The following is a 72,089-nucleotide window of genomic DNA, read 5'->3' as shown; positions in this document are numbered from 1 at the left end:
GCAATCCACCCCACACCAATCAGTACAGGCTAATCCAATCCACCCCAATCCAACCCACATCACTCCAATCTACCCCCTCTACTCTACTCCCATTAAATCCACCACAGTCCACCCTCCAATCCAGCTCATGCCACTCCAGTCCAATCCACCTCACACAAATCCAGCCCACTCCAATCCAGTCCAACCCATTCCACCCACTCAAATGCATTCCACCCCACTCCAATATAATCCACTGCAAAACAATCTACCTTAATCCATCCCAGTCCAGTTCACCTTAATCCACCCCACTCCAATCCAATCCACTCCAATCCAATACACCACACTCCAAACCAATCCACTCACACCAACCCAATCCAATACACCTCACTCCATTCCATCCCACTCAAAAAATACCCCACTACAAAAAGTCTACTCCATTCCAATATAATCCACTCCACACCAATCCATTTCAACTCACTCCAGTCCAATCCTTCACAATTCACCCCACTCAAATCCAGTCCCCTCTACCCCAATCCACTCCACCCCACTCCAAAAATCCACGCCACTCCACCCCAGCCTAATCCAATCCACCCACTCAATCCAGTCCACTCCAATCCATCTGACCCCAATCCAATCTACCATACTCCATTCCAACCCACCCCATCTAATTTACCTCTCTCAATCTAATTCACCCCACTCAGTCCAATTCACCCTACTCAATCCAATTCACTCCACTCCAATCCAAAATATGCCACTCCAATCCACTCCACCCCAATCCATACCACTCCAATCCATCTCATCCAATCCACCCTTCAGTCCACCCCACCCCCAATCCAACCTCGCCCCATTTAAGTCCACCCCACTCCAGTCCAATCCACCCCACTTCAGTCTACCCCTTTCAACCCAACCCACTCCAAGCCATTCTACTTCAATACACCCAACTCTACCCCAATCCAATCCAATCCGTCCCACCCCAGTTCAGTACACCCCCACTCCAATCCAAGCCATCCAGCCCACTCCAATCCAATGCACTCTAATCTACTGTAGTCCAATCCACTCCGCTCTAGTCCAATCCACTCCACTCTAGTCCAATCCACTCCGCTCTAATCCAATCCACTCCGCTCTAATCCAATCCACCCCACTCCAGTCCAATCTAATTCAACCCACTCCAATCTAAACCATCCCATTCCAATTCAATCCACCACACATCTATTACTCCAATTCAATCCAGCCACCCCAATCCAATCCACCCACCCCAATCCAATCCACCCTACTCCATCCCGTCCCCTCCACTCTACCCCAATCCAATCTACAAGACTATCTCAATACACTCTATCTCATTCCACCATATTTCACCCACGCCACTATACTACACTGCACTCTACATTACTCTCTGCAACTGAACTCTATTCCCCTCTACTCAACTCTACAACAATCTATTCTCTGTACTTCACTCTACACCAACAAATCCACTCTGCAACACTACTAATCCACTCTATGACACTCCACACCACTCACACCACTAACTTTTAGCCATGCTGAACAGCAGGCACAATGGTGTACAACATGGCGAAACCACATTGCCAAGCCAATACCTATTGTATAGGCAAGACCTACTGGCTTTGCCAATGTTTGGATTTTTAACAGAATTCACAAGATCAATCCATCATGACACCCATTCATAAGGTATGTGTGTGGGTTGACTTTAGCTGTCTGCCATGTTGGCGTTTAAGGCCCTGTTTGACTCTGACGTAGACTTCCATTTCACAGTAGATTAGACATTGTTTTTTCCTCTGACTCAGATGTGGATTCCTACGGGTGATGGCGACCTCTATTGGAAGACACACAACATTCCATGCTGTCCTCGGCTTAAGTTTAGACTTCACAGGCAAACAGAGAGAAATCAGAATGGACGCTGTGGTATTCAGCATCTGGCTATAACACCACAGACTTGTATGAGCAACCAATGGAAGGTCTCCATAGACATGTGAATAGTCCTGTGTCCAGCCTGTATAGCTGCCAGTTTCCCTGCATTTAGTAATTGTGAAGGTCCTTTCAAGTTCCTAGCCTGCCTTTATTTGACCCCCTGCAGTTTCACATTCTGGATTGCACCAGGTTCTCCATTTGAAGGTCCAGGAAAACCAGCAGCATAAGTGTTAATAGGCATGGACCCAGTCACTTTTCGTGGGTTTCATTTGTCACCATGGTAGACTGAAGGTCGTTGGGAGAAACAATCTCTTCAGTCTCCATTTTAGATTGTACCGTTTTCTAAAGACATCTTGTGGAGTTTAAGAAAGTTGACCTGGGAATGCATTCTGCCCGTTGCTTGCCATTTGCTCTGTGGTTTGTAAATCAAGTTTTCTGGGTTTCTATTTCCTGGCTTTATTTGCTTCAGTCTCCCCAGTTCGTAGCTGCCCATGCTAAAGCCATGCTTACAGTATACTTCCATGAACTCCTTTTCAGTAATAGACAGGCCTGTAAATCTTATCTGATCACATTTGCTGGGCATTCAAACTGTGTCTTCCAGGGACCCTTATGTTTATTTTGATTTCTGCTGACTTCAGAGTGAGTGTCTGTAGGGAAAAGGAATGCAGTGTACCTTCTCCATGGAGCCTACTTGTACCTTTATTTAATTTAAATTTCAGATATAGCCATCTCAAAAGGTATCTCGTTCTTCAGCTGCACAAAACATTTGCCTTTTATTTGTGGGGCATGAAGTTCATTATTGGCATTTTCAGGGCAGATGGAAGCATGAATGTTTCTAAAATCATGTTTGAAAACTATTAGGCAATTTACGCTGTTTATGGATTATTCACTATCAAACACAGGATAAGATCTTTTCACAGGAAAGAGCCAGCCACATTGTAACACAATTTAACACTGCTTGTTTTTCACTGGGATGTGTAAAACATGCTTTACTTATGACATCTGTGGTAACTTGTTTTGGAGAGTTGGATAAGTTGAAAGGAAATTTTTATGAAAGCTTTTGGCCCATATTTATACTTTTGTCCTTCATTTGCATAATTTTTGTTACACAAATGTGGCACAAACTGAACTCCATATTTATATTTTGACATTAGACATGTCAAAATATATTTAATTTACTTGTAAGACCCTAGCAAAGTGCACTGCATGTGCCCAGGACCTTTACATTAAATGCTACTAGTGGGACTGCAGCACTGATTGTGCCACCCACCTAAGTAGCCCCTTAACCATGTCTCAGGCCTGCCTTTGCAAGGCCTGTGTGTGTGTGCAGTTTCACTGCCACTTTGACTTGGCACTTCCCTTTTTCTACATATAAGTCACCCCTAAGGTAGGTCCTAGGTAACCCGCAGGGTGCTGTGTAGGTAAAAGGCATGACATAAACATGTGTGTTTTAGATGTCCTGGTAGTGGAAAACTCTTAAATTAGTTTCCACTGCTGTAAGGCCTGCTCCTTTCATAAGCTAACATTAGGGCTACCCTCATATATTGTTTGAGTGGTAGATTCTGATCCTGAAGGGGTAGACAGGTCATATTTAGTATGGCCAGATTGGTAATACAAAAGACTGCTGACTGGTGAGGTTGGATCTTATATTACTATTGTAGAAATGCCACTTTTAGAAAGTAAGCATTTTTCTGCACTTAAAATCCTTCTGTGCCTTACAGCCTGTCTCCAATCCACGTCTGGGCTGGGCTGGTCGACAGCTCCCTTGTGCATTTCACCCAGAAAAACACAAACACAGGGTGCTCAGTCACACCTGCACACATTGGCATACTGAATAGGTCTTCCTGGGTTGGAATGGTGGAGGGCCCGATACTTACATTTCAAAGGACAGTGGCCTGCCCTCACACAATGGACTGCCAAACCCTCCTGGGACCCTGGCAGACAGGGTAGTACTGAAAGGGGACGTGGTGTACTTCAAAACCACTCTTTGAAGACTTCCCCCGCTTCAAAGGCACTTTGGGGTATATAAACTGGGTCCCTGACCCTACCAACTTAACCACTTCTCGAGACAGACACTCAGTACCAGAACCTGCAACCTACCAAGAGAAGCTGTCTGGCTGCCCAAAGGACTCACCTTGTCTGCTTTGCTGTAAAGGACTGCTGCCTTGCTGGCCTCTGGCTCTGCTGGGAAGTGCTCTTCAAGGGCTTGGATTGAGTTTGCCTTCTGTTTCCTGAAGTCTCAGGGCCAAAAAGGCTTCATCTCTGGAAAGAAACTCCTTGCACAGCGAAAATCAACACACAGTCTGCCTGAATCGACACACAGCCTGTCCAGCTGTGAGAAAATCACTGCATCGCTGAACTGGAACGACGAAGCCCGGCTTTCCTAGTGGGGATCGATGCAGCGCCAACGTTACGACTGGAACTTCGACGCACAGCCCGCCGGATTAACACATAGCTGAGCCAGCACGTTGCAGCCCGACTTCCTGCAAGAGGAATCGACGCAGTACCAACCGTGCGGCCGAACCTCCGCCACCTCACCCACCGGATCAATGCAACAGCTGTGACTTCGCATTGTCCCTGAGCGTCAAAAGACCCCGCATCACAAAGAAGATTCAGAATTCGGGTGCAAAGCCCTTGCTGCGTGGAAAAGAATCGACGCATAGTCTGTGTGCACCCGGAAATCTGACACACACCTACCTTTTTGCAAGTATCTCCTCCTCTGTGGTCTTCGTGCGTGTAATTTTGACTCAAACCAGGTACTTTGTGCTTGACGAGACAATTGTTGCTGTTAAGAACTAAAGACTCTTCTTATCATTACAAAAGTGATATTTCAATTTGTGATTATCAAATCGTGATCGTTTTGACCTTAATTTAACCCTGTGTGGTGTCTTTTTGAGGTGTTATCACTTTTGAAGTGTTATTGCATGATTTATTGCACAAATACTTTACACATTGCCTTCTAAGTTAAGCCTGACTGCTTAGTGCCAAGCTGCCAGAGGGTGGGCACAAGATAATTTGGATTGTGCGTGACTTACCCTGACTAAGATTGTGATCCCTATTTGGACAAAGGTGTATACCTCTGCCAACTAGATACTCCATTTCTATCAGTTAAGCTATACAATGTTTATGTATTCCGTACGCAACTGTGCCAATATTTTACTACTGAATAAGCAGTCACAAGTGCAGTTACCTTGCAGGCACTAGGCCATGCTTTGAAAGGTTCAGCAGGTGCAGTGGCACTGGGGCCAAAAGCTCTAGGGAACCAACTGAGCACCAATTATTGCTATATGTTACTACTGAGCATGCAGTTACCTGGTAGGCACTAGGGCCTTGACTTGAATTGTGCAGCAGGTGCAGTGGCACAGTGGGCAAAAGCTCTATGGAAACCTACTGAACACCAATTATAGCTACATTTTACTAGTAAACATGCAGTCACAAGCCCAGTTACATTGCAGGCACTAGGGCCATGATATGAATTAGTTTAGCAGGTGCAGTGGCACAGGGGATAAAAGCTCTAGGAAACCCACTGAACATGCAATTATTGCTATATTTCACTATCAAACAAGAAATCACAAGTGCAGTTACTTTGCAGGAATCAGGATCATGATTTGAATGATGCACAACTCAGAACTGGCTATAGCCAATATCTCCCTGCTCACTAGCGACGCCTGCCGTTTCATTACTCCCTGTGGCATAGTGTGAGAGCCACCTCCTCCAACGCTACGCTCCCTTGCCCATCCTCTCTTATCCACGCGCTTTCTCCCTCGCAGGGTTCCTCTTCTCCTCAACCAAGATACTGGTACACCTTAAAAGTGTACGGATCACCTTTTTTCACAGTAGGACCAACTTTTATCAAAATCACTTAAAAGTTCTATAAGATATTTCAGGGCTTTTTATAGAGCACCGGTTATATTGCACAAAGACACTTTTTTATGGCACTGGAGAGATTACATGATTACGTCAGGATCACAAGATGCTGAGCCGCCTCCAATTCTCAAACCCGATTCCTCAAGTCAGAAGCTCTTTCCGTTACTTCACAGCTTTATTACAGTCATCAGCAACATGTACAAAAAGCATTGACAAAGACAACAGATTTTGCACAGGCGTTTCCAATGCTTGTTCGTCAGCATTACATATAATACAATCTTGAAATACATACTTTCCAGGTCTGGGTGTGTGGAAGCATGAACGTTTCAAAATCATGTTTGAAAACTATTCCTTAAAAAAAATACTTGCACAGATTTACTGTGATAAAACAGTTCTTCATGTCAATAAAATGCTTTTTTAGAATTTTTTAAGAGACTTTTTCATGTTTCACAAGATTGTTGCAGAATGTCTAAAAATGAAGCTGGCCCAACTGTGCAGGACACCCTTGCTTTCTTTCACGTCAATTAACTTGTAAATAAATGCTCACTCGTTTTGAACAGGGGGGGCCACATGCAAAGTTCATGAGTTTACTTGCGGCCCCCAGATTAAAGATATCCAAAGATGTTATAGTATAGATTATACAGCAGTGCTGGCTTCAGTGCAGCATTGCTGCAAGTAGAAGAAAAAACGCTGTAACATAGCCAACGCTGGCTGTGCATAAAGCTTTTAATCTTTACTTTCAGCCATTTGCAACATGGCTAAAAAACACATTGGCAAAGCCAACAGGTCTTGCATACAGAAGATATATTGGATTTGACAATGCTTGTTTAGGAGGTGCAGGCTAATCGTAGGAGGTGTGCACACCAGTTCATTTCGGTTTGCTTCGATCATGAGGTGATAGTCACTAGGAGCGGTTTTTGAGTCATGTTGTCTTTTCAATCTAGTTGGCATGTTCTGAAAATCATTTTAAGCCTCCTTTTAATATCTGTGACCTTATTTTCAGTGTGTCTGTGGACAACTGACCTTTATATGCCCGAGGCCCTAAGACATAAGCTGAATGAGTTGATATTGTCAACATATTTTCAACCATACAAAAGACGAGTCTGGAGGATATTGTTTGACAATATTTGGGCTTTTATAATCCTTCTGGACTGGTTGCCATGCTACCTAAAGGCAGACCACATGAAAAAACGGGAAGTGGAAACCCTTCTTAGAGAACTATTGTGTGACAAAGAGAAAATGTGCTTGAACTGGTTTAATGGAACTTAGTCTAATAAATTTGCTATAATAAAATGCTGGAACATGCCTTATCGAGACATTCTGATGCACGGTGTAGGAAGTTGGCTCTGTATGTACTATTTCAAAGTAAGAAATAGCATGCACAGAGTCCAAGGGTTCCCCTTAGAGGTAAGATAGTGGCAAAAAGAGATAATTCTAATGCTCTATTTTGTGGTAGTGTGGTCGAGCAGTAGGCTTATCAGAGGGTAGTGTTAAGCATTTGTTGTACACACACAGGCAATAAATGAGGAACACACACTCAAAGACAATTCCAGGCCAATAGGTTTTTGTATAGAAAAAATATATTTTCTTTCTGACAACATGACCGCCCTCAAGAACGCTACCCGCGAACACCACCACCTGATCCGCGCTGCTAAAAGGAACTTTTTCACCGACAGACTGGACAAAAACAGCCACAACAGCAGAGAACTCTTCAGCATCGTCAAGGAGTTCTCCAACCCCAACGCCGTCACGCCCTCACAGGATTTGTGCGAATCCCTCGCCACCTTCTTCCACCGCAAGATCAGCGACCTCCACGACAGCTTCGGACACCAGACCCAACCAAACACCACCGAACCCGCACCCCCGACCATCACCCTCAACAACTGGACCCACATCAACACTGAAGAAACCAAATCCACCATGAACTCTATCCACTCCGGCGCCCCTTCGGACCCCTGCCCTCACTTCATCTTTAACAAAGCCGACGACATCATCGCCCGCACCTCCAGGCCGTCATCAACTCTCCTTTTTCTTCTGCTACCTTCCCCGAATGCTGGAAACACGCCGAAGTCAACGCCCTACTAAAGAAACCTACGGCTGACCCGAGCGACCTGAAAAACTTCCGCCCCATCTCTCTCCTGCCTTTCCCAGCCAAGGTAATAGAGAAGACCGTCAACAAACAGCTGAGCACCTTCCTGGAAAACAACGACCTGCTCGACCCTTCACAAACCGGATTCCAAACCAACCACAGCACGGAAACCGCCCTCATCTCAGTCACAGACGACATCAGAACCCTGATGGACAACGGTGAAACAGTCGCCCTCATTCTCCTCGACCTTTCGGCTGCCTTCGACACCGTCTGTCACCGCACCCTAATCACCCGCCTCCGCTCCACCGGGATCCAAGGCCAGGCCATGGACTGGATCGCCTCCTTCCTCTCAAACCGTTCCCAAAGAGTTTACCTCCCTCCGTTTCGCTCAGTACCCACCGAGATCATCTGCGGCGTACCCCAAGGCTCATCACTCAGCCCGACACTCTTCAATGTCTACATGAGCCCCCTCGGCAACATCGTACGCAAGCACGAAATCATCATCACCTCCTACGCCAACGACACCCAACTTATACTCTCCCTCACTAAGGACCCCGCCAGCGCCAAGACCAACCTACAAGAGGGTATGAAGGACGTCGCAGATTGGATGAGGCTCAGCCGCCTAAAGCTGAACTCTGAAAAAACGGAAGTCCTCATCCTCGGCAACACCCCGTCCGCCTGGGACGACTCCTGGTGGCCCACGGCCCTCGGCACCGCACCGGCCCCCGCAGACCACGCCCGCAACCTCGGCTTCATCTTGGACCCTCTTCTCACCATGACCAAGCAAGCCAACGCCGTGTCCTCCGCCTGCTTCCTCACCCTCCACATGCTCTGCAAGATCTTCCGCTGGATCCCCGCCGACACTAGAAAAACCGTGACCCACGCCCTCGTCACGAGCCGCCTGGACTACGGCAACACCCTCTATGCTGGAACCACAGCCGAACTCCAAAATCGCCTGCAACGCATTCAAAACGCCTCGGCCCGCCTCATCCTCGACGTACCCCGCAACAGCCACATCTCCGCACACCTGAGACACCTGCATTGGCTCCCAGTCAGCAAAAGGATCACCTTTCGACTTCTCACCCACGCACACAAAGCCCCCCACGACAAGGGACCGGAATACCTCAACCGACGCCTCAGCTTCTACGTCCCCACCCGCCTCTTCCGTTCCTCTGGCCTCGCACTCGCTTCCGTCCCTGGCATCCGCCGCTCCACGGCAGGTGGGAGATCTTTCTCCTTCCTGGCGGCCAGGACCTGGAACTCCCTCCCCACCAGCCTCAGGACCACCCAGGACCACTCCGCTTTCCGGAGACTCCTAAAGACCTGGCTTTTCGAGCAGCAGTAACCCCCTCTTTCCCCTAGCGCCTTGAGACCCACACGGGTGAGTAGCGCGCTTTATAAATGTTAATGATTTGATTTGATTTTAAGAAACACAGGTTCAAGATTTACAAACAATACTTTAAATGAAAGGTATTTCACTTAGGAACTTTGAATTAGCAAAATAGCATATACAATTTTCACACAAACGGCAAATAGCTATTTTAAAACTAGACAGTGCAATTTTCAACAGTTCCTGGGGGAGGTAAGTGTTTGTTAGTTTTGCAGGTAAGTAAACCACCTACGGGGTTCAAAGTTGGGTCCAAGGTAGCCCACCATTGGGGGTTACCACACCAGCAGCTCAGGGCCGGTCAGGTGCAGAGGTCAAAGTGGTGCCCAAAACACATAGGCTTCAATGGAGAAGGGGGTGCCCCGGTTCTAGTCTGCCAGCAGGTAAGTACCCGCATCTTCGGAGGGCAGACCAGGGGGGTTTTGTAGGGCACTGGGGGGGATACATGTCAGCACAAAAAGTACACCCTCAGCGGCACGGGGGCAGCCGGGTGCAGTGTGCAAACAGGCGTCGGGTTCGCAATAGAATTCAATGGGAGACCAAGGGGTCTCTTCAGCGATGCAGGCAGGCAAGGGGGGGGGGGGGCTCCTCGGGGTAGCCACCACCTGGGCGAGGGAGAGGGCCACCTGGGGGTCGCTCCTGCACTGGAGGTCGGATCCTTCAGGTCCTGCGGGTGCAGTGTCTTTACCAGGCGTCGGGTCTTTGAAGCAGGCAGTCGGGGTCAGGGGGAGCCTCGGGATTCCCTTTGCAGGCGTCACTGTGAGGGCTCAGGGGGGTCAACTCTGGCTACTCACGGTCTCGTAGTCGCCGGGGAGTCCTCCCTCCCTGTGGTGTTTGTTCTCCACAAGTCGAGCCGGGGGCGTCGGGTGCAGAGTGCAAAGTCTCACGCTTCCGGCGGGAAACGTGTGTTGTTTCAAAGTTGCTTCTTTGGGGAACAGAGCCGCTGTCCTCAGGAGTTCTTGGTCCTTCTAGATGCAGGGTAGTCCTCTGAGGCTTCAGAGGTCGCTGGACCCTGTGGAACGAGTCGCTGGAGCAGTTTCTTTAGAAGTGGGAAGACAGGCCGGTAGAGCTGGGGCCAAAACAGTTGGTGTCTGTCTTCTCTGCAGGCTTTTCATCTCAGCAGTCCTTCTTCGTCTTAGGTTGCAGGAATCTATCTTGATAGGTTCTGGGAGCCCCTAAATACTCAATTTAGGGGTGTGTTTAGGTCTGGGGGGTTAGTAGCCAATGGCTACTAGCCCTGAGGGTGGCTACACCCGCTTTGTGCCTCCTCCATGAGAGGAGGGGGCACATCCCTAATCCTATTGGGAGAATCCTCCATCTGCAAGATGGAGGATTTCTAAAAGTCAGAGTCACCTCAGGACACCTTAGGGGCTGTCCTGACTGGCCAGTGACTCCTCCTTGTTTTTCTCATTATCTCCTCCAGCCTTGCCCCCAAAAGTGGGGCCATGGCCGGAGGGGGCGGGCAACTCCACTAGCTGGAGTGCCATGGGGTGCTGTAACAAAGGGGGTGAGCCTTTGAGGCTCACCACCAGGTGTTACAGTTCCTGCAGGGGGAGGTGAGAAGCACCTCCACCCAGTACAGGCTTTGTTACTAGTCACAGAGTGACAAAGGAACTCTCCCCATGTGGCCAGTAACATGTCTGGTGTGTGGCAGGCTGCTAAAACTAGTCAGCCTACACTGGTAGTCGGTTAAGGTTTCAGGGGGCGCCTCTAAGGTGCCCTCTGGGGTGTATGTTACAATAAAATGCACACTGGCATCAGTGTGCATTTATTGTGCTGAGAAGTTTGATACCAAACTTCCCAGTTTTCAGTGTAGCCATTATGGTGCTGTGGAGTTCGTGCATGACAGACTCCCAGACCATATACTCTTATGGCTACCCTGCACTTACAATGTCCAAGGTTTTGCTTAGACACTGTAGGGGCATAGTGCTCATGCACTTATGCCCTCACCTATGGTATAGTGCACCCTGCCTTAGGGCTGTAAGGCCTGCTAGAAGGGTGGCTTACCTATGCCTATAGGCAGTGTGAGGTTGGCATGGCACTCTGAGGGGAGTGCCATGTCGACTTAGTCCTTTTATCCCCACCAGCACACACAAGCTGGCAAGCAGTGTGTCTGTGCTGAGTGAGGGGTCTCCAGGGTGGCATAAGACATGCTGTAGCCCTTAGAGACCTTCCCTGGCATCAGGGCCCTTGGTACCAGGGGTACCAGTTACAAGGGACTTACCTGGATGCCAGGGTGTTCCAATTGTGGAAACAAAGGTACAGGCTAGGGAAAGAACACTGGTGCTGGGGCCTGGTTAGCAGGCCTCAGCACACTTTCAAATCATAACTTGGCATCAGCAAAGGCAAAAAGTCAGGGGGTAACCATGGCAAGGAGGCATTTCCTTACACACGGGTAAGATAGTATGTGTGCAACAGATAGTGAAATAACCTTTTTGACAAAGTGATAAAATGATATTGTTGACAACGTAATGTCTGAATTTATCTTTGCAGCTAACTCTTTTTTTAATACCGAGGTAGACACGGTTGTAATCCTGTATGTAATGGGAAACAGTGAAGTCTAGTTTAAAGTGGTCACCAATGTAACACTAACAGTTTGTTAGTACTGCAGGATGATTTTCATTGAATACAAACAGTTTTCATAATGAACAAGCATTGGCAAACCCAACAGATCTCACTTTCAGGACCTACTGGTTTTGCCAAGGGGTTTTAGCCATGCTGCACAGTATCAAAACTGTGGGCATGCATGCTTGCAAAATGATGCAGGCTTTTTAGGTCAAGCGTAAGTGTATGGTTGCTTGTATACTTTGAGTACACTTCTTCTGTGGGATTAAAGCCATTTCATTTGTTAGTTTTGGTGTCATTTAAAAATCCTTGCTTGCTAGTGGTCAGTCATTCCACCTTGTCCCCTCTTTTTTCTTTAGAAGAAGGGAGTAACTACTGTATAATTATGCTTTCTTGTGTTTATCTGTTCTTTAGGGGACTTATTTTTCCTTGGTTTCCTGCTCGTGTTCAGAAAAGCTTTTCTTTTCATTTGCAGGGCATTCTTGCTCTCAGCTAGCGTTCTCTATGAGTGTTTGCTTTTTCCAGAATGTTATTACTTATTCCTTTTTTCAGCCAGCATATTACTCGTTTTCCTTCTCTCATAACCTGAATGCACAGCGTACATTTTTCGCAAAACGGGCACCAGCACAGGACAATTGCATTCAGGCCCCACCTTGCCAGCACGCAAAACACCCATCCCCACCAAGTTCAGCCAATCAAAGTGGCCGCCCAAAAGCTACAACCTATTGGGTGCCAAGCTGGAAAAGCTCCTGGTCAGAGGGACACGTGGCGTGAGGAAGTGATGCATGGTGGGCTTCTGCTTGTGTTAGTGTCTGATACAGCCGCTAACACCCAAAATCAGGCAAAATACCATGCACCTTCATTGACTAAGAGTGTTCTCTATTGACCATGTGAGTAGAGGTTGCGTGTCAGACTAAAAGATTGAAAGGAGGGTGAGAGACTGTGCAGTACTAAACTGAATCAATATACGGGTACTCCACCATATTTTGAGCCTCCCAAGTCTGCAGCCTAGAAAAGGGCCTATCAGTGCAAGGGGATTCAGTGCACGCTGCTTATGACTGGTTTGGCATTAGGGTGTGCGCAGGAAAGGAGACTGACTGGTGGAGGTCTGTTCAAAGCAAACTTCTTGAAATGTGCTTCTCAGCCGGACTGGGCGTGGCGCCAAAAGCCTGCAAACAGTGTCCATCTCTGGAATCTGGTGCGAGGCTCAGTGCCTAACTCTTGAATAGCTCGGGGACTGGCTTGTGCTCGGAGGGCCTCCATCCTAATGGCAGTTTCTTAATAGTCATCATAACACATACAGAGTCAGGGAGACTTAAATCAAACAAACCTGAAGGAATCGACCCATACTATCTCCCTATGTATAGAACCAATAACACAAAAAGTATGGGGTTCACTTATAATGAGGAGCTGCACCCAGGGGAAATTTCCTGGTGCATGGGTGCTGTGAAGTGATGATGGGGGGGTGTTCCCTTTACGGACTAGGTGGTCTATCACACTATATAGTGTCATGCTTCATCATTTGACCACCTAGCCCCACCCAGGTAGGACAATGCCACCTGGGTGGACTCAACCTCACCGTTAAAAGAACGGGAGGGAGTGCATACATTTTTTACTTTCTGGAAATTATGGGATCCAGCTGAACTCGGGAAAATATAACAACACCTAGGCAGTTACCTGTGTGAAAAGTACACTTTTAATAATGGTGTCTGCTGGTGTGTTTAAAAACTGGGATGGGACACCTCTGTAAGTGTAAACACTCACTGGGTCACCTATCTAAAAATAAATGGCCAACATGTTTCTGCCCTATACAATGAGCCAAGGAAGGTCTAGGGGTATTCTTCAGGGCCTAGGATCCCTTAAAGTCATGCATTACATAGAAAAACGTCCTACACTCAGTAAGAGTGTGGGTAAAATATTGTGAGAATTGATGCGGCCTACCTGAAGCGAGGAACTACCTAGCGTAGGCCTAAGGGAAACAGAAACAAAATTAACGCTCCTCATTATAAGTGAACCCCATACTTTTTTGTGTTATTAGTTTAATAGTCCACATTTAATAGCCTAGTTTCATAAAACCAATTATGTGCTAACACAGTACTATAGTTCATGCATACCTGTAAAAATTTATTTAATAACAGGCATTTAACACAGTAAATTGCGGGCCAACAATAATGAAAATGTCACTTACCCAGTGTACATCTGTTCGTGGCATCAGTCGCAGTAGATTCGCATGTTCTGCAATAGCTCGCCATCTGGTGTTGGGCCGGAGTGTTACAAGTTGTTTTTCTTCGAAGAAGTCTTTCGAGTCACGGGACCGAGTGACTCCTCCTTTTGTCTCCATTGCGCATGGGCGTCGACTCCATCCTCGATTGTTTTTCCCCGCAGAGGGTGAGGTAGGAGTTGAATTGTAGTAATAGTGCCCATGCAATGGAGTGACTAAGTATGCACTTATTTAAGGTTGAGATGATACATATATAAATAATTGAAGGTAACTTCCAAACTGCTACAGGCTCCCGGGGAGGCGGGTGGGCACATGCGAATCTACTGCGACTGATGCCACGAACAGATGTACACTGGGTAAGTGACATTTTCAGTTCGATGGCATCTGTCGCTGTAGATACGCATGTTCTGCAATAGACTAGTAAGCAGTTATTTCCCCAAAAGCGGTGGATCAGCCTGTAGGAGTGGAAGTAGTCTGAAATAATGTCCTTAATACAGCTTGACCTACTGTGGCTTGTTGTGCGGATAACACGTCTACACAGTAGTGCTTGGTGAATGTGTGAGGCGTAGACCATGTGGCTGCCTTACATATTTCTTGCATTGGGATGTTTCCTAGAAAGGCCATGGTAGCACCTTTCTTTCTGGTTGAGTGTGCCCTTGGTGTAATGGGCAGCTGTCGTTTAGCTTTAAGGTAGCAGATTTGGATGCATTTAACTATCCATCTGGCTATACCTTGTTTTGAAATTGGGTTTCCTGCATGAGGTTTTTGAAATGCAATAAAGAGTTGTTTAGTCTTTCTGATGTTCTTTGTTCTGTCAATGTAATACATTAATGCTCTTTTGACATCTAATGTATGTAGTGCCCTTTCAGCTACGGTATCTGGCTGTGGAAAGAACACCGGAAGTTCCACTGTTTGATTTAGATGGAACGGTGAAATAACCTTTGGCAAAAATTTAGGATTGGTCCTTAGGACGACTTTATTTTTGTGTAGTTGTATAAAAGGTTCCTGTATAGTAAACGCCTGAATCTCGCTTACTCTTCTCAGGGAAGTAATGGCGATGAGAAATGCCACCTTCCAGGTTAGGAACTGTATGTCGCAGGAGTGCATGGGTTCAAAAGGTGGACCCATAAGTCTAGTTAGGACAACATTTAGGTTCCATGAAGGAACAGGTAGTGTTCTTGGTGGTATAATTCTCCTAAGGCCCTCCATGAATGCTTTAATGACTGGTATTTTATATAGGGAAGTTGAATAGGTAGTCTGCAGGTATGCAGATATTGCTGCAAGGTGAATCTTAATGGAAGAGAAAGCTAGGTTAGATTTTTGTAAGTGAAGCAAGTAACCCACTACATGTTCTGGAGTTGTGTGTAATGGTTGTATTTGATTAATATGGCAGTAGCAAACAAACCTCTTCCATTTACTTGCATAGCAGTGCCTGGTGGATGGCCTTCTTGCTTGTTTTATGACTTCCATACATTCTTGGGTAAGTTGTAAGTGCCCGAATTCTAGGATTTCAGGAGCCAGATTGCTAGATTCAGCGATGCTGGATCTGGGTGTCTGATCTTTTGGTTGTGCTGTGTCAACAGATCTGGCCTGTTGGGCAATTTGATGCAGGGTACCACTGATAGGTCTAGCAGCGTTGTGTACCAGGGTTGCCTTGCCCAAGTTGGTGCTATCAATATGAGTTTGAGTTTGCTTTGACTGAGTTTGTTTACCAGGTAGGGAAGGAGAGGGAGAGGAGGAAAAGCGTAAGCAAATATCCCTGACCAGTTCATCCATAGGGCATTGCCTTGGGATTGTTTGTGTGGGTATCTGGATGCGAAGTTTTGGCATTTTGCGTTCTCCCTTGTCGCAAACAAGTCTATCTGAGGTGTTCCCCAGAGTTTGAAATAAGTGTTCAGTATTTGGGGGTGAATTTCCCATTCGTGGACCTGTTGGTGATCTCGAGAGAGATTGTCTGCGAGTTGATTTTGTATCCCTGGTATAAACTGTGCAATTAGGCGAATTTGGTTGTGAATTGCCCAATGCCAAATTTTTTGTGCTAACATGCTTAACTGCGTGGAGTGCGTCCCTCCCTGCTTGTTTAGATAATACATTGTTGTCATGTTGTCTGTTTTGACGAGAATGTATTTGTGAACTATTATTGGTTGGAAAGCTTTTAGTGCTTGAAAAACTGCAAGAAGTTCTAGGTGATTGATATGCAGTTTTGTTTGATGTACGTTCCATTGTCCTTGTATGCTGTGTTGATCGAGGTGTGCTCCCCACCCTGTCATGGAAGCATCTGTTGTTATTACGTATTGTGGCACTGGGTCTTGAAAAGGCCGCCCCTTGTTTAAATTTATGTTGTTCCACCACAGAAGCGAGAGGTAAGTTTGGCGGTCTATTAACACCAGATCTAGAAGGTGACCCTGTGCTTGAGACCACTGTGATGCTAGGCATTGTTGTAAGGGCCTCATGTGCAGTCTTGCGTTTGGGACAATGGCTATGCATGATGACATCATGCCTAGGAGTTGTAATACCATCTTTGCTTGTATCTTTTGTGTTGGATACATGCGTTGTATGATGGTGTTGAAATTTTGAATTCTTTGTGGACTTGGAGTGGCTACTCCTTTTGATGTGTCTATTATGGCTCCCAGGTATTGTTGTACCTTGCGTGGCCGAATCTTGGATTTTGTGAAATTGACGGTGAACCCTAGTTTGAAGAGGGTTTGTATGATATGATTTGTGTGATTTGAGCACTCTATTAACGAATGGGCCTTGATTAGCCAGTCGTCTAGATATGGGAACACATGTATTTGCTGCCTTCTGATGTGTGCAGCGACTACCGCTAGACATTTGGTAAAGACTCTTGGTGCGGTTGTTAATCCGAAAGGCAGTACCTTGAATTGGTAATGTATTCCTTTGAATACAAACCTTAGGTATTTCCTGTGCGATGGGTGAATTGGTATATGGAAATAAGCATCCTTGAGGTCTAAAGTTGCCATGTAGTCGTGCAGCTTTAGCAATGGCAATACTTCTTGTAGTGTGACCATGTGGAAGTGGTCTGATTTGATGAAAGTGTTGACTACTCTGAGGTCTAGGATTGGTCTCAGTGTTTTGTCCTTCTTTGGTATCAGAAAGTACAGTGAGTAAACTCCTGTGTTTATTTGTGTGTTTGGCACTAATTCGATTGCATTCTTTTGCAATAGTGCCTGCACTTCTATCTCTAGGAGATTGGAATGGTGTGTTGTTAAATTTTGTGCTTTTGGTGGTATGTTTGGAGGGAACTGTAGAAATTCTATGCAGTAACCATGTTGGATAATTGCTAGAACCCAAGTGTCTGTAGTGATTTTCTCCCATGCTCTGTAATAATGACCTATTCGTCCCCCCACTGGTGTTGTGTGGAGGGGGTGAGTGACATGTGAGTCACTGTTTAGTAGTAGGGGTTTTGGGGCTTTGGAATCTTCCTCTATTTCTAGGGAATTGCCCTCCTCTATATTGTCCCCGAAAACCTCCTCTATACTGTCCTTGGTAACTGGACGGTGTGGCTTGTGAGGTGCTGGCTTGTGTGCTTTGACCCCGAAACCCCCCTCGAAAGGGCGTTTTACGGAATGAGCTGTAATTCCCTCTGCTCTGCGGGGAGTAGAGTGCGCCCATGGCTTTGGCAGTGTCCGTATCTTTTTTGAGTTTCTCAATCGCTGTGTCCACTTCTGGACCGAACAGTTCTTTTTCATTAAAAGGCATATTGAGAACTGCTTGTTGAATCTCTGGTTTAAATCCAGACGTTCGGAGCCATGCATGCCTTCTGATAGTTACAGATGTATTAATTGTCCGTGCAGCTGTATTTGCAGCGTCCATGGAGGAGCGGATCTGGTTGTTGGAGATGGCCTGTCCCTCCTCAACCACTTGTTTTGCCCTATTTTGGAAGTCTTTGGGCAGATGTTCAATGAGATGTTGCATCTCGTCCCAGTGGGCTCTGTCATAGCGCGCAAGTAGTGCCTGGGAGTTCGCGATGCGCCACTGGTTTGCAGCTTGTGCTGCGACTCTTTTACCAGCTGCATCAAACTTGCGGCTTTCTTTATCTGGGGGTGGTGCATCTCCAGATGTGTGAGAGTTGGCCCTTTTCCTAGCTGCTCCTACAACAACAGAGTCTGGTGGCAGCTGTGTTGTGATGAAAGCCGGGTCTGTAGGAGGCGGCTTATACTTTTTTTCCACCCTTGGTGTGATTGCCCTACTTTTGACCGGGTCCTTAAATATGTCTTTTGCGTGCCGGAGCATACCAGGGAGCATAGGCAGGCTTTGGTAGGAGCTGTGGGTGGAGGAGAGTGTGTTGAACAGGAAATCATCCTCGACCTGTTCTGAGTGGAGGCTTACGTTGTGAAATTGTGCTGCTCTAGCCACCACCTGAGAGTACGCGGTGCTGTCTTCTGGTGGAGATGGTTTTGTAGGGTATGCCTCTGGGCTGTTATCTGACACTGGGGCGTCGTATAGGTCCCATGCGTCCTGGTCTTGGTCACCCTGGCTCATGGTGGTGTGAGCTGGGGAGTGTGATGGCGTTTGTGCTGGTGAAACGTTAATCACGGGCGGAGGAGAGGGTGGTGGTGTAACTCTTTTCACCACTTTTGGTTGTGGTGCTTGTTCCGTCTGGAACTCCAACCTTTTCTTTCTCCTAATGGGGGGAAGGGTGCTTATTTTTCCTGTCCCCTGCTGAATGAAGATACGCTTTTGCGTATGGTCCGCATCAGTTGCTTGTAGCTCTTCCTCAAACCTATGCTTCTGCATTTGGGAGGTTAGCGAGTGCTCTTCTGTATAAGAGCCTGAAGCTGGGTCGCTTGCAGTTTGTTTCGGCGTCGAAACTGTGTCTGCGTGTTTTTTCGGCTCCGAGGTGACTTTTTTCCTTTTCGGGGCCGAAACCTCTCGGCGTCGATCTGTTTCGGTGCCGCTGTCTCGGCGTCGAGCCGTGTCCACACCGGCATCTCGGTGTCGAGGCTTGTCTCCAGCACTTTCTCGGTCCCGAGAAGGCTGCGTGCCGGTGTCTCGACCGGAGTCGGACGATCTCGGCACTGTTTGGGCCTTTTTCGGTGCCGACGGTCGGTCACCGATTTTATGGGTTGAGCCATGGCCTGGTGGCAGTGGCGTCCCCTGGGCCTTGTAAATGTTTCTTTGTGTGGTTTTCGACGTCTTACTCACGGTTTGTGTATCGTCGAATCCTTCGGAGTCTGAGTCTTGGATCGAGAAGGTACCTTCCTCTTCCTGTTCCTCGAACTCCCGTCGGGCTGTCGGTGCGGACGCCATTTGAAGTCTTCTGGCTCGACGGTCTCGGAGTGTTTTTCGGGACCGGAACGCACGACAGGCCTCGCAGGTGTCTTCGCTGTGCTCAGGTGACAGGCACAGGTTGCAGACCAAGTGTTGGTCTGTGTAGGGGTATTTATTGTGGCATTTGGGGCAGAAACGGAACGGGGTCCGTTCCATCGGCGTTCTTCAGCACGCGGTCGGGCCGACCAGGCCCCGACGGAGGATCGAAAAATTACCCCGAAGGGCACCGGAGCTCTTCGATCTTCGATGCGGTGTTGAATGTAAGTATGCCGATCCCGAACGCAACAATACCGACGAAAATCTTCCGAAATTAACTATTTTTTCTGTTCCGAAACTCGGAGCGACAGGAACACGTCCGAACCCGATGGCGGAAAAAAAACAATCGAGGATGGAGTCGACGCCCATGCGCAATGGAGACAAAAGGAGGAGTCACTCGGTCCCGTGACTCGAAAGACTTCTTCGAAGAAAAACAACTTGTAACACTCCGGCCCAACACCAGATGGCGAGCTATTGCAGAACATGCGTATCTACAGCGACAGATGCCATCGAACATAGTATTTCTGGTGCATGTGTGAAGGGTGATTAATCGATATTGCCAGGACACAAGGCACTAGGGAAAACAAGTGAAACATTTTGTTGCATGGATTTCATCAGGGTTTGCTACTTAACTAATCATTCAGTGGCAATGGGAGTGGCAGCGGTGTATATTTTAAGTAAATTAAGCCTTTTTGCGATGCTCTTCCATTGGCTGGAGGTACGGCTGCAATCACAACATATAGATTTGCCAAACTGAATATTACAGCAATCTCACGGAACTGCTTTAAACACATATGCAGACTAGTAAATGAATAGGGAGAACCGAATTAATGCAACAAGCATCATGCACATTTATGATAGTTATCTCAAATAATTGGGAGACAGAATAACCTACTTTAGTACTGATGTGACTAGTTTTTTTTTTACCGACTTTTGTACAGGCTCAACACCTCAGTCGGGACATCAGCAAAATAGAGTTAACATCTTCACCCTTCAATAGAAGTAAAGTGCAGAGCCGGCTGCAAAGAGCTAACACTGGTCTTTTTGCATTTTCTTATGTGAGCGCCAACGTGACAGTCATGCAGCACATGTGCTTGAAGAAGACATGCAGATAGCTTTCCCGCTCCCAGCACTTCCAAGGGATCTCCTCATCCACCCATCTCCGCCGCTTGCCACAGGGTCAGCACTTCTAAAGGGCAATGGGGAGGTTGCAGCCTCAGATATGAGTGTGGTCTGCAGGCAGAAGCCATGTGATGGCCCAGCTCGAGTTGTATTAAAGTGTCCCGGGGGAACCTGAAGCTGAGCCAGGGATCTGTTTCGAGCCTTTATTTGCTTACGGCGGCTAGCCTACCCCCTACCCCTAAAATGCAAGGCAGCAGTGAAGAACACATATTAAGTGGTAATGTATGTTGCCAAATGTTAGCACGTACAATGCTGTTGCTCTGATATCCACACAAGTGTTGCTCAGATCTGGATCTTTTCATGTCTGATGCCCCCTCAATGACGTATAAGATGGCTGGCCATCATTTTGTTTACAAGTTGAGCTCCACTACACAAATACACTCCGTACCACACATTTCCACACAGCACAATTCCACAAGTAACAATGGAAATATAAACAACAAATTTCCACTCCATACCATATATATATCCCCTACACTCCAAACCATAAAAAAGACTGTTATTTACAAACCCAATAGCTCCAACTCTTGCAAATGCGAGACCTATTACATTGCAAATGCTTGTTTTTTTTAGTTACCTCTCAAAGATGGATCAGTAGCTACAAAGGAAAAAAGTTCAAGAGGGGTGCAGAAGCAAAGAAGGGGCATGTGGGGCACAAAATCAACACAGGGTACAGAAACAACATGGACGGGGCAGAGAAGCAAGACAGAGCAACATGTAGACTGAGTGAGCACAGCAGGCATATGACAAGACAAGGCACCACTGTGATGGCCGGGAAGCAACATGGGGAACAGATAATACAGGAGGGCCAGAGAAAGGGGAAAGACACAGCAATAAAGAGACCATGGGGTGGCGGGGCAGAGAACGACTCAGCAAGACAGACCAACACAGACTCTGAGAAGTGCATTTTTATCTACAGGTATCACAGGTCAAATTGGAGAAAACCTAATAAACAGTGGAGGTAGGTGACATTAGGGAACAAAATAATGTTAGTCATCCATTAATTTAATGTAATGCCGAGGCGGAATACAGCAGGTAAGTGCTTCTCCCTAATCAGTGGTGGGGGGAGAAAGAGAGTTGGTGATGCCTCCCCAGATATCAGGAAGGCATTGTTGCAAAGGGGAAAGTATCCTCTTACCAACAATGCCTTCCTTGCACCGTTTCCTCACCGTGGATCGCGGCACAGCCCAGGAAACAGCACTGGGGAATCTCATGCAAACTGCCTGCCCCCTCACCCTGATGGCACATAGTTAAAAAAAAAAAAAAAAGTGCAATCAACAATCCCCCTCCAGGGTGAAATGTAAAAAAAAAAACCCTGAAGAAATTGACTGTGGGCCTTTTTATGAGTGTGTGGATTCCCTGAAACCATTATATATATATATATATATATATATATACACACACATACATACACACACACACACACATACACACATATATACACACACATATACACTATCCTGAGATAAGTAAGACAGGCACTCCCAGAGAGAGTGAGATTATACCATTTATTTAATCCTCAACAGTCCACCGTTGGATGTTTGGAAGGCCCACATCTGTGTCATTTGGAGAGGAAGTGTGAATGCAATGAAGTTTGTGGATTGTATTAATGAGAACGACTTGAATTTAAAATTTTCCAGTAACATCAATAAATATGAAATGTAATTGTTGGATGTCAAGGTTACAATTGAGAAAGGCAGGTTGGAGACAACAGTACATAGAAATCCCACTGCAGGAAATAGTATTGTACATGCGGACAGTTTTCACCCCAAATCATTAAATGAAAGTATCTCTTATGGAGAACTACTAAGAGCAAAGACAATTTGCAGTACAGAGTGGTTTTGCAGCAGTTAAAAAAGATATAAGATTGAGAGCGAGAGACTATACTGAAATAACATTGGCTAATGCAAGTAGAAAGGTAGACAGTCACTCAAGACAAAGTATACTTTTTAAGACAACAGAAAAAATCATGGGGCAGCAACAACAGAGATTTATAACCACATGCAATAAGGCACATTTACAGATAAGAACAATATTAAAGAAACATTGGCATTTGTTAAAAAGTGATCCCTATATAGGGGGAAGAAATAAGAAAACATCAGCAGATTACGTACCATACAGGTAAATCTATGTGGGACGTATTAGTGAAAAGTAACATTAGACAGAGAGAAAACAGTAGAATCTGGCTCAACCCAAGGAACCTTTTTCCCCCAAATGCATGAGATGTAAGGCATGCAGAAATGTCAAAAACATTAGGACTGTGATGGTGGGCGGTAGAATGGTTCACAGAATTAAAGGGCACTGATTGTAAAAGTGAATATGTTGTATAAATTTTGAGATGTAGTTGTCTCAAAATGTATGTAGGGAGTACAAAGCTACAAGTTCACAAACTTATTCTACAACATCTCTGAGAAGTTCAAAACGAAGATGATACCTATCCAGTAGCATGTCACATTCACGAGGTACATGCTGGGAAACCAGATGATTTCAAATATAGCGTGATTGATGGGATACCGAAAGGCATTAGGGGAGGTGACAAAGGCAAGTATATATCTAGACTCCAGAATCCTTCATTTCTTTTCTCTAATACTAAAGAACCGAAAGGGTTGAACAGCAGTGAGGAATTATATATCCATTTGAGATGATGTGATTATTATTCTATGGCTTAAATTTTATAATGTTTGGAAAAAATGGATATTGATGTACGTTTTTAATTCTTTTTTATTACAGAGCTGGCGTGTGAAAGGAAAGGAGTTATATATTTGTACACCGGGTGAGAGGTGGGATTTTATATAATCCCCACTTGGGAAGTTGGTTTGGAGCCATATGTATTTAGAATGTGTGGTTTGTAAAATTGTCCTAGCCGAAATGGGAGGAGTCCCTCGATCTTGTGACTCGAAAAGACTTCTTCGAAGAAAAACAACTTGTAACACTCCGAGCCCAACACTAGATGGCGGGATATGCACAGCATGTGTATCTGCAGCTACACATGCCATCGAACAAATTAATATAATGCGGAAAGCCAATCAATGCAGGCACATTGCATGTATTCCATCGTTGTGATATGTTGAGTTTTCACATTTGCAACAAGTTAATTGTATATCTATCCACCTCGTTTTTTAATAGTTAGGAAGATTTACACAAGTACAATTAAACATACCAGTGTAACGCGGAAAGTTTGTCAAGGAAGGTTTAGATATAATGTGTGTCAACTTTGTAACAATACATTCGAAATTTTAAAAATTATTCATTGTTGAAAATGTTGTGTGGCAATGTGATCATGTGACTATATAAATGGCAAGCAAACATGGTGGAGAACAGGTTGACAAAGGAAGTAGCATGCCAAAACACATTTGTTTTCCAGTACTGGATTAAATAAATGGTATAATCTCACTCGCTCTTGTAGTGCCTGTCTCCCTTACAGCAGGATAGTGTTTATTCACAGACGCGGTGGCGCAAGTCATCGTACAGGCACCACTGGCAGTCAGGTGCAGCGAGGCAATGCCGACCAAGTGACATAAATATATATATATATATTAGTGATACCTCTCCATATATATATATATTTAAATATATACACAGAGAGATAATATAGAGATCTAAAATATAGATATTAAAAAAAACACTTTGAAATTCACTGAAAAAAAAAAAGGTTAAGAGAAGTTATATTTAGCTTCTGAGCTTACACACACAAAACCAATTCAACTGGTTATCAAGTAACTATAATTCATGCCCCAAGGTGAGTAAATCGTGCCCCCAGGACCTGGCCCACCAGGAGGAACTAAACAGTAAACAAGTCAAGGAGACCGTGCCTTTTTAAATAAAAATAAAAACAATCACTGAGATTTGTGGAGCCTCAGTGAATTTCATAGCAAAAATGTATATAAAAAAATATATTAATGATTTTGTCCCTGCGAGGTACGCCAGCACCAGGCCTCCGGGTCAGGGTATTTCTATACTGATCTCTTTCCTTTTTCACAATTTTTTTGTGGGGGGAACTCGGCTGAGTCTGAACCCCAAAATGGCTGCCAACACTTCCTGGTTGGAGTGCTGGCCGCCAATCCAATATCAGCACAGGGACTGTAGGATCCGTAAAGAACTCACGTCCCTAGATATACAAATTTATTTTTCCAAAACTACTGATCGGATTCATACCAAATCACAAAAAGGGCTCTTCCCGGACTAAGAGATACCTTTCTGCCAAATTTGGTGTAATTCCGCCCAGTGGCTCGGGCTGTAGTCTTTATCGAAGTCCCTATGGGAAATAGTATGGGGGAAAACACGTGTTGGGACCTCCCTCTTTGTCGCAGATCACCCCAAAACTTTAAACACAGAAGTTTAACTGACTGTTGTACTAATTTTGAAAAAAGTGTGAAGATTTGTCAAACAGAATCAATGTAATTGGCAAAACAGAGATGAGGGCAACTTTTGCTGGGTGGAAGTGAAGGAATCAAAGAAGGTGGTCATGCAGGGGCCCAAAAATTATGGTCACAGTGGTAGCCACCAGCACTAAAGGCTGTGATGACATATGAAGCAAGATGAAGTAAGTCTTTTTAGTCTTTGGAGAACCTGGATTTTTAGGTAAAGAGACTGTTGTTATTTACTGTTACACACACACCAACATTTAGATCACCAACTCTGCCTTCTAGGTTGGACACTGTTTTAGGACTGTTCTATGCAGTATCAGAGATGGAGTCTCTTGGTTGACTGCAGCTCAATCCGTAACTCAGGTTATGAAGGACAAATTTGAGGCAGCGACTGAGACAGCATATCTTTTTGGATGTTGACCTCGATGAGAAAATTGTGCAGCAAACAAGGTTGTGTGTTGAAAAATTTCTGAGGCAGCATGATTTAGGGCCTTGATCGAGAGCACACCAGCAGACTTCCACTTTGCTCGAGAATATTAAGAGATTTTTGGGTCTTACTCTCAAAATGGGGTTTGTGCAGAAACTAACCTTGCAGGCCTACTGGTCTACTCTCTCAGTTCAGCTAATCCTCCCCCCCTCCCCATACAGGAGCAAAGATAGTCTTTTGCTATTGCAGCGCATACTGCATTTCATTGATAATTCTGCTTAGTTGCCCTAAGAGCATCCAGACCGACCAACAGGTTGTTAAAAATTCAGCCGGTCATGGAACATTTGTCAGCCAGGTTTCCAGAGATTTATACTCCTGGAAAGAATAGTCATCGATAAGTCCTTCATTCTGTACAAAGGGCAGCTGCTGTTGAGGCAGTACACTTTGAGCAAAAAAAATTGCTATGTCTTCGTGCTGTGATAGCTCTACTGGCTAGGAATACAGCTGGAGTGTATACAGGGAAGGACTACTAAATCCTGTAGGTTCCCCTCCCACTCTAGGAGTCACAAGAAAGATTGGATGGGTCTTCTCATGCCACTCTTTCACAAAGGTTATAAACCTTTATATGGACAGTTTGTATACAGGAATAGAGCTGTACAAAGCTGGCACTGTGGTCTGAAGCAGTTTGTTGTGGTCACAAAGAATTCCCACAGGAGCCTGTTTGTAATAAGCTCCAGAAAATCCAAAGCACTTTGTTGCATTCTGTCTGCTTTATGTTGTATCATACAAAAGGTAACTACTGGAAAATGTACGGCGTTTCAGTAGACTTTAGGTAAACCTTTCAAATGCAGTGCATGGATACCTACCATCCATCAGCCACTACTTTGCTAGGAAAGCAGCTGCAGAAGTTTAATTCCCTTAATCAATTAAATCATGGACTTTATGGCCTGCTCAACACCTTTATCCGCCGTCAGAACATGGTTTGTTCTGTTCACCAATTGACACGTCCATTATAGTCCCAACACTGCACATACTGGTGGACAGAACTCATGTTCACTACACAAGAACAACCCTAATTGCCCACAAGAACCTGAGTAAGTGTAATAGGTCAAACAAATGTCCCATGGGACTTAATCACCGATAAATCTACTGGCTTTGAAAGTGGGCAAACTCAATTAGTAACTTATACCATAACCAATGTTATTGAAAAGGGGCACAGGACAATATCTTGTGCAATGGTTATTTTTACATCTTTTGTAAAAAAAATATGAAAATCTAACATCAGATATGATACAAGTTAGCAACTGAGTTTTCACACATTTAAAGCAAAAGGGGAAGTGTCTGGGAATGAGTGCCACCGGACATATGTTTGGCTTATTACTTTTGAAAACGTGGGCAGTATTTGCCAGTATGTTTTCCTTAGTTTCAACAGTAGATTATGTTCACTCAGTTCAAGGAATGAGGCCTCAGAAGGCAAACTCCAACACCCTCTACTTGCATCCACTAACTGAAAGGAGTTAGATTTAGCACAGTAAGCACACTGATGGTGCACAAAAACATGTTTTGTTTTTTTAACACTTCAAGTAGTTAAGAGACAGAAGGTATTACTGTAGGTTCCCGTAATTATACAGGATTAGTCAGGACTGCGATGAGGACAGAGACACGAACAGGTAAGATAAGCTTACAGTAGGTGTGTTTTCACATGGAAACTGCATAGGTAAAAGCCAGATAGTACAAATACACACGCATTGACTTGATCTTCCCAGATGGATTCAAACCCATTGGCACTTCACTCACAGATATTGAATTATTAAGGCACATACAGGCAAATTCTTAACCTGCTTCCCATGTTCATCCTGCGTCAGAAATTAAATGCGCAGTCTGGTAAGTGCATTATAGTCATAGCACTGCACATAACCGTGGATGGGACATATGCTAAGTTCTCAGACTACCATGCATGTCAAAATGCAGTTCTACATAGTTTATGAAATTCTCTTCAGGAAACTTTAGCAGTACTTCCCAGCATATTTGCCTTAGTTTCAAAGGTAGAGATGTCCGCTCAGTTTAAGGAATGTGGGCCTTGGAAAGCAGTTTGATGGTCCCCCAACTTGCATCCACAAACTGGATGGAGCTGGATTTAGCACAGTGCACTAAACGTGCATGAAAAAAAAATGTCTTCCTGAGGGGAACAGCCTAAACTACAAGGGCTCATCCATGCGTGCCCTTTGTCCGCAAGCTAACACTTGCCTGAACCAAGCCTATGTCTAAATCACACATTGTATCGTTCAGGCAACAGTCTAGCTGTGCAGATGGGCAGGCAATAAAGGCTCAGGAGAGGTAAGTGGGGCTGGGGGTGTTTTTAGAGGTGGGGTCATTTTTTGATTTAGGGAGAGGGGTAGTTTGAGGTTGTTTTAGGGGTGGGTGGTTTCTGGGCTAAGGACAGGGGGTCAGGGTACTGTTTGCAATTTAGGGCTTGGAGAGGTGAGGGAGATCAAGAGTAGATTTAGGCCTCAGTCGCAGGGTGGCTGTTAAGAGCAGGGGCAGAATGCATGAGCATGGGTGGTGATTCAGCAATCAGGGTAGTAGGGGGAGGTTGCTTTCAGGGGTGCATGGTGGCTTTAAGGCTCGGGTTGGGTAGTTTGAGGAATTTAGGGCTCGAGGGAGTCACGTTAGTTTGGGGGAGGGAAGGTTGTTGATAGGGGTATGTGGGTGGTATTAGGGCTCAGGTCATTTTGGGAATTTAGGGTTCCGGGCAGTTTTGTGGATTTAAGCCTCAGGGAAAAGAGTCCAGTAGTTTGGTCAAGGGAGGGACTTTACCACACTATTGTTTACAACATATGCTTATACAACAAAATTAAAGGTATGCGTAATCAAGACAAAGTCATGATTCTGATTACCTCCATATGTGCTTGGTTGTGTCATACAACCCTTCCTGAGCGATAGCGATATGTATGTGTGTTTCACTCATTTATGGGGATGACAAAACCCACCAGTGTATGAGGTGGATCAACAAAGTAAAAAAAATAGTACCAGATTTGTATCTGTGGCAGTTTGACAGCATAACTTTTTTATTTTTATTATGGGCAGATGTGGATTTTGGGCCCTAGCTCAGCTGGCACCTAGGCAAACCAGCACATTTTTGAAAACTAGACAATGAGGGGAGCCCAGGGCCACAACTTATGTGGCTCTCACCAGGTAATTACCCGGAAGCCCTGCAAACATCACATTCTGGTAAGAATCATGCATTTCCATCACATATGTGACAGAAAGACATGGGTTTCCTACCAACCTGAGTTCCCACACGTCTAGATAAGAACAGCATCCCACTTGTTTGGATGGCCCAAGGAAAAAGTACACAAAAGGCCCTATATCACTATGTTGCGAGATATGTAGTAGGGGTAGGTGTAGTGCTTTGGGCTGTGCCTGAGCGCCAGCCATGCAAACTTAGACTTTTTTGAAAACTAGACAACCACGGGGAGTCTGGCCTGGTGTGCCTTGCGTGGATCCCACAATGTTTTCTAACCCATAATGCTGTCCAAATCTCAAACTGTGACTGAAACCACATGTACCTTCCATTTCTGTAATGAAAGCTAAGGAATCCACAAAGGTCCTACCACTTTACCCCAGGATCCGGGTAGCAGCTATAAGAACACACTTGGAAGTGTTCAAAGTACTGCCAGGTTTTTTTTTGGGGGGGGGGGGGGGGGGGGGGGGGGGGAGGAATACATTTACATCCAGACTCAGTACAGAGGGGTTGATGCACAAAAGCATTTATGAGTATGTGAAGTACAGGGTTTACTCTTACAAGCCTTTGCGAATTGGCCCCAAAATGGCCAACTTCCAATTCACCCAAGTGCACAAGCCTTCCTGTTTAACTTTTATATGAACATTTTAGGTGTTTTGGGAACAGAAAAACATCTAAATAGTACCTAAAGGGATAGCGTATGTACTCCAAAATACATTGAAGAGACCTCAATGTCTTCAAAACTGTCAATAGTACTAATCTGCCGAAGAAGGTGGTACAGCCCGTCAATGTGGCGCCAGAAACGTGTTGAAGGACGAACTGGGTTATTCAATCAAGCTTGGGACAAGCATTTAAAAATTGAAATACGTGCAGAAATTAACTACTCTGAAACCCATTGCAGTTCATGTATATTGAAATAAACAAACGCCACACTCCTGTTTGACAGAAGTGCTATTCTGTCAGAAAAAGCAAGCAGTTGTCCGTTTCAGATAGCAGAGATATGCCTTGCCAAGCGGAAACACCAGGCAGCGGGAGAACATGGAGCCAAATTAAAAAAAAAATGATGAATGATGACTCAAAACACGAGAACATATGACACTCAGCTGAAGGCTGCATTCAAAGATAATCCGTACAGTAGCAGTTCTGTGCAGGATGAAAGACAGGGAAACAATCCGGGGGCAGGTTTCCATTAGAACCTAGCACAAGAACAGTCCACCCAAGCAGGTACTTGGGCAAGAAACTGAAGATCAAACAATGTTGCATAAGCACGACTCGCAGCAACCTACGGTCTTTGGGAATAGCAGACTTATTGCCTTACACAACATCGGAAACACGTAAGGTGGAAAACCTCAAGACATGAACGCACCATGCAAGAACAATGTGCACTGAAAGTAGATTTGTACAGACCCTAAGGGGGTTGTGGGAAGAAAATCGGCCAAAGGCGAGTCGCCGATGGGCGAATCACAACCAAGGCCATGCGTTGCCAAAGCACCAAAATGCCAGATCACTGGTGAACACTGCACTTCATAATTACCCAATACAAATTCAGGACGAAACTAACCAGGTTAGCGCCAAGTAGCAGTGAAATCCATTCTAGCCTAATAACTGGGTGGCAGTAGAACCTTACAGAGTGACACTTTCTCGGAAAGAAAAGGGGGTGGTACCAACTTATAGCATAAACAACCCTACCACGCCTCACTCCTACCAACCAAGACTAACGTGCGAGAAAAACTGGCAACAAGACAACTCATTAACTTTCTATATAGCCCAATACGCCACAGAAACTGAACGGGCAGAGGCATCAAAACAGGTCACTGTACTGAATGAAATCAGGACCCTTCCATCTCGTGCGATGCTTTGGCCGATAGCATGATATAGTTTTTAAACAAGTCAGTCACTGACTCAATGGACATGGTTATAAGTATTCTAAGGGCACTGAGACCCTATCACTCCCCACAATTACATGTGGAGCTCTGCAGGAATCGCTTTACTCCAGTGCTTAACATTTACATCTGGGCACTAAGCAGTCAGACCATAAACATTTTACGCACACCAGTGAGGCTCAACAGTGTGGCAGGGAGCCACCAATAGATGGGGCACAACTCCATATAGGTCCGAAAGTTGTGAAAATGTTTAGTGGCCACAAGCAGGCTTCCTTGGACAGGCAAATGAAAGACCCATTGGCATGCCAGTGTGCGACCTTACACCAGTAATAACGCGTCAAGACTAAACCACGTACAATAGTCGTCATTAAGAAATCGCGTTACTGAGGAGTGTAACTGTGACCGGGCTATGGAGGCTGCTGAATAATGACAGACACCATGCAAAAAATCACAGCATTACTGTTGGCCCATTTTATAAACTGAAGTGCTGCACAAATAACAGTCTTCAGAAACCACTGGGCACGTTACGAATACCGCAGCTCGTATACATGTCATACTTAAAATATCAACGCAACTCCTAGTTATCTCCAACGGTGTACAGACTGAAGGGAGCGAGGAGTGTCGAGTGGAAGAGGACACGCAGAGGGAGAGGGTGTGCCCAATAGCCAGGTATGAGCTTTGTCGGGAGCCACTGGGTGCACAGCGCGGGCGTGAAGCAAGTACAGCAAGAGGTGTATGTATGGTAGCGTGCATTTAGTGAGGAGGTGGAGGGCGCCCTACCCTGCGCATCGTGTGTAGCATATCTTCCACGCCACTTGGCAAACCAAAGGGGGGAAAAAAACACCAGATTCGTACCTTTACGTCAGTAAGGCAAATAGGACTACAAACTCACTGGACATAAAATCGAAAGGTAAGCTGTGACTTTTTCGCACGTGCCAACCCACAATCCGGTTTTCCGGTCTGGTGTTAGCCAATACCTTTTCACTTTACTAGAATTATACATCCTTCTTATAGGTGCGTTGTGGCTTAGGTCTGTTGCTGTCACTTATTTTGCTCCTGTCCATTACAGTATGGGGGCAATGGGCGGTCAGTTCTTCAGTCTGACTGTTCTTCCATATGCTGCTCATTCACACAGCGCCAAATACTAGAATGGCAGTATGTTTTTTTTAGGTCAAAGATTTTTGCTTGTAGTCCCTCGTTTTTTCCTCCTCTCCCCAACCGCTGTATAAAACCCAAAACAAGCATTGACAAGTCAAACGACAGGAAATTGAACGCCAGCCAAATTGGCTTGGTGAGCGATTGTTCTACGGTTTACCAGCTAAACTAAAGATCTAAATTCTCGGCCCAAGATGGGCTCCTCGTAAATCAAAACAAGCAAGATTAAGATTCCGAAACCAATTTTATTTGGTTACACTCCTGAATGCCCCCCCCCAAAATCGAGGGGTGTAGTTGGTTTAATCTTCCTCCTCTTCGTCTGCTCCTCCACCACCGCCTTGTCCCTTCTTGGCATTCTTTCGCTTGACACGGCCAGGGCGTCCACCTCCGTACGGCGAGCGCAGAGAGAAGTCGATGTGCTTCTGAGAGTCCAGGCGCACGATGAACGATGGGATGTTCACAACCTGTTTACGGACACTGCAAGGAGACCAGATGAGCATCAGAAATAAGCATACATGGTCCCTGCTCAAAAACCCCCTCATCTCCAACAGAAATAATTATTAAGAAACTCTGCAGGCCAACAAAAGTCAGTGGGAATACATGAGCTGTCCTAGTAACTGACCCTTAACCATTCTACAGAACTCCTTCCAACCAAACACCACGTTACAGGTCACCTTGCTAAAGACACCAAGTATAATGATGCAGCTCCGAATAACGTACAATTCTACCCTGCCAAGTGGGAATCAATTTCTAACGTTTTTGGTGTTGCAATCCTAAAATAGTCAGCTCTTGATCTTCTTGATGCCACCCTTTGAGTAATATTCAAGAGATCTGTAGTGCTACGGGAATCGATCTCCAGCTCACAGGCTACATTTCTTTTGGAAGGCTATGGTTTGAGACAGAACATATGGCATTACCTGCCACCTAATGCTTTTAAGTGCGTGCATTGCTCAGGTCATAGACCCATCTCTCCTACCTTAGCTTTTTTTCCCCTCCTCTATCAGCACATTGCTTCACATTTGTAATCTGTGGCTTTGAGTCTTGCTACCGAGCTCTTCCACCTTACCAGTAATTCTCCACTAAACAAATTAGTTAACTTCCCAATCTGTGCCATCGCCCCCTTGAATCGAAGATTCGTTGTGGTTAATTTGTGTCTTTCCATCCAGCCACACTAGATTTCCTTATGGCACGCCTATGTCTATTTCGTGTACCTACTCAGCCCGGGCAACTGAGATTCTAAGGCCCACATTTATACTTGGTTTGCACTGTATTTTTTACGCTAATTCAGTGCAAACCTAACTCGATATTTATACTTTGGCACTAGACAAATCTAGTGTCAAAGTAATGGATTTTACGTTGTTTTCTGGAAAAGAAAACCTACCATGGGTCAATGAAATGCAAGTTGGGTGTTCCGCCCAGAAAAGGACAATATGGCCTTTGCGCCATTTATCCCCATGCTAAAATCCAGCACAGGGGAATGAGGGCCTTAAAATAGTGGCGCTAAGCTTGCTTAGCGTCAATAATTAACACCTGGGTCTGGGCAGGCGTAAGGGGACCTCTAGGCAGATTTCCATGATCCGAGACCATAGAAATTGCCCACAAGTGCCCTTCCCTGTCCCCAGGGACACCCCCACCCACCTTTACCCACATCAGGGCACCTAAGGATGGGGGGACCCCATCCAAGGTAGATCCGGGTGAGTGTTTATCATTGCTACCAAACACCACTCGGGGGCTCTGAATTGGACCCCCCTGAACGGCGCTGACCCCAATGGCCATGCCAGGCGACATTTGTCCCCTGGGCATGGCTCCTGTCTTTGCAAGACAGGAGCCATGTCCGTTGGGCTCGTGCGCCAAAAAATGGCACTACATTGCCTAGAGGCAATTTCTTTGCCTCTAAATAGTGTAGTGCCATAATTTGATGCACAAGCACCAGTTCCCTTTACACCTCCCCGGACCTGCCAGCGGCCTTTCCAAGGACACTAACAGGGCCTTGGCACCAGCTAGTGCCATTCCATTAATTCGGCGCCAAGCCAGCTCACGGAATGGCGTTGGACAGCTCTATACTTTGATGCAAACCTGCGCTAACGCAGGTTCACGTCAAAAAAGTATAAATCTTCCCCTATTTATTTATTTTTTTTATCATTCAAGCTACCAAATGCCCTTAAGTTCACCGGTGAACCCAGCCACCTCTTAAAGCCCCGCTCAACATTTCAACCCTGACCTGGTTATTCCCGTGCCTCGACCCCGCGGGGCTCTCGCCCTTGCCACGTGAATATATGTGATGTAGTTTACAATACACTACAGAAGGTGCTTCATGAATACCCATTGTTAAAACTTGCCTGGTCTTAAACGCAAGTACCCATGAATGTAAGTTTTTGGGTTCTAAGGTCTGCTACCACTCGCAGCTTAGGGGACAGCTTGTTACCTGTACTGAACGTCGAAAGTGCCCGCCAAGGCGTTGTGATCCGAAGAGGAACGCACAGATCACTTCACAAGGTGTACGGCCAGCGCCGAAGTGACCTTGCAGAATTTGAGCGCCACAATTCCTAGCGCATTCAGTGGGTTTATCTGCTAGAAGCTCCAATCAGCATCACTGGAAGCACAATGCGTCACTGCAGTACAACAGAACCGCTCCAGAACGAGAAACGAGATCTCACTTCCATGTGCTATGTAAAATGCACAAGGCAAAGCTTTAGGTATGAGCCAGGGAGAAAACCACAAAGTGGGCAAATGTGGCTCAAGTTAATCCAACAGTGCAGGACAAAACGAGAAAAACTAATCTAAAAAAAAATACCCCAAGGCCGGGAAAACCCGAATGTCTGAGTTAAAGGCATTCTGCGGGCTTCGTGTAACATATGGAAGGCAGCAGAAGAATGTCACAAAGTCATCAATAAAGCTATGGACAATAAGACACTCGAAAGCCAAAGTTTTAAGCTGAGTTCACACCAGGGCCTACTTTAAAGGAATCAAAAGAGTGAAAAACTAAGTGTTCAAATCATTAACACGTACCGAATGTGACGCTGGCGAATCAGCACACGTGCATGGTGAATTGACTTTGCAAGGCCAAGTTTGAAGACTTGAGTCTGCAGACGTCGTTCCAAGAAATCTTCAATTTTCAGACCCAGGATGTAATCCAGTTTCATCTTGCCTTCATCCAGCACACCGATACGCACGAGCCTTCTCAGCAGGGCGTTACCTGTGGGTGTAAGGAACGTTTATAGAGTGGGGACCCAAAGCTTGCGGAACAAATTCTGAACACTGTCTGAAAGGAAATAGTGAGCATTGTTACATGGCAAACGCCGGCAAAGGAAATAGGCACAAACACGTAAAAGGGAATTCGCAAATACTCAAGTGTTGCTTCACAAATGCTGATTAGGCCCCTCTTTACGGGCTTAGTCAATGGCGAGTAAAAAAAAAAACAGCAATGGGGACTTACTGAATAAGACGCATTGAGGGAAAAAAGCGTGCCGACTGGCCCTACTTTTCGCATATCAAAGTACCTTGCCTATGCAAGCAATTACTGCAAGGCAGAACAACACATCAAAAGCACAGCGATTAATATTCTAGGTATGGACCGAGAGCTCTGAAACCATCTCTAAAGTTTAACTGGGTGCTGTCAATAAGCAGACATAGCACAGGAAAACGAGTTTAATTTTCCGTTTGTATCTGCTTCATAGCCTGGCCGCACAGATGTAGCAAATATCAAGTGTGGCGGCCCGCACCCGAAGGGAGCTTGAGGGGCCGGGGCGGAAACCCAATTTTTAGGCCCTCAAGTAAAAGGGCCAGAATGGGGCGCGCAAACCAATTAATATCCCTCTGCCTATTAACTCATCAGCCGCTCGGAAAAGCGAATACTGTACCAACTAGTGCAGACAAACGAACCCTTCTAAGCACCGATTACTCGTGTTCTATCCCACACAAGCTAACAGTGGCAAATACGTAATCAAGCAAGTTTTAAACAGACACTAAGACTTCCCCAAATCTAGTAAGGCAAGAAAATATGACACTTCCAAGCACTATACCTTCAAAAAGACGCTTGGTATCCTTTTCGTCCAGCGTCAGCAGCTCTCTGGCTGCTTTGCGGATTTTGGCAAGAGTGAATTTCACCCTCCACACCTCACGCTTATTACGAAGACCATATTCACCTAGAACATAGAAAAAATAAAGTAAAATGCTACACATGTAAACGAAAAATAAAGTGACAGTTTAAAAAACGACGCGGTGCATATATAGCAGAACGGCTCATCGGGGTAATTAAAAGGCAAAGCAGCTGATCATTGGAGACTGCATTAAATACCAACCCACCAATAAGCTTTAACTCTTGGTCCAAGCGAGATTTCTCAAATGGACGACGAGGAGTGACATAGGTCTTCCGACACACCCAGCTTCTGGCAACGGGCATCTTGGCTTAAACGCCTACTTTGAAGAAAAAAAAACAAGAAAAAAAAAACGAACTAGTTAACACATTAGCAACACATACCAGACACCTCTTGACCACACAATACTGTTCAACGGGAGCCATGTAAACATTTCACAATAACCGCACTGGCATAACGTAGACAATACGAACTGGCAGAAGGGAGACAAATCAATCCCGCTTTTTTGCTGTCTCACTAAGGATTTCTTGGGCATTTCGTGGAGGAAGTTCAACAGAGGCCAGCCGTTTTGAGCCGCGACCTCTTGGCTTTACCAATTTCTTGTAAACTTGTGATAGAAATTTGCGTCATCTGCCAACTGAACATATAATAATGCGCAAACATTGGTAGTTTACAAATGTTAAATTCAAAGTATTGATTAAAAAGTAAAACTGCACATCAACATCCTTTGCATTACTAATAAAAACCTGTATTTCCTAAAACAAGTTAATTTCTTATTTTCATAGCCACGTGAGGCTCATTAAAAATAACACTTAAACATTTTATCTATTACAAAATTATTAATGTTCCAAATTAAGTAGACAAACAAGTACTGGATGTCAGTTTATATTTGGGTTTAATCTAGCACTGGAATGGAACCCAACTGCCCAGTAGAATGACAGCAGGTTACGAACAGTGCAGAAATACATCCTGAAATAGGATGACAACCAGCCATCTAAACTTCGAAGGACCCGTACGTTGTCAGTGACAATCCCTATAACGGACGCAGTTTGTCCGTATTTTTGGTTGAGCAACAAGCTGTGCTGTTCCCCTACAGAAAGCGCGTGAGTTCTGCATAACTCATGAGGAAACATAAATGGCCTTCAATGGGAAGAGCAGCCCCTCCCAACCTCGCACTCATGATCATCATACATACCCACTGTCATTCTATTCGCGGCTGTCACATACACGTGTCCCAGCCTAGAGCAGGGAAATCTGCTATCCAAAGGCTCTAGCATCGCGCCAGGGGTGGGTGAAGGGCCTTAGGTGAGGGATTTACTTTTTGAGAAATATTCTAAAGACATCAGTCTGCGTAGCACAGCGTCTAAGTAGTTCAGTGGGATAATGTACCTCCTTGCAAAGCACAAGGTGTAACATGGAGGTGAAAAACGTGTTTATGTAAATGCTTCAGTGAGTTACTGCTGTGGTCAGTTCCATGTTAGTAGCAGTTCTCCCCCCCCCCCATCTCGTTATTCCAAGGTTGCTAAACAGAGCTATGCAAGATAAAAATGAATACCCACTAGTAAAAACAACCCCAGCCTCTAGATTGGTTTTAAATTTTGAGTTACTCAAGACCAGGCACTCTTAACATGCCTACCAGTATGGATGACACGTGACTCCTTTACCTTGTAGCCATCGTCTTGAAAATTTCATACACACCGACTTGCACACTCACACGATTCACTGTCTCCGTCTAATATGTATGTGATAAACTTGCAGTGAGCAGTGTTAAGTAAATAAAATATACGAGAAACTATGTAGAGATTACCACCATTGGAGGGCGGAGTTAAGGGAATGTGTTGCTTAGTTGGTCTTTTGGGGTCTGGCGCCAACAAAGACTACAAAGCCAGCTGCAAACGACCCCGTAAATTGAAACATGTTGATTGTACCCGATACAATCCGACTCTCAACAGCTAGAATTCACCTGGTAAGATAAATACTAGCCAAGAGTGATTTTTCTTGTGTGTGTGTGTGTGTTGGGGGTTGTTAGATGCAGGTTTTGGTACCGAACCAAAAACGCAAGACTTTCTGAGGAGTATTTGTAGGTTTGTCGTGCCGATATTCGTAACAAAACCTATAACTGCGACACGTGCAATAACAGGATTTACCGCACATTTGAATTAACCGGCCAGCTCAAAACGAGAACCGTAAGAAAAGCCGTGGGGCGGGCAGTAACGCCTCTCAGCAAATATCACGGCGTGGGGTACCTAACTTGGGGAAATTTTAGGCACCTCAAGCAACTGAAACTATCAACAAACAGCTTAGAAACCAGGATGGCTCACCCTGCCACAAAACTCTTACCTCGCGAGCCGCGGCGAGGAAAAGACAAACATGCGGGAGGGAGAGCTTTTTATAACCTTCTGCAGTTCTCGTGTGCGTCACTGAAATGTCTGCTTTGCAGCCAATTAAAGTCCGAGAAGCAGAAAGCTACGACCAATAGAAAAACAACGTCTCCGGTGGGGGTGGGTAATCATATAGGATTTCTTCCGGGGTCACAGATACGCAGTTTTTCTCAAATTCTATCTCGTAGCAAGCTTCGATATTACAGCAGCCTTGGTATTTCTTGTGGATATCAAAGAACAGTCTCGATTAAATGATTCAAGTGCAAATACTAGACAGAGCACCACCAATTCTCGCGAAAGGTAGTATTGCTCAAACTAGAAATGAAAGAAGGACGCGTACTCTGGCCGATGCCAGGTGCGGAAACGTAGCGGCCATATTGGATAAGAACGTGTGTGTGTGTGTATATATATATATATATATATATATATATATATATTTTTTTTTTTTTTTTTGAGAGGGTGCTCTTTCAGACAGCTGCTTTCTCTATGTCGGCGCTCCCATGTCCCTATGTGTACCCCCTACGCCAGTGGGTGCTCTTTCAGACAGCTGCTTTCTGTATGTTTCAATGAGTGAGGAGTCACAGCTTATGCTTAACCCGTTCGCTGACAGGCCTTTTCCCTCTCAGGTGCCAGGGACTTTATGGGCTATTTGGGGCAGTTCGCGCTTAAGTCATCATAACTTTTTGTCCACAAGCTACCCACACCAAATTGGCGTCGTTTTTTTTTCAAACATCCTAGTGATTCTACAGGTACCCAAACTTTTCCCCTGAAGGAGTCCAAGAAATTTGCCAAAATACAGCAAAAATCTAGTTTTTTTCAAATAATGCAAAAAAGGGCTTTAGAAGAAGTCTTGTGTTTTTTTTCTTTGAAAATTGCATCAACAAAGGAATTGCGGTGCTAAAATAAACAGGCAGACTTGAATAACAAAATCCAATTTTTCAACACAATTTAGGCATTTTACTGGGACATACCCCATTTTTATGATTTTTTTGTGCTTTCAACCTCCTTTCAGTTAGTGACAGAAATGGGTGTGATACCAATGCTGGATCCCCAAAAGCTAAACATTTCAGAAATGTAGACAACATTTATAATTCAACAAGGGGTCATTTGTGTAGATCCTACAATGTTTTCCTACAGAAATAACAAGTGAAATAACAAATATTGAAATTGAGGTGCAAAAAAACAGCCATTTTTCATGTCATGAATTTATATTACATATCCACTACATGCCATCCATGGTAAAATAAGTTTTGTCAAGTGCCCTCTCTAGCACACCAGCACACCTCGAGTATGTGAGGTCCCACTGTTGCGGGCACCATATCATACATACACACAAGCAGCAAGCGTTCTCTGTACATTGGTAACAAAACCAAGCATAACAACATCCAACAACCCCACCTGTCTTTGGGCAGTGAAGCTGTGTTACCCAGTCTATAAAAACTATGGTAACACACTTGCATAACTCTCCATGCTTCGATACTGTAGATATTAAAATCCGTTAAAACAACACTTTACACGTACATGATTGTCAATGCTTTGCTAGACAACATTATGTTGCAGTTGCCACAAGGCCGAAACATTTAATTTAATTCTACAAGGCCTAGGGCACATAGTCCCTTCTGCTCCTGCCAGTATGTAGAATTTAACAGTGTAATAGTCGGTAAAGGTCCCTCAACAGTAGCCAACACCAACATGTAAGCAAACTCCATTGCCAGCACAAAAGATAAAATAAACTTTGTCCTCATGCACAAATCGGCATTTCTCAGGGAACATAAGGAAGCATCTCTAATTCAAAGCCTGTAGATTTATTTTCAATAGACATTTTCACAAATTCAGTGCATTATGAGTATGATTGAGAAAAACTACAATTAGTTTTGCCGCTACGTTTGCATATATAAGTCGCAGGATCTCGCCACTGTCCCTATAATTGAAAAAGTGAGCAAAACTTGCATGTGGCTGTGCACTGGCCCGCATACGGTGGACATGGCTCGATGTGCTCTGTCAATTCTGAAAAATTTGGAGATTACTTGTATAAGCATGACAGGCATAAACCATTCCTCCAGAACGGTTTCTACAGACCGTCCCTCTGCCTTCTCTGGAAACCACACAAAAAGCAAAATAATCATCTTCATTCTTACATCGGAATCTTAAACTGGTAGGTCGCCGATATTCTCCACTATGGTCACTCTGTCTGGCAATTTACAAAGGTCGGCCCACTGAAGGTTTATCAGCCAAATCTTTGTTGCCAGCTCAGAAAAAATGCCTTTGATTGCGTCCATGACATCTGATAAGGAAGGGCACTGGGTCACTTGTGTCGGGTTAGATTCATGCTTGACGCTTGTCCGAATGTCCCATGTGGTTTCTGTCACTGTTGTTGCATGAGTATAGTTGATAATTTTGTTGGCCTTTAGCAGTTGCATTGTCTTATGCTTCAGCATTTTTACTATGGACATCTGAGGGACTCCCAATGGTATTAGTTCCAATTAGGCAAGGCAAACACCAGCAGCACACTCCAACGGATAAGGCTGTAGTCCATTTTTAGAAAGGTGCACAGTAAAACAGAGGGTGCTCCAACACCCTCAAGCCGATGACACACTACTTGTCTACTAGGTGCTTGTGAGCATTTTAATAAAATGCAATCCGGGGACTGCCCTGGGGGGGCGGTCCACGTATTCATAACCTTAAATGTGGAGTTCAGTCACAGGCCCTCAATAAACTGTGCTGAGGTAAACAGTAGTACCGCCCGCTGTTAGTGGTCATCCACGGACATCATTCAATACTTCAAATGCCCCCTTTTAGCATTTTTTCACAGTATATAGGAGTTTTTCATAAGAACATATTCTCCGCTGGCTCAGTAAGTTTCTTAAAAGAGGCAGGAGGAATGGTAGCAAAGACACTGTTTACTGCCAGTCAGTCTTAGCGCTGCATATTACTGTGTCAAGTCACCAAGATCAGTATTGCCAGCAGCCTATGAGCAGTTTACAGTATATCTTTGCTCACTGCAGGGCCAAGGTACACAATTACTGAGGGCAGGCCAGGATGCAAGAAACAGACTTTACGCCCCCCTTCAATCAGTCCTCCCTCTCTGGGATGAGCTGTCTGTCGGCTGGTGAGCATCATTAAATACCTTGTTTAAATACCTAGACACTTAGGGTGAGTCCGCCACGTCGCAGACGCCCGCATCTGCTCGTCTCACCCATTCTGCCCTACGGTCCATAGCGTTGCCGGATCGGTGTCTTTTTAGGTCATACAACTGTTCCCAACAACTTTCGGAAGTGTGCTAGAGGGTGCACATATCTTGTTCTCTCTAGCATCCCCCACGTAGGCAAAGGTTGCAGCCCCTTGTCCTCATCACAGCATGTCTACCAGGGCTCCTTCCAGAACCTAACCCGGGGATGCCACTGTGAACCCCACCGCCTCCCCACTCCCCCCCAATCGTCTGCTTGCTACACGCCTGGGGGGATGTAATAAAAAAAGGGAAATGCACACTTGTTCCCCCATCCACTTCTACAATCCTGCATGGAAAACAAGTTTGTCTGATGAGGAGGCAAAGTATTAGGATGGGCAGCTGCACGCAGTCTATCAAGCACTCATGCAGCTGTGTCTGACATCCATGTTATCCACAGCACTGACCTCTATTCATCATCAGGGACTCAGCGTGGTAGGATCTTCGTACAATGCACCCGTGCAACATATGTCTGTATGTGGGGGGGGGGGGGAAAGAACATAACATGAGGGTGGATCAATCTGGGTTTATTTTTTCAATGGTAGTAGCTTCTACTGTAGCATCTAGCTGGACATCTTGCTGCCCACACCATTCAATTGAATACGTGTTAATCCAATAAGTAGTTATTAATGAAGTAAACCTATGATTGTTGACATTTACATTATTGAATGCATTTAATACACAATATTCTGTTAATGTTGACTGTTGGAATTAAAAAGATGTCATTAAAAAAAAGACAAAAAAGTGACAAAACCCTTCACACATTGTTGTCAATATGTATAAGAGAACTGCCTATGGCCATCTGTATGCTAAAGAGCATTCGAAAATTCACTATGCACTCATCACAATTTAAATTTCCTGCAGTACCTGGCATATCCACCAAAGGTGATTCTACTGGGACAGAAGCTGTAGATTCTTGAATGATAACGCTTTATGTAAAAGATTAAAGGTTACACCAGTACAAAATGTTTTCAAAAAAGTATTGACGGCATTATACATCCCACGTAGATTAATAACACATCAACCCACATTATAAACTACGTTACCAAGCTGTTTTTTTTAAACATTTCTGAAATGTGGATCGGATGGCCAGTATGAATCCAAACCACTTCCACCCTTATCGAATCAAACTTGGGGCCTCATTACGATCCTTGGAGGTCCGCGGACCACCACGCTCGTGTTGTCCTCCAGACTGCCTTCAATGATGCGGTCCAGATGGCCACATTGGAACTTTGGTGGGCGGACCTCTCAGGGCAACGCCGTCAAGCTGGTCTGAAAACCTCACTTCAGTCTGTGCCATGAACAGCCGTGGCAGTGCTGACTTCGTCAACAACATGCGGATCATGCCACTCTCACCTCCAGCCTTTACATGGCGGTTTCCACCATCATGAAGAAGATGGCGGTGAAGTATGCAGGGTGCTGGGCGGGGGGGCCGCTACACTGAACATGTGCATGGCATGAGCATTGCAGGGGTCCCCCTGTCTACCGTCAGAATGTGGCCGGTCTGCTGTCCAGAAAATGTGGATTTCAAGAATGCTCATGCACCCTGCGTGCTTCACCATTGCAGCGTCAATTGTGAAGCCACCTTACCATTGTTATAAAGGGCAGAAGACTTGCTTTCTCGTCGTCCTCCCAGTGGGAAACTCTAAATATGCCCAGTCTGAAGACCGCCTGGTCACCGGCAGTCTCCTCTCTTCATGGGATGTGGGAGGAATTTCAGCATGTCAGCCTCGTAATGAAGCCCTAAATTTGGATGATTCAGAAAAAATATATATATTGTCCTTCTAAAACCATACACCTTCACCAGCTAAATTTCTGATCCTTTATCTCACCTTTAAACATGTTTTTTATATTTTTATATATTCACTAGGTTGTGATCTTTAAAAATACCCTGACCCATACATTTGTCTTACATATACAAAAAAGCATACCCTTTGAAGTATTGATGATGGTGCTCGACTTGTAAGGCCTCAACATGTCAATATTCAAAGTTCTAGACAAGGGCACGTTACTGGCATTGGCCAATTTAACTCGCTTTTCATTAATTTCTGTGATTCTGTATGGTCCGGTAAATTTAGGCTCCAAAACTCCACCTTTCCTTGTACTCCTCTTGCTGTTTTTTAGGAGCACCAACTGTCCTTCTGCAAAGGTGCATGGCTTATATCGCTTCAACACCCTCTTTTTATATTTTTCTTTCTGCTTCTCCTGAGCAATCTCAATATTCATCTTGGTCTGACTCTGCAACTCTGCTCTTTTACTTTGCATTTCATCCATAATGCCTACATAGTCTGACTCAGTCGGTAGGGTAAAATCAAGCTATGAAGAAAACATAAAAGGGTAATTATTAATCGTGGTTATAATAACTACTAGTCAAGGATTTGGAAGTGCAAATAAAATATTGAAGTGCAGGTGGTAAAAGGAAAATTATGAAAAGCAAATAACTATTTCACCTTACATTTCTCTCAAACATATATTTGTAACATAAAATCTGGTATTTAAAAAAGTAGATGTTAGGTACAACAAAGGTGATGGAGCAAAAGTAAACCATATAGTTATCAGAACACCAACAGTGGCTACTAGCAATTCATTGGATAAACCAACTACTAAATAAGCCAATGTACAGTCGAAAGATGCATAGGGAGGTAATGATTTGAAAAAAATACCAACAAATAATAACTGTTTTTCAAATATAATACACATTTATTTTTTCATACCAGATCCTCTGCAACCTCACATGGAAATCTTGCTTCCCCGCCATACATTAGCTTAAATGGAGAGACTTTTGTAATTGTATGTGGCTTCGACTGCAAAGCAAACAAAGTATGATCCAAGTACAAGTCCCAGTCGTTTTGATGTTTGTTCACATATTTTGATAACGTGCTGTAAATGATAGATATATGTGTGTGGACATAACAGTATTTTGCTTGACCATTTATAATTAAAGTGTTTATGATTCAAATTTAAAAAATACAAATTTTTCAGTTTTTCGCTGGTTTTACTTAGAATTTAAAAAAGTTTTGAAAAGCTGTCATAATACCATTAACAATTAAAAATTAAATACAAGAAATAAATTTGCAGTTAACATGTGACTTACATTTATTTTTTATTAGCTTTATGTCTTTATGTTGGCATTTGTGCGCTTATCTAATCCGTTAGTCTGCGGGCGTCAGAGTCACCAGATCCTCGTGCACGTTCCCAACACTTCCACCACAAGACAGCTCCAATACTCTGATTAGATTTATCACAGAGTCTAAGAGAGTCCAAGTGAGGAAAAGGGGATTAGGATGGGAACAGCTGGAAAGGAGACCTGTAGGAAGCAAAAGGTTAAAACACAACATCAAAATTACATCTCATGAAATCAGTACCATGCTACAACTCTAAGCTTCGTCTTTTCCGAAAAAACATGAACAACCCTAGAATAATCCTAAAACTGACGAGGCTTTAGATGACCGAATACCTGAGGAGGAAACAGGAAAAGTTAAATAGGACTTTCAGATTCGAGTACTTTCTTTAGCATGAGAATCAGGAAACACTCTGAGCAATTTCTAAACAACCATATGAATCTCCTTTTAGGAATACATATCAGGAACACACAGCATTACATCTAGAACTCTGGTATTGTTGTGTTCATCTCAGAAAAAAACATTGGGAAGTAAATTGCGCACATTGCAGATTTTTATATGAGTATTAAACACCATAAAGGTTTGTGCACCATGAAATCACACAACGTAGATTCAAGGAATAAATCACGCGACGTGTCAACTTGAAATGCTAGCAAGAAAATGTCTTAGAATGGTAGCGCACAGTAACTTACATTATTTATACACGAGGAAAGAATTGCGCGTCTTGCCGATTCAAATGCCACCATACAAAAGCCAAGAAATGGTAGCGCAGAATGAATAACATGAAAAAACACTCAAGGAAAGAATCGCGCGTGTTGCCGATTCGAATGCCACCATGTAAATGCCAGAAAATGGTAGCGCACAATGAACAGCATGAATTACACACGAGAAGTGAATCGCGCGTTTCGCCGATTCGAATGCCACCATGTAAATGTCAAGAAAAGGTAGCGCGCAATGAACAACAAAGTTAAATGCTCATGAAACGAGTTGCACGTCTTGCCAACTCGTAAAACATCATGTAAATGTCAAGAAATATCAGCGCGCAATGAACAATAATGTAATAACGAAGTCAAATCTTTATGGAATAAATTGCGCGTCCTCCCTATTTGCAAACCACCATACAAATGTCAAAAAATGGCAGCGCACAAGTAATCTGTTATTCATTTAAGAATTAAAATCAAAAATATGAAGATTCTCAATTACGGTGTTGGGAAATGTCCAAACACCGTCTTACCGCCTAGAAACAGTGATCACCAATGAGAGGTGAGTGCAGAAGACTGAAAAATCCAAATAGGCCGCCGGGACAGGAGCTCAGGAAGAAGCTGCTGCTCTGCACCAGGATCTCTGAATAGTGAGCACTGGAAGTTGGGCTGACTCTCTTTTATAGAGTCTTGGACCAGCCTAGAACCACGCCCAGGCATGTTACAGGGAAAGTCTCCAGAAGGCCCTGGAAAGGGACCACACCTAACACACTCTGAATGTCTGCAGCAATACATTGTAAATGTTCAGTATTTATAAGCACCTTAAAAATGAATCTTTTGGATGGAATTCTGCAATGCAAAAGTTTAAACAATAACATATCATCACAATGCATAAATTACTTTATCTTGCGAGTGTTGGGTTTTTGCATTCTAGATGCCCGTAGAGCGCGCACTGTCCTGGTGTTGACAGTACTCCCCTCTCCCAGGCGCGCTCTAGGGCCTGGTTTATCTGGATTGAGACGATGAAAGCGTCTCACAAGTACTGGAGCATGAACATCAGATGCGGAAACCCATGAATTACTTTCAGGGCCATAACCTTTCCATGAGATTAAGTACCATAGGTTACGCCTTCTCAGTTTAGAGTCCAACACTTTCTTGACTTCATATTCTTCTTCCCCCTGTACTAGAACAGGAGCTGGATGAGGGCGGACCTTTTGGACTGCCTTTTTTAAGAGGGAAGTATGGAACACTGGATGAATCCGTAATGATTTTGGCAATTGTAGTTTATAGGTCACAGGATTGATTTGCTGAAGAACAGTGTAAGGACCTATAAATTTGGGGTTGAACAATGATTTCTGGCACAGCTGGAGTGAGAGAGCTTTCTTGAGGAATTTTCTGAGGAAGAGTCAATTTTCTTGACATGTTGAACATGTTCATTCTCATTGTCTGAGTAGATCAAAATGTCATCAATGTAAACTATGGCAAAGATATCGAGGTACTCTCTAAGTACGTCATTTAAAAAAAAAATGAAATGCTGCTGGAGCATTGCACAGACCAAAAGTCATGACGGTGTATTCAAAAAGGCCATATCTTGTTTTGAATGCCGTTTTCCATTCGTCACCCTCTCTCATTCTGACCAAATGGTAAGCACCTCGAAGATCAAGCTTCGTGTAGATTTTTGCTTTCTTTACTTGTTCCAGTAAGACCGGAATTAGAGGCAAAGGATATTTGTTCTTGATGGTGATTTTATTCAAGCCCCTATAGTCGATACAAGATAGAAGCTCTCCGTTCGCTTTTGTAACAAAAAACAAAGGAGAAGCTGTGGGAGACTTAGAGGGGCGGATGAAACCATTCTCTAAGAATTTATCCAAGTATTTTCGTAAATGTTGATTTTCATGTTCTGACAGGGCATACACATGACAGTTGGGAAGTATTCCCCCTGGGACTAGATCAATTTGACAGTCATAAGATCTATGAGGAGGTAAGTTCTCTGCTTCCTTCTCATCAAATACATCTTTATAAGACGAATACTGTTTGGGCAACTGAACTTCTTTCTCTGCGGCGGTAGCTATGTAAGAATGGCGAACTTCCGATTCTTGAGTCCTTTGGAGACAATGTTCTTTACATAGCACTGATGAGAACACGATCTTTCGTTCAGCCCAATTAATCTCTGGATTGTGATGAGTTAACCATGGCAAGCCAAGGATGATCCCATACTGGGGAGCATGGATCACGTCAAGGATGAGTTCCTCTTTATGTTTCTTTCTTTGATTTTTACCTTCACAAATTATTGTCAAGGGGACAGTCTGAAGAGTTATCGGACCTCCAGTCAAGAGTTTTCCATCAACTGCCTGGATGGTTTCTGGAGTCTTCTTTTCAATACATGAGATCCCCCATGCACGAACCAATTGGGCGTCAACAAAGATTCCGGTAGCCCCAGAGTCGACTAGAGCCTTCTTGAAATAGGGCATTTTCTTGACCTGAACTCTTATTCCCAATTTTAGATGTTTGGATTGTGAAGGATCCACGGTGACACCCAAGAGCAACCCTTCTCTGCAACTTGGGTTGTTTAGATTTACCAATTCGACTGATGCATTGGTTGCAACTTTCTGAACTGGGCCTCGCTTGCTCTTTGTTTTGATTGGACAATCTTTGGCGAAATGACCTTCCGCCCACAATAGAGACATTGCCCATTTTTTCTGCGTAGGTCCTTTTCGTCTTTGGTCAAAGGTCTCCTGATGGTTCCAATTTCCATCGGTTCCGGCATTCTTTCTCTCTGAGTTCTTGAGTCTTTGTTATCATGAGCATGCCAAGAATGTTTTTCAGTCTTTTTACGCGTTCCTTTTCGTTCATTTAAACGATGATCAAGCCTCAAGACAAGGTTTATTAAATCTTGACAGTTTGCGGGTTGTGGGTCGATTTGCGCTAAGATGTCTTTTAGCTCCTCTTTGAGTCCCCTGTAAAACAAGGCCGCTTGTTTTTCTTCAGGCCAGGATGTCTCAGCGACCAGCCAATTAAAGTTGGCTAAATATGACACTAAGGGCCTGATTACGACCCTGGCGGTAAAAACCGCCAGGGCCGTGGTCCGCGGGAGCACCGCCAACAGGCTGGCGGTGCTCCTTTGGGCATTCTGACCGCGGCGGTACAGCCGCGGCCAGAAACGGAAAGTCGGCGGGGATTCCGACCCCCATACCGCCATCCTGTTCCTGGCGGTTTCGGCCGCCAGGAACAGGATGGCGGTATGGGGTGTCGTGGGGCCCCTGGGGGCCCCTGCAGTGCCCATGCCAATGGCATGGGCACTGCAGGTGCCCCCGTAAGAGGGCCCACTTAGAATTTCAGTGTCTGCTGAGCAGACACTGAAATTCGCGACGGGTGCTACTGCACCCGTCGCACCCCTTCCACTCCGCCGGCTCCATTCGGAGCCGGCTTCCTCGTGGAAGGGTGTTTCCTGCTGGGCTGGCGGGCGGCCTTTTGGCGGTCGCCCACCAGCCCAGTGGGAAATCCAGAATGACCGCCGCGGTCTTTTGACCGCAGTACGGTCTTCTGGCGGTTCCCGCTTGGCGGGCGGCTCCCGCCGCCAGCCAAGCTTGGAATCACCACCATAGTCCTGATTCCCTTGGCGTAAGTCTAATAATTCACGATCTGCTGACTGTGTTACAGTTCTACGATCGAAAACTCTCTCAAATTCGTGAACAAAATTTTTCCGGCTGTACAACAGGGGACTATTTTTACGCACAAGAGGAATAGCCCCGGTAGCTGCAACTCCAGACAGATATGACAACAAGAAAGCTACTTTAGACTGGGCATCGGGGAAAGTATGTGGTCTGCAGGTGAAGTGAAGTTCCACTTGAACCAGAAAAGATTGCGCTTTCAAGGGACCACCTGAGAAGCGTTCTGGGGGAGCTAAAGGAATGGCTGAAGGAACATTGAGGGAAATGTTAGTCGGACTACCTCCAGAAGTCTGAGAAGAAGTACCTGGCCAAGACACACCTGTGGGACTTTGTTCTTTCTTCTCAACCTTATTCTGTAACTGACTCACCCTCTCAGCTAGACTATTTGTCAAATCCTTTGATGATACCACTTCTGACTGGAGCTGGGTGATAGCCTTGACTAGCTCGCCCAGTGTGGCCATGCTGAGAACATACACAAACCAGGAGGATAATAATTTGTGGGCTCACTATTCTGTCAGAGTCACCAGATCCTCGGGGTCCGTGCACGTTCCCAACACTTCCACCACAAGACAGCTCCAATACTCTGATTAGATTTATCACAGAGTCTAAGAGAGTCCAAGTGGGGAAAAGGGGATTAGGACGGGAACAGCTGGGAAGGAGACCTGTAGGAAGCAAAAGGTTAAAACACAACATCAAAATTACATCTCATGAAATCAGTACCATGCTACAACTCTAAGCTTCGTCTTTTCCAAAAAAACATGAACAACCCTAGAATAATCCTAAAACTGACTAGGCTTTAGATGACTGAATACCTGATGATGATAGTCAAACAAACCAAAGAAGGGTGTAACGCCAGTAGAAGTGTGGAAGGAGTTGTTGTAGGCTAACTCAGCTAAACAGAGCATTGATGTCCATGAATTAAGTGCTTTTTAAGCATAAGCACGTAGGTATTGCGTCAAAGTCTGATTTAGTCTCTCCGTTTGACCATCTGTTTGAGGATGGTGGCTAGTAGATAGGGTAGATGTCACTTGGAGTGTTTTACACCATGTCTTCCAGAAGTTGGAGGCAAATTGCGATCCCCGATCGGAGAGGATCACTTTTGGCAGGCCATGATAACGAACCACTCTATTCAGTAAGATAGTTGCCAGTTCGCTAGAGGTGGGTAATTTCTTACAGGCAATGAAATGTCCATATTTCGTGAGACTATCTACTTCCACCAGAATTACTGAATGCTGTTGAACCACTGGCAGACCTGTAATAAAGTCTAAAGAGATGTGTTCCCACGGACGACTTGGGGTTGGGAGTGGGTGTAACAACCCTCTCGGTTTTGAATGACTTGTTTTAGTGCGAGCACAGACTTCGCAGTTGTTTACCATTGTTTTTACATCCTTTGTTAAGGTAGGCCACCAAAAATAGCGTTGGATTAATTCAAGAGTTTTAGGAGTACCAGGGTGACCTGCTGTAGGTATAACATGCAACCAATGAAACACTATCTTGCGAAGTTTGGTAGAGGGCACGAACAAACGAGCATCGTAAAAGGGTAATCCTTGCTTGATTGATCTTTTCGGATCTGCTTGGGCCCACGCCTGCCATTTTTCAACAGTGAATGAATTGCGGATGTCTTCAAAGAAATCTTCTGTTTTTATGATACATAGGACCTTGTCAGGAGCAATGATAGCTCTGGAGGTTTGAACTGCAGGCAATGTGGTAGACTCTTGGCGGGACAAGGCATCAGCTTTGCGATTATCTTTACCAGGCCGGAAGGTTACCACAAAATCTAACTCGGCAAAAAACAGCATCCAGCGTAATTGCCGAGGAGTCAAAAGTATGGCAGATCTCATGAATTGAAGATTGCGATGATCAGTATATAATGTGACAGTATATTTAGCTCCCAACAAATGATGTCTCCATTCTTTAAAGGCGTCACGAATCGCCAGAAGCTCTTTTTCAGCAATGACATAGTTCTGTTCGGCTTCGTTCAACTTCCGAGACATGTAAGCTACAGGATGAAGCTGACCAGTGTCTTTGTTTTGTTGTGAAAAGACTGCTCCTATCGCCACATCTGAAGCATCAGCTTCCACTATGAAAGGTCGATCTGCATCTGGATGAGTCAAGACTGAGTCAGTGGAGAAAGCTTCTTTCAAAGTTGAAAAGGCTTGGTCTGCTTCTGGGGACCATACTAATTTTTCTTTCTTTCTTAATAACTTAGTAATTGGAGCCACTGTCTGGGAGAAATGATTGATGAACCTCCGGTAAAAATTTGCAAAGCCCAGGAAACATTGTACATCACGAACAGTCTTTGGGATGGGCCATTCAGATACGGCATTTACTTTCCTTTCTGCCATCACCATACCTTGAGGGGTAAGGATAACCCCTAAAAACTCAACTGTGGTAACATGAAACTCACACTTGGTTACCTTGCAATATAAATGGTGTTTACGAAGGGCTGCCTAAATTTTCTTGACATGTTGAACATGTTCATTCTCATTGTCTGAGTAGATCAAAAATGTCATCAATGTAAACTATGGCAAAGATATCGAGGTACTCTCTAAGTACGTCATTTAAAAAAAAATGAAATGCTGCTGGAGCATTGCACAGACCAAAAGGCATGACGGTGTATTCAAAAAGGCCATATCTTGTTTTGAATGCCGTTTTCCATTCGTCACCCTCTCTCATTCTGACCAAATGGTAAGCACCTCGAAGATCAAGCTTCGTGTAGATTTTTGCTTTCTTTACTTGTTCCAGTAAGACCGGAATTAGAGGCAAAGGATATTTGTTCTTGATGGTGATTTTATTCAAGCCCCTATAGTCGATACAAGATAGAAGCTCTCCGTTCACTTTTGTAACAAAAAACAAAGGAGAAGCTGTGGGAGACTTAGAGGGGCGGATGAAACCATTCTCTAAGAATTTATCCAAGTATTTTCGTAAATGTTGATTTTCATGTTCTGACAGGGCATACACATGACAGTTGGGAAGTATTCCCCCTGGGACTAGATCAATTTGACAGTCATAAGATCTATGAGGAGGTAAGTTCTCTGCTTCCTTCTCATCAAATACATCTTCATAAGACGAATACTGTTTGGGCAACTGAACTTCTTTCTCTGCGGCGGTAGCTATGTAAGAATGGCGAACTTCCGATTCTTGAGTCCTTTGGAGACAATGTTCTTTACATAGCACTGATGAGAACACGATCTTTCGTTCAGCCCAATTAATCTCTGGATTGTGATGAGTTAACCATGGCAAGCCAAGGATGATCCCATACTGGGGAGCATGGATCACGTCAAGGATGAGTTCCTCTTTATGTTTCTTTCTTTGATTTTTACCTTCACAAATTATTGTCAAGGGGACAGTCTGAAGAGTTATCGGACCTCCAGTCAAGAGTTTTCCATCAACTGCCTGAATGGTTTCTGGAGTCTTCTTTTCAATACATGAGATCCCCCATGCACGAACCAATTGGGCGTCAACAAAGATTCCGGTAGCCCCAGAGTCGACTAGAGCCTTCTTGAAATAGGGCATTTTCTTGACCTGAACTCTTATTCCCAATTTTAGATGTTTGGATTGTGAAGGATCCACGGTGACACCCAAGAGCAACCCTTCTCTGCAACTTGGGTTGTTTAGATTTACCAATTCGACTGATGCATTGGTTGCAACTTTCTGAACTGGGCCTCGCTTGCTCTTTGTTTTGATTGGACAATCTTTGGCGAAATGACCTTCCGCCCACAATAGAGACATTGCCCATTTTTCTGCGTAGGTCCTTTTCGTCTTTGGTCAAAGGTCTCCTGATGGTTCCAATTTCCATCGGTTCCGGCATTCTTTCTCTCTGAGTTCTTGAGTCTTTGTTATCATGAGCATGCCAAGAATGTTTTTCAGTCTTTTTACGCGTTCCTTTTCGTTCATTTAAACGATGATCAAGCCTCAAGACAAGGTTTATTAAATCTTGACAGTTTGCGGGTTGTGGGTCGATTTGCGCTAAGATGTCTTTTAGCTCCTCTTTGAGTCCCCTGTAAAACAAGGCCGCTTGTTTTTCTTCAGGCCAGGATGTCTCAGCGACCAGCCAATTAAAGTTGGCTAAATATGACACTAAGGGCCTGATTACGACCCTGGCGGTAAAAACCGCCAGGGCCGTGGTCCGCGGGAGCACCGCCAACAGGCTGGCGGTGCTCCTTTGGGCATTCTGACCGCGGCGGTACAGCCGCGGCCAGAAACGGAAAGTCGGCGGGGATTCCGACCCCCATACCGCCATCCTGTTCCTGGCGGTTTCGGCCGCCAGGAACAGGATGGCGGTATGGGGTGTCGTGGGGCCCCTGGGGGCCCCTGCAGTGCCCATGCCAATGGCATGGGCACTGCAGGTGCCCCCGTAAGAGGGCCCACTTAGAATTTCAGTGTCTGCTGAGCAGACACTGAAATTCGCGACGGGTGCTACTGCACCCGTCGCACCCCTTCCACTCCGCCGGCTCCATTCGGAGCCGGCTTCCTCGTGGAAGGGTGTTTCCTGCTGGGCTGGCGGGCGGCCTTTTGGCGGTCGCCCACCAGCCCAGTGGGAAATCCAGAATGACCGCCGCGGTCTTTTGACCGCAGTACGGTCTTCTGGCGGTTCCCGCTTGGCGGGCGGCTCCCGCCGCCAGCCAAGCTTGGAATCACCACCATAGTCCTGATTCCCTTGGCGTAAGTCTAATAATTCACGATCTGCTGACTGTGTTACAGTTCTACGATCGAAAACTCTCTCAAATTCGTGAACAAAATTTTTCCGGCTGTACAACAGGGGACTATTTTTACGCACAAGAGGAATAGCCCCGGTAGCTGCAACTCCAGACAGATATGACAACAAGAAAGCTACTTTAGACTGGGCATCGGGGAAAGTATGTGGTCTGCAGGTGAAGTGAAGTTCCACTTGAACCAGAAAAGATTGCGCTTTCAAGGGACCACCTGAGAAGCGTTCTGGGGGAGCTAAAGGAATGGCTGAAGGAACATTGAGGGAAATGTTAGTCGGACTACCTCCAGAAGTCTGAGAAGAAGTACCTGGCCAAGACACACCTGTGGGACTTTGTTCTTTCTTCTCAACCTTATTCTGTAACTGACTCACCCTCTCAGCTAGACTATTTGTCAAATCCTTTGATGATACCACTTCTGACTGGAGCTGGGTGATAGCCTTGACTAGCTCGCCCAGTGTGGCCATGCTGAGAACATACACAAACCAGGAGGATAATAATTTGTGGGCTCACTATTCTGTCAGAGTCACCAGATCCTCGGGGTCCGTGCACGTTCCCAACACTTCCACCACAAGACAGCTCCAATACTCTGATTAGATTTATCACAGAGTCTAAGAGAGTCCAAGTGGGGAAAAGGGGATTAGGACGGGAACAGCTGGGAAGGAGACCTGTAGGAAGCAAAAGGTTAAAACACAACATCAAAATTACATCTCATGAAATCAGTACCATGCTACAACTCTAAGCTTCGTCTTTTCCAAAAAAACATGAACAACCCTAGAATAATCCTAAAACTGACTAGGCTTTAGATGACTGAATACCTGATGATGATAGTCAAACAAACCAAAGAAGGGTGTAACGCCAGTAGAAGTGTGGAAGGAGTTGTTGTAGGCTAACTCAGCTAACCAGAGCATTGATGTCCATGAATTAAGTGCTTTTTAAGCATAAGCACGTAGGTATTGCGTCAAAGTCTGATTTAGTCTCTCCGTTTGACCATCTGTTTGAGGATGGTGGCTAGTAGATAGGGTAGATGTCACTTGGAGTGTTTTACACCATGTCTTCCAGAAGTTGGAGGCAAATTGCGATCCCCGATCGGAGAGGATCACTTTTGGCAGGCCATGATAACGAACCACTCTATTCAGTAAGATAGTTGCCAGTTCGCTAGAGGTGGGTAATTTCTTACAGGCAATGAAATGTCCATATTTCGTGAGACTATCTACTTCCACCAGAATTACTGAATGCTGTTGAACCACTGGCAGACCTGTAATAAAGTCTAAAGAGATGTGTTCCCACGGACGACTTGGGGTTGGGAGTGGGTGTAACAACCCTCTCGGTTTTGAATGACTTGTTTTAGTGCGAGCACAGACTTCGCAGTTGTTTACCATTGTTTTTACATCCTTTGTTAAGGTAGGCCACCAAAAATAGCGTTGGATTAATTCAAGAGTTTTAGGAGTACCAGGGTGACCTGCTGTAGGTATAACATGCAACCAATGAAACACTATCTTGCGAAGTTTGGTAGAGGGCACGAACAAACGAGCATCGTAAAAGGGTAATCCTTGCTTGATTGATCTTTTCGGATCTGCTTGGGCCCACGCCTGCCATTTTTCAACAGTGAATGAATTGCGGATGTCTTCAAAGAAATCTTCTGTTTTTATGATACATAGGACCTTGTCAGGAGCAATGATAGCTCTGGAGGTTTGAACTGCAGGCAATGTGGTAGACTCTTGGCGGGACAAGGCATCAGCTTTGCGATTATCTTTACCAGGCCGGAAGGTTACCACAAAATCTAACTCGGCAAAAAACAGCATCCAGCGTAATTGCTGAGGAGTCAAAAGTATGGCAGATCTCATGAATTGAAGATTGCGATGATCAGTATATAATGTGACAGTATATTTAGCTCCCAACAAATGATGTCTCCATTCTTTAAAGGCGTCACGAATCGCCAGAAGCTCTTTTTCAGCAATGACATAGTTCTGTTCGGCTTCGTTCAACTTCCGAGACATGTAAGCTACAGGATGAAGCTGACCAGTGTCTTTGTTTCGTTGTGAAAAGACTGCTCCTATCGCCACATCTGAAGCATCAGCTTCCACTATGAAAGGTCGATCTGCATCTGGATGAGTCAAGACTGAGTCAGTGGAGAAAGCTTCTTACAAAGTTGAAAAGGCTTGGTCTGCTTCTGGGGACCATACTAATTTTTCTTTCTTTCTTAATAACTTAGTAATTGGAGCCACTGTCTGGGAGAAATGATTGATGAACCTCCGGTAAAAATTTGCAAAGCCCAGGAAACATTGTACATCACGAACAGTCTTTGGGATGGGCCATTCAGATACGGCATTTACTTTCCTTTCTGCCATCACCATACCTTGAGGGGTAAGGATAACCCCTAAAAACTCAACTGTGGTAACATGAAACTCACACTTGGTTACCTTGCAATATAAATGGTGTTTACGAAGGGCTGCCTAAATTTTCTTGACATGTTGAACATGTTCATTCTCATTGTCTGAGTAGATCAAAATGTCATCAATGTAAACTATGGCAAAGATATCGAGGTACTCTCTAAGTACGTCATTTAAAAAAAAATGAAATGCTGCTGGAGCATTGCACAGACCAAAAGGCATGACGGTGTATTCAAAAAGGCCATATCTTGTTTTGAATGCCGTTTTCCATTCGTCACCCTCTCTCATTCTGACCAAATGGTAAGCACCTCGAAGATCAAGCTTCGTGTAGATTTTTGCTTTCTTTACTTGTTCCAGTAAGACCGGAATTAGAGGCAAAGGATATTTGTTCTTGATGGTGATTTTATTCAAGCCCCTATAGTCGATACAAGATAGAAGCTCTCCGTTCACTTTTGTAACAAAAAACAAAGGAGAAGCTGTGGGAGACTTAGAGGGGCGGATGAAACCATTCTCTAAGAATTTATCCAAGTATTTTCGTAAATGTTGATTTTCATGTTCTGACAGGGCATACACATGACAGTTGGGAAGTATTCCCCCTGGGACTAGATCAATTTGACAGTCATAAGATCTATGAGGAGGTAAGTTCTCTGCTTCCTTCTCATCAAATACATCTTCATAAGACGAATACTGTTTGGGCAACTGAACTTCTTTCTCTGCGGCGGTAGCTATGTAAGAATGGCGAACTTCCGATTCTTGAGTCCTTTGGAGACAATGTTCTTTACATAGCACTGATGAGAACACGATCTTTCGTTCAGCCCAATCAATCTCTGGATTGTGATGAGTTAACCATGGCAAGCCAAGGATGATCCCATACTGGGGAGCATGGATCACGTCAAGGATGAGTTCCTCTTTATGTTTCTTTCTTTGATTTTTACCTTCACAAATTATTGTCAAGGGGACAGTCTGAAGAGTTATCGGACCTCCAGTCAAGAGTTTTCCATCAACTGCCTGGATGGTTTCTGGAGTCTTCTTTTCAATACATGAGATCCCCCATGCACGAACCAATTGGGCGTCAACAAAGTTTCCGGTAGCCCCAGAGTCGACTAGAGCCTTCTTGAAATAGGGCATTTTCTTGACCTGAACTCTTATTCCCAATTTTAGATGTTTGGATTGTGAAGGATCCACGGTGACACCCAAGAGCAACCCTTCTCTGCAACTTGGGTTGTTTAGATTTACCAATTCGACTGATGCATTGGTTGCAACTTTCTGAACTGGGCCTCGCTTGCTCTTTGTTTTGATTGGACAATCTTTGGCGAAATGACCTTCCGCCCACAATAGAGACATTGCCCATTTTTTCTGCGTAGGTCCTTTTCGTCTTTGGTCAAAGGTCTCCTGATGGTTCCAATTTCCATCGGTTCCGGCATTCTTTCTCTCTGAGTTCTTGAGTCTTTGTTATCATGAGCATGCCAAGAATGTTTTTCAGTCTTTTTACGCGTTCCTTTTCGTTCATTTAAACGATGATCAAGCCTCAAGACAAGGTTTATTAAATCTTGACAGTTTGTGGGTTGTGGGTCGATTTGCGCTAAGATGTCTTTTAGCTCCTCTTTGAGTCCCCTGTAAAACAAGGCCGCTTGTTTTTCTTCAGGCCAGGATGTCTCAGCGACCAGCCAATTAAAGTTGGCTAAATATGACACTAAGGGCCTGATTACGACCCTGGCGGTAAAAACCGCCAGGGCCGTGGTCCGCGGGAGCACCGCCAACAGGCTGGCGGTGCTCCTTTGGGCATTCTGACCGCGGCGGTACAGCCGCGGCCAGAAACGGAAAGTCGGCGGGGATTCCGACCCCCATACCGCCATCCTGTTCCTGGCGGTTTCGGCCGCCAGGAACAGGATGGCGGTATGGGGTGTCGTGGGGCCCCTGGGGGCCCCTGCAGTGCCCATGCCAATGGCATGGGCACTGCAGGGGCCCCCGTAAGAGGGCCCCACTTAGAATTTCAGTGTCTGCTGAGCAGACACTGAAATTCGCGACGGGTGCTGCTGCACCCGTCGCACCCCTTCCACTCCGCCGGCTCCATTCGGAGCCGGCTTCCTCGTGGAAGGGTGTTTCCCGCTGGGCTGGCGGGCGGCCTTTTGGCGGTCGCCCACCAGCCCAGTGGGAAATCCAGAATGACCGCCGCGGTCTTTTGACCGCAGTACGGTCTTCTGGCGGTTCCCGCTTGGCGGGCGGCTCCCGCCGCCCGCCAAGCTTGGAATCACCCCCATAGTCCTGATTCCCTTGGCGTAAGTCTAATAATTCACGATCTGCTGACTGTGTTACAGTTCTACGATCGAAAACTCTCTCAAATTCGTGAAATTTTTTTTTCCGGCTGTACAACAGGGGACTATTTTTACGCACAAGAGGAATAGCCCCGGTAGCTGCAACTCCAGACAGATATGACAACAAGAAAGCTACTTTAGACTGGGCATCGGGGAAAGTATGTGGTCTGCAGATGAAGTGAAGTTCCACTTGAACCAGAAAAGATTGCGCTTTCAAGAGACCACCTGAGAAGCGTTCTGGGGGAGCTAAAGGAATGGCTGAAGGAACATTGAGGGAAATGTTAGTCGGACTACCTCCAGAAGTCTGAGAAGAAGTACCTGGCCAAGACACACCTGTGGGACTTTGTTCTTTCTTCTCAACCTTATTCTGTAACTGACTCACCCTCTCAGCTAGACTATTTGTCAAATCCTTTGATGATACCACTTCTGACTGGAGCTGGGTGATAGCCTTGACTAGCTCGCCCAGTGTGGCCATACTGAGAACATACACAAACCAGGAGGATAATAATTTGTGGGCTCACTATTCTGTCAGAGTCACCAGATCCTCGGGGTCCGTGCACGTTCCCAACACTTCCACCACAAGACAGCTCCAATACTCTGATTAGATTTATCACAGAGTCTAAAAGAGTCCAAGTGGGGAAAAGGGGATTAGGACGGGAACAGCTGGGAAGGAGACCTGTAGGAAGCAAAAGGTTAAAACACAACATCAAAATTACATCTCATGAAATCAGTACCATGCTACAACTCTAAGCTTCGTCTTTTCCAAAAAAACATGAACAACCCTAGAATAATCCTAAAACTGACTAGGCTTTAGATGACTGAATACCTGAGGAGGAAACAGGAAAAGTTAAATAGGACTTTCAGATTCGAGTACTTTCTTTAGCATGAGAATCAGGAAACACTCTGAGCAATTTCTAAACAACCATATGAATCTCCTTTTAGGAATACATATCAGGAACACACAGCATTACATCTAGAACTCTGGTATTGTTGTGTTCATCTCAGAAAAAAACATTGGGAATTAAATTGCGCACATTGCAGATTTTTATATGAGTATTAAACACCATAAAGGTTTGTGCACCATGAAATCACACAACGTAGATTCAAGGAATAAATCACACGACGTGTCAACTTGAAATGCTACCAAGAAAATGTCTTAGAATGGTAGCGCACAGTAACTTACATTATTTATACAAGAGGAAAGAATTGCGCGTCTTGCCGATTCAAATGCCACCATACAAAAGCCAAGAAATTATAGCGCACAATGAATAACATGAAAAAACACTCAAGGAAAGAATTGTGCGTGTTGCCGATTCGAATGCCACCATGTAAATGCCAGAAAATGGTAGCGCACAATAAACAGCATGAATTACACACGAGAAGTGAATCGCGCGTTTCGCTGATTCGAATGCCACCATGTAAATGTCAAGAAAAGGTAGCGCGCAATGAACAACAAAGTTAAATGCTCATGAAACGAGTTGCACGTCTTGCCAACTTGTAAAACATCATGTAAATGTCAAGAAATATCAGCACGCAATGAACAATAATGTAATAACGAAGTCAAATTTTTATGGAATAAATTGCGCGTCCTCCCTATTTGCAAACCACCATACAAATGTAAAAAATGGCAGCGCACAAGTAATCTGTTATTCATTTAAGAATTAAAATCAAAAATATGGAGATTCTCAATTACGGTGTTGGGAAATGTCCAAACACCGTCTTACCGCCTGGAAACAGTGATCACCAATGAGAGATGAGTGCAGAAGACGGAAAAATCCAAATAGGCCGCCGGGACAGGAGCTCAGGAAGAAGCTGCTGCTCTGCACCAGGATCTCTGAATAGTGAGCACTGGAAGTTGGGCTGACTCTCTTTTATAGAGTCTTGGACCAGCCTAGAACCACCCAGGCATGTTGCAGGGAAAGTCTCCAGAAGGCCCTGGAAAGGGACCACACCTAACACACTCTGAATGTCTGCAGCAATACATTGTAAATGTTCAGTATTTATAAGCACCTTAAAAATGAATCTTTTGGATGGAATTCTGCAATGCAAAAGTTTAAACAATAACATATCATCACAATGCATAAATTACTTTATCTTGCGAGTGTTGGGTTTTTGCATTCTAGATGCCCGTAGAGCGCGCACTGTCCTGGTGTTGACAGTACTCCCCTCTCCCAGGCGCGCTCTAGGGCCTGGTTTATCTGGATTGAGACGATGAAAGCGTCTCACAAGTACTGGAGCATGAACATCAGATGCGGAAACCCATGAATTACTTTCAGGGCCATAACCTTTCCATGAGATTAAGTACCATAGGTTACGCCCTCTCAGTTTAGAGTCCAACACTTTCTTGACTTCATATTCTTCTTCCCCCTGTACTAGAACAGGAGCTGGATGAGGGCGGACCTTTTGGACTGCCTTTTTTAAGAGGGAAGTATGGAACACTGGATGAATCCGTAATGATTTTGGCAATTGTAGTTTATAGGTCACAGGATTGATTTGCTGAAGAACAGTGTAAGGACCTATAGATTTGGGGTTGAACATGTGCTTCGTCTTGAAGTCTATGGCCCTCATTCTGACCCTGGCGGTCAGTGTTAAAGCGGCGGCCAACCCGCCAACAGTCTGGCGGCCTAAAAATATGAATTCTGACCCTGGCGGGAACCGCCAACACAGGCCGCCGCTTTAACACTCCGACCGCCACGGCGGTACAAACAAACAGCGCGGCGGTCACCGCCAACAGGCAGGCGGCAGACAATGTACCGCCCACCCTATCACGACCCACCAATCCGCCACCCTTTCCGGGGCGAGAGCCCCGCCGATAAAAACACGGCGGAAACAGACATCTCCAATGGAAAACGCTTACCTCGACACACTCCACGCGGAATCGGAACAGCATGGAACCCAAAATCCACATCCTCCCAGCCATTGCCTTCCTGCTCTTCTTCCAGGATCACGAACCTCGCCGCAGACGACTACGGTGAGTACTGCACCTACGACACAGGGGAGGGGGGAGGAGGAAAGGTTACGGGCACACACATACGCCACACACCCACCCCCACCCTCACCCCCACCGAAATACCTACACACCTATGCAGATAAAAAAGTCAGAGTGACACCCCCAACCCCCCCAAAAAACAAAGACAAAAGCCAATGAATGTAAAAGTAGAACCATATTATTGCAACAATAAAGTATAGCGACCTTAGCAATATATGAAGAATGAATACACATCTAGAACTCTATCCATACAAGTAGCAAAAGTCCGGCCCAGTCATTCAAAGTCCAAATGTCTGTGGGCCAATGTGCAGCAACACATGGGCAAAGCCCACACACGAGATCGAGTCCATTGGAGAGAACACTGCTGGGGCATCACTAAAATAAAAAGACAGGCACCTCAGGGGGAAGGGAAGGGGGGGCACCTCAGCCACATGAGTCCACGACGCCAGATCCACGAAGGGCCTCCATGCCCACTGTGCCATCCTGGGGAGTGCAAAGCCACAGTCTCACAAGTCTCTACAGTGGGTGGATTGCCCATTGTGCCATTCTGGGGAGTGCAAAGCCACAGTCTCACAAGTCTCTACAGTGGGTGGATTGCCCACTGTGGCATCCTGGGGAGTGCAAAGCCACAGTCTCACAAGTCTCTACAGTGGGTGGGTTGCCCACTGTGCCATCCTGGGGAGTGCAAAGCCACAGTAAGTCTCTACAGTGGGTGGATTGCCCACTGTGGAATCCTGGGGAGTGCAAGGCCACAGTCTCACAAGTCTCTACAGTGGGTGGATTGCCCACTGTTACATCCTGGGGAGTGCAAAGCCACAGTCCATCAGGTGGATTACAGAGACCACTGGTCATGGAGGAGGCATGGTGGGCAGAGTGCGTCATGAAGGCCTGCCCGACACAGAACCGGGACTGCCAATGGGCCAGCGGTGCTTGACAGGAAGGGCCCAGCGGAGCGGTGCTTGAGATGAAGGGCCCAGCGGAGCGGTGCTTGACAGGAAGGGCCCAGCGGAGCAGTGCTTGACAGGAAGGGCCCAGCGGAGCGGTGCTTTTCAGGAAGGGCCCAGCGGAGCGGTGCTTGAGATGAAGAGCCCAGCGGAGCGGTCCAGAGACGGCGGTGCCCAGCGGAGCGGTGCTTGACAGGAAGGGCCCAGCGGAGCGGTGCTTGAGATGAAGGGCCCAGCGGAGCGGTCCAGAGACGGCGGTGTCCAGCGGAGCGGTGCTTGACAGGAAGGGCCCAGCGGAGCGGTGCTTGAGATGAAGGGCCCAGCGGAGCGGTGCTTGACAGGAAGGGCCCAGCGGAGCGGTGCTTGAGATGAAGGGCCCAGCGGAGCGGTGCTTGACAGGAAGGGCCCAGCGGAGCGGTGCTTGAGATGAAGGTCCCAGCGGAGCGGTGCTTGACAGGAAGGGCCCAGTGGAGCGGTGCTTGACAGGAAGGGCCCAGCGGAGCGGTGCTTGAGATGAAGGGCCCAGCGGAGCGGTCCAGAGACGGCGGTGCCCAGCGGAGCGGTGCTTGACAGGAAGGGCCCAGCGGAGCGGTGCTTGACAGGAAGGGCCCAGCGGAGCGGTCCAGAGACGGCGGTGCCCAGCGGAGCGGTGCTTGACAGGAAGGGCCCAGCGGAGCGGTGCTTGACAGGAAGGGCCCAGCGGAGCGGTGCTTGAGATGAAGGGCCCAGCGGAGCGGTGCTTGACAGGAAGGGCCCAGCGGAGCGGTGCTTGAGATGAAGGGCCCAGCGGAGCGGTGCTTGACAGGAAGGGCCCAGCGGAGCGGTGCTTGAGATGAAGGTCCCAGCGGAGCGGTGCTTGACAGGAAGGGCCCAGCGGAGCGGTGCTTGACAGGAAGGACCCAGCGGAGCGGTGCTTGAGATGAAGGGCCCAGCGGAGCGGTGCTTGACAGGAAGGGCCCTGTTCAGCGGTGCTCCACACGGCGGGGCCCTGTTCAGCGGTGCTCCTCACGGCGGAGCCCTGTTCAGCGGTTCTGATCACGGCGGGGCCCTGTTCAGCGGTGCTTCTCACGGCGGGGCCCTGTTCAGCGGTGATCCTCACGGCGGGGCCCTGTTCAGCGGTTTTGGTCACGGAGGGGCCCTGTTCAGCGGTGCTCCTCACGGCGGGGCCCTGTTCAGCGGTTCTGGTCACGGCGGGGCCCTGTTCAGCGGTGCTCCTCACGGCGGGGCCCTGTTCAGCGGTTCTGGTCACGGCGGGGCCCTGTTCAGCGGTTCTGGTCACGGCAGGGCCCTGTTCAGCGGTGCTCCTCACGGCGGGGCCCTGTTCAGCGGTTCTGGTCACGGCGGGGCCCTGTTCAGCGGTTCTGGTCACGGCGGGGGCCCTGTTCAGCGGTGCTTCTCACGGCGGGGCCCTGTTCAGCGGTGCTCCTCACGGCGGGGCCCTGTTCAGCGGTGCTCCTCACGGCGGGGCCCTGTTCAGCGGTGCCTGTCTTGTGTTTCCAGTGAACCACACCTGGCCAATACTTGCCGCTCAGTCTGCATCGGACCTTTCCGTTGCGGGGCCCTCCTGTGATGGAGTCCTGGGGCCCTGGCTCTCCTTCGATACCCCCGGAATGGGGCTGGTGGGGCCCTCATGGCCAGGTCGGCTGCTCCCTGCCTTTTCCTCCTTGCTGCCCTTGCCCTCCTTGGCAGACTGTCCGTGGCCCTTGGCTCCCTTACCCGATGTGGCAGGTGACGGTGCAAGGCTACCCTCCTTGGGGGCAGGCGTATCAGGCCTGTCGCGCCTGCCCTTCAGTTTTTTGGTTCTCTTCCTGGGGGGGGGGGGCTGGCTGTGCCTTTGCTGCTGGACGATGTCCCAGCCCAAGGAAAGGGTGGACTCCAAAAACCAGGCACGACGTTCTTTGGAGTTGCTGGGCTGGTGGTGGCTGAGGTGTTTGTGGAACTCTTACGGGATGGAGGGGGTGGGTCAGGTGAGGAAAAGAGGTCCACTTTAGAGAGGAAAATTTTCTTTGGAGCCATGGGAAGGGTGGCTGGAGTGGGTATGGGAGTGGAGGAAGAGGATGTGGTTGTAGGAGAGTCAAGTGTGCTGTCTTTGGGTGCAGGTGCTTGGGCAGGAGGCTGATGTGAGGTGGATGGCTGTTGTTTGGGTGCCTGCCTGCGTTTGTGTGGTTGGGAAGCGGGGGTGACAGACACACTGGGAGAGGACACAGGGGACGTGTACATGGCAGTGGGGGTGGTGACTGCACGTGTGCGGACTGGTGTGGAGGGTGTGCTGGTGATGGGTGCAATGGCTGATGGTGGTGTGCTTGCAGGTGTGTGTGGAGACGTCACAGGGAGGGAGGAGGGAGACGAGGAGGTGGGGGACACAGAGGAGGTAGTGGCTGTTGGCATGTCTGCATCTGGATGTTGCTTGGGTGAATGCTTGTGTGTCCTGTGGTGCTTATGTCTGGATGAGCTGCCCTTGGGTGTTGAGGTGTGTGCAGGCTGGTCTGTAGGTGTGGATGGGATAGGCAGAGGAACAGGGGAGTGGGACTGGGTGGAGGGAGTCAGAAGAGGGAAGCTGGAGACAGGGACAATTGCTGCCGTCAGTGCTGAGGCCAGAGCGTTGAACGATCGTTGATGGGCAGTTTGACCCGAATGAAGGCCCTCCAGGTATGCATTGCTTTGATGCACCTCCCTCTCCACACCCTGGATGGCATTCAAAAGGGTAGACTGCCCAACAATGATGGTCCTCAGGAGGTCAATGACCTCCTCACTGAGGGCAGCAGGGGTGACTGGGGCAGGGCCTGAGGTGCCTGGGGCGAAGGAGATGGCCGGCTTCCTGGCCTTGCGGGCACGGGCCGAAGGCCGAGGGGCTGCTGGGAGGGCGGAGCTGGTGCGCTGGGTGGCGGCTGTACCTGTAGGATCGGTGGGCATGGATGTTGCCGCCACCGCAAGGGAGCTCCCTTCCGAGGACGTGTCGGTGTCGCTGCCGTCTCCACGGGTCCCCGTGGTGGAGCCCCCCTCGCCCTCCGTCTCACTGGTCATGTCGGAGTCCGTTGCATGGCCCTCCGGGGCCATGTGAGATGCAGCTCCCTCTTGCGCCGATGCCACTTCTCCTCCGCCTGATGATGCTAATGCACACATTCACAAAAAAACAAAGAAAATGGGGGGGGGGTGGAAAACATAAAGACAAGTTGAGTGCATGCATTGGGGACACCGTTGGCGGAGAGGACAGACACAGAAGCCCCCTGCACTACGCTGCGCACTTGGGGTACACTACTCATTCACTGGGACATGCCCTACAAGCCTATGGGCGACAACTGCCCACACAGTTTACACTGGTCCATGAATTGCGTTACTAGGCACCCTACAGAGGTGGGGGGTGGGGGCACAGGACCATACTTCACGGACGGGCCTATCCTACAGAAATCGCCTTGGCCTAGGGATACCCACAGCCCTCCTCCCCCACCCAGGCACCTCCACTGCGCGCAAAATAGCTGAATGTGCTGGTACTCACCCCCTTGTGTCTGCTGTGATGTCCTCAAGCGCCCATCTAAATCGGGGTAGGCCACTGTAGTGCTTTCCTCTTAGCTAGTTTCTAAGCACTAACATAACACTTCTGAGGTCAAAGAAGACTTTTATTGTTGTTAATTCTTCCCCAACCACAATTTTTATGTATGACGAATTAGTAGCTTTCAAGCCCGCGTTAATCAAACAAAATATATCAGTTTGCAATATACACAGCAGGTTATATTTATAAGATATTGAATGCAAAGCAAAACAAATACTTCACCGTATGGGAACTATTTACAGCTTCATCTTTCTAAGGTCTGCAAGCTGATGACCCCTGTCAGCCGCGAGAAAGAGATTCATCTACCCACACGGGATTGCTGGCAGCTGGCGCCAAGCTCCAGCACGAGGTCCGGCAGATTCGAATCTGACTCTCTGCAGCCTGTTACATTCGTTACAAAGGTGTGCCCCCTCCTCTCAGACCTGGGAAACTGAGCAAGCCTTTTGGAGACTGGCCAGGTCTCCAAGACTACTCCTGTTCCCAAGCTCAAGCGAAGAAAAAAACACCCATGTACTCTCTCTTATCATGTCTAGTCTACTGTGAGAAAAACATCTTGTGCAAAAACACAGCTTGGAAAAATACAGCTTGGATTCTCAACTGCAATGTCTAACTCCACGTTAAAGGCAATGGGCAGCTAACCTAAATATCAAATGCAATGTCTAGTGTCATGTCAAAGCCAATAAGCATCTAAGCTGAATACAAAATGCAATGTCTTATATCATGTCAAAGCCCATAGGCAGCTGAGCTGAATATAAAATGCAATGTATAATATCATGTCAAAGCCAATAGGCAGCGGAGCTGAATATAAAATGCAATGTATAATATCATGTCAAAGCCAATAGGCAGCGGAGCTGAATACAAAATGTAATGTATAATATCATGTCAAAGCCAATAGGCAGTTAAGCTGAATACAAAATGCAATATATAATATCATGTCAAAGCCCATAGGCAGAATATCTAATAGCATGTCAAAGTCAATAGGCAGCTAAATTGAATACATCATGTCAAAGTCAATAGGCATGCAATGTCAAAGCCAATAGGCGGCTAGACTGGATACAGCATGTCAAAGCCAATAGGCAGAATACAGAATGTAATGGCTAATGCAATGTCAAAGCCCATAGGCGGCTAAACTGAATACAGAAAGCAATGGCTAATGCCATGTCAAAGCCCATAGGCGGCTAAACTGAACAAAACATACCATGTGCTACTGGTGAACATTGAGCAACTAATATGCGCAGTGGTGAAACACAAAGTCATTGGTCAAAACAAACTCCATCAAATGGCAGTACAGCCACCGCCAAGATCCGGGACATCAGGGGGGTCAAGGTCCGACTGGCACCCCTCCTAGGTTGGGAGGCCATCCCCAGCAGAGCCTCCGTGGTCTTCCTGCTCCCGCGGCGGATGTCCTCCCACCTCTTGCGGCAGTGGGTGCCCCTTCTGGTGTGGACCCCCAGGGCCCGGACGTCCTTGGCGATGGCACGTCAAATGTCAATCTTCTGATGGGCGCTGACCTATGTGACATGTACAGGGGGGGAAGAGAAACATCATCACTTTTCTGCATGCTCGATGTGAGTGGACCCCCTCCCCAACCTTGCCATGTGGCACATGCTCTCATCTGTCGTGCCATGCATTCGTCATTCGCTGCCCTCCCCTCCATCGTACATCCTCCCCACTCAGCCCAGGCATTGGGCACTATGCATTGCCCCCGTGTACTCACCTGTTAGTCTGGAGGCCCGTAGAGTAGCGCATACTGGGGGAGGACCCCGTCCACGAGCTTCTCCAACTCCTCGGAACTGAAGGCGGGGGCCCTTTCCCCAGTCGCAGCAGCCATTGTCACTTCCAGACCGAGGTCACAGCAGCACTTGCAGTATAGGTCCTCTCCTGTGGATGCTCAGGTCTCGTGTGATCAAACAGAGAGAAAATGGCGGTTACGGCGGCGGCGGTGCGTACCGCGGCGGTGCGTGCCGCGACCGCCGGCGCTCACCGCCATTGGCTCCTGAAACCCATAGGGTTCAATGTTGTCCAATGCGGCTTTGCGCCGCGGACTGCGACCGCCTACCGCCACGGTGTGCCACGCTTGCGCAATGACCTCACTTCACATTGTCACACTTCACAGGTCAGGCAGCCACCATTTCAAGGGCCCACATGGCTTCATTCCTACTGCGTCACACATGGCTAGGCCTTGCACCGACAATCATACTAGCCATTCAATCCCGAGAGATTCGTGTACTGGGCATGCTGTGGGCACTTACCTGTGGGTTGCTTGACTCTGTGCTCCATGTGGTCCTTCCTAGGCATCGTCCGCTGGGACTTGAGAGGAGACGGAGGAATCTTCCCGTGTACAGACCGCTGGTGGACCTGTCGACAATGGAAGAAAGACACGTCATACTCACCTACAGACTCAACCGTGCCACTATACAGGAACTGTGTGCCCAGCTGGAGCCTGACCTGATGTCACCCATCCGCCAACCCACAGGGATTCCGCCTCTAGTGCAGGTGCTGTCAGTACTGCATTTTTTGGCAAGTGGATCATTTCAAACTACCGTGGCCATTTCATCTGGGATGTCTCAGCCTATGTTTTCAAAGGTGTTGTCCAGAGTGTTGTCTGCCCTGATGAAATACATGCGGAGCTACATCATTTTCCCTGAGGTGGGTGACTTGCCTACAGTGAAGGGTGATTTCTATGCCCTTGGACACATTCCCAATATCATTGGTGCCATTGATGGTACCCATGTGGCTTTGGTTCCCCCAAAAGACGATGAGCAGGTGTACAGGAACCGTAAAAATTATCATTCGATGAATGTCCAGGTGGTCTGTTTGGCTGACCAGTACATCTCCCATTTAAATGCCAAGTTCCCAGGGTCAGTGCATGACGCGTACATCATGCGAAATAGCAGCATCCCTTATGTGATGGAACTGCTACAGAGACACCGTGTGTGGCTAATTGGTGACTCTGGTTACCCAAACCTGCCTTGGCTATTGACCCTAGTGAGGAATCCCAGGACCAGGGCAGAGGAACGGTACAATGAGGCCCATGGGCGGACTAGGAGGGTGATTGAGCAGACCTTCGGCCTCCTGAAGGCCAGGTTTAGGTGCCTGCATATGACAGGTGGATCCCTAATGTACTCACCAAGGAAGGTGTGTCATATCATCGTGGCCTGCTGCATGCTTCACAACCTGGCTTTGCGACGCCAGGTGCCTTTCCTGCAGGAGGATGGTCCAGATGGTGGTGTTGTGGCCGCTGTGGAGCCTGCGGAGAGTGAAGAGGAGGAAGACGAAGAGGACGACACAGACAACAGGGACAGAGTGATACTGCAGTATTTCCAGTGACACACAGGTAATAATCTACTCCTGCATTGTATTATATCTGTAACTGTAGTGGCTCTCTACTGTCTGACCTTTCACCCCAATGTATGGTAACTTAGTTGTGTATATCACTTCCTATTTCAGTGATCTGATCCCCACGGAGTGCCCTCTGGTTTTTTTCCCCATGGACTACCGCTGTGTGACACTGGTATGTTGTCATCACAATGTAACTAGAAATGTTTTGTTGGTTATATCGAATACATTTGGTTTAAATAAATAGATAGCAGAATCCAGTTGGTTAATGTGCAATAATTGTGTTTATTGAAGTTTTAAAATAGGTGTATAGTTCAAACAGGGTGATGGTGGAGGCATGTCCATGGCAGTGTCCAGACTGTCGTTCCTACAGGTCCATTGTCCATATGCCTGTGGAAGGTGGAGCAGGGGCAGTTCAAGGTTGGACAGGGTAAACAAGTGGGACAGTGGGATGACATCTGGGGGTTTCCGTGCATGGCAGGGGTCTTGACATCCTACTCTGTCTTCTTCCTCGATCTCAGGCCTTTCTTGCAGGGTGGTTCTTGTTCTGCAGGGGGTGGGGTCCGGGAGGGCCGTTGCTGTTGTGTCGGGCCTCCTGACCACTAGCGCCGGCGGAAGTGGTGGGCTGTTCTTCCTCCATGCTAGTGGCAGGGGCCCTTTGGGGGGGCCACATGATCCCGCAATGTGGTGACAATCTGGTTGAGTGCCACCACAATTGTACCCATTGCGGAACTGATGGTGCGCAGTTCTTCCCGGAACCCCATGTACTGGCCCTCCTGCATGGCCTGGATCTCCTGGAACCTGGCCAGGACCGTCGCCATCGTCTCTTGGGAGTGGTGGTACGCTCCCATGATGGTGGTGAGGGCCTCTTGGACAGTGGGTTCCCTAGGCCTGTCCTCCCTCTGTCGCACAGCAGCCCTCCCAGTTCCTCTTTGTTCCTGGGCCTCTGTCCCCTGGACGGTGTGCCCACTACCAGTGCCCCCAGGTCCCTGTTGTTGTTGGGGTTGTGGGTTACCCTGGGTGCCCTGTACTGGTAGACACACCGCTGCTTGACCTGTCCTGGAGACAGAAGCATGGGCCCGCTGGGTGGGTGCTGTGCTGGTGTTTCCTGAGGGGGGTAGGTCTGCTGTGGCCTGGGGCTGACTGAGGGTAACCGACTGTCCAGAGGTCCCCGATGGTCCGGGCTGGTCATCAGGTTCTAGGTCGACAGAGCTGCTGTCATCACTGGGGGCCTGTTCTGGGGGTGGGATGGACAAATCTGGACCCTCCTGGCCGGTGTGTTGGCGTTCGGGCCCTGCAGGGGTAAAATAATATGGTTATTGATTTTGTGTGTGCCGTGGCGTGCGATTTGTGGGTGCCCTTGTCCCCCAGTGCTGGCAGTCCCATGTGGGAGGAGTTGTGAGGGTGGTTTGTGGGGGGGATGGGTATGTGCAGTGGTCATGCTTAGGTGATGGGTGTCCATGGTTTGTGTTGGCATTCAGGGGTTTGGGTTGGGTTGGGTGGGTTGTGCTGGTGAGACATTAACAGGGAGTATGTGTACTGGGGGGTTAGGGGTGAGGGTGGGGGTGTGGGTTGGCATGCTGGTGGTTGGGGGGGGTGAAGTAGTTGAGATTAGACTTACCAGAGTCCATTCCTCCGCCTACTCCAGCGAGGCCCTCAGGATGCAGGATGTTCAAGACCTCTTGCTCCCATGCTGTGAATTCGGGTGGAGTGGGTGGGGGTCCGCCGCCAGTCTTCTGCACAGCGATGTTGTATCTTGACACCATCGACCGCACCTTCCCCCGTAGGTCGTTCCAGCGCTTTCGCATGTCTTCCCGATTTCTGGGATGCTGTCCCACAGCGTTGACCCTGTCGACGATCCTTTGCCATAGCTCCGCCTTCCTGGCTATTGTGGTGTGCTGCACCTGTGTGCCGAAGAGCTGGGGCTCTACCCTGATTATTTCCTCCACCATGACCCTGAGTTCTTGGTCCGTGAACCTGGGGTGTCTTTGGGGTGCCATGGGGTGGTGTGGATGAGGTGTGGGGTGGTGTTTGTGGTGATGAGTGTGATGGTGTGTGGTGTTTTGTGCGTAGATGTGGTGTGGGTGATGATGTTGGGTTCCTGTGTGTGTTGTGGTTTGCGTTCCCTGTGCTCTCTCTGTGTATTGTGCCTTGTCTCTGAATTTCGATTTGTGGGGGTTTGTGGGTGATGTGGGTGTGTGTTTTATATGGTGATGGGTGTTTGGGTGTGGTGTGTGTATGTGTATAAGGTGTGTGTATTTCAAATTGTCCAATGTGGCTGTGTTTTGTAAAGGTGTGTGTATTTTGAGCGCAACGGTGTGTACCGCCAATGGAATACCGCGGTTGAAAGACCGCCGCGTGGATTCGTGGGTCGTAAAGGCATGGGCGTGTTTGTGTTGGCGTGACGGTGGAGGTTTGGTCATCTCCAGTTTATCGCTGACCGCTGATGAGGCGGGCTTCAGTGGATGTTGGGTTTTTGGCGGTTTGGCAGTTGTGGGTCAGAATGACCGTGGCGGTTTACCGCGGCGGGATTATGGCGGTCTTCTGACCGGCGGAAAGAGCCTTTTACCGCCAGGGTCAGAATGACCCCCTATATGTTTTGTGGAAAGCCACACTTTGTCACCAGGTTGATACTGCGGTCCCTCACAATGTTTCTTGTCATAATGCTTTTTGTATTTTTGTTTGGCTTTTTCTAAATGCTGTTGAATCGATTTCTGAGTTTGATGCAAATGTTGAATGATTTCTGACACAGCTGGAGTGAGAGACCTTTCTTGAGGAATTGTGATGGGCAAGGTGTCAGGATGATAGCCAAACAAACCAAAGAAGGGTGTAACACCAGTAGAAGTGTGGAAGGAGTTGTTGTAGGCTAACTCAGCTAACCAGAGCCTTGATGTCCATGACTTAAGTGCTTTTTCAGCGTAAGCACGTAGGTATTGCTTCAAAGTCTGATTTAGTCTCTCCGTTTGACCATCTGTTTGAGGATGGTGGCTAGTAGATAGGGTAGATGTCACTTGGAGTGTTTTACACCATGT

General features: G+C 46.5%; 1 protein-coding gene and 2 non-coding genes across 4 annotated transcripts; all 3 read right to left on the bottom strand.

Annotated features, from left to right (window-relative positions):
• Positions 1–30,853: 30,853 nt before the first annotated feature.
• On the bottom strand, positions 30,854–30,986 carry LOC138247552 (small nucleolar RNA SNORA84). Its single transcript, XR_011194572.1, has one exon. It is a non-coding gene; the product is annotated as a small nucleolar RNA SNORA84 (small nucleolar RNA).
• Positions 30,987–31,845: 859 nt separating this feature from the next.
• RPS9 (ribosomal protein S9) lies at positions 31,846–36,075 on the bottom strand. Of its 2 annotated transcripts, XR_011194259.1 has the most exons (5): positions 35,926–36,075; positions 35,643–35,765; positions 34,630–34,816; positions 34,046–34,286; positions 31,887–32,097 (listed from the first exon to the last, which is right to left on the bottom strand). XR_011194259.1 is itself a non-coding variant. In XM_069200785.1 (4 exons), exons 1-4 carry the CDS (start codon positions 36,020–36,022, stop codon positions 31,920–31,922), a joined length of 585 nt encoding a protein of 194 aa, XP_069056886.1. In that variant the 5' UTR covers positions 36,023–36,075; the 3' UTR covers positions 31,846–31,919. The 2 variants fall into 2 exon arrangements, 1 of the variants encoding a protein (XP_069056886.1); XM_069200785.1 differs by lacking the exon at positions 34,046–34,286 and having other exon boundaries at positions 31,846–32,097.
• A 482-nt stretch (positions 36,076–36,557) lies between these two features.
• On the bottom strand, positions 36,558–36,677 carry LOC138247537 (small nucleolar RNA SNORA54). Its single transcript, XR_011194566.1, has one exon. It is a non-coding gene; the product is annotated as a small nucleolar RNA SNORA54 (small nucleolar RNA).
• Between the last annotated feature and the right edge of the window lie 35,412 nt (positions 36,678–72,089).

This window comes from Pleurodeles waltl, chromosome 7 (assembly GCF_031143425.1).
Source record: "Pleurodeles waltl isolate 20211129_DDA chromosome 7, aPleWal1.hap1.20221129, whole genome shotgun sequence".
Taxonomy (NCBI): Eukaryota; Metazoa; Chordata; class Amphibia; order Caudata; family Salamandridae; genus Pleurodeles; species Pleurodeles waltl.
This window is presented reverse-complemented; position numbering and strand designations above follow the sequence as displayed.

What these genes read in the sequence shown, in the direction of transcription:
- RPS9 (XM_069200785.1), bottom strand. Translation starts at nt 36,022, where the DNA reads ATGCCCGTTGCCAGAAGCTGGGTGTGTCGGAAGACCTATGTCACTCCT. An exon ending in TACCAAGCGTCTTTTTGAAG is followed by an intron (nt 34,817 to 35,642) that starts GTATAGTGCTTG and finishes TTACACCCACAG; the next exon opens with GTAACGCCCTGCTGAGAAGG. An exon ending in ATTCGCCAGCGTCACATTCG is followed by an intron (nt 32,098 to 34,629) that starts GTACGTGTTAAT and finishes GTCTCCTTGCAG; the next exon opens with TGTCCGTAAACAGGTTGTGA.